At 37.7% G+C, this 72,089-nt stretch overlaps 1 protein-coding gene across 3 annotated transcripts; it reads right to left on the minus strand.

The window, feature by feature from the left end:
• Window positions 1-14,369: 14,369 nt before the first annotated feature.
• Window positions 14,370-42,068, minus strand: LOC107791013 (uncharacterized). Of its 3 annotated transcripts, none has more exons than XM_016612994.2 (16): window positions 41,555-42,068; window positions 35,366-35,541; window positions 34,043-34,196; window positions 33,820-33,872; window positions 26,787-26,930; window positions 26,521-26,625; window positions 26,312-26,437; window positions 25,327-25,527; window positions 24,777-24,883; window positions 24,514-24,676; window positions 24,282-24,347; window positions 20,094-20,187; window positions 17,222-17,334; window positions 16,705-16,775; window positions 15,674-15,872; window positions 14,370-15,289 (listed from the first exon to the last, which is right to left on the minus strand). In XM_016612994.2, the coding sequence occupies exons 1-16, from the start codon at window positions 41,898-41,900 to the stop codon at window positions 14,864-14,866; spliced, it is 2,544 nt and encodes an 847-aa protein (XP_016468480.1). In that variant the 5' UTR covers window positions 41,901-42,068; the 3' UTR covers window positions 14,370-14,863. The 3 variants fall into 3 exon arrangements, with proteins under 3 accessions (XP_016468480.1, XP_075084243.1, XP_016468478.1); XM_075228142.1 differs by having other exon boundaries at window positions 35,366-35,619; window positions 41,555-42,066; XM_016612992.2 differs by having other exon boundaries at window positions 35,366-35,544; window positions 41,555-42,050.
• Between the last annotated feature and the right edge of the window lie 30,021 nt (window positions 42,069-72,089).

Genomic DNA, 72,089 nt, shown 5'->3' on the forward strand with positions numbered 1-72,089 from the left:
GGAACTCCAATGAGTCTAACAACTACTCTTGAAGAGGACAAGAATGAAAAAAGTATGGATGAAACAATATATAGAGGAATGATTGGATATCTACTATATCTCACTGCTAGTCGACCATATATAATGTTCGGTGTTTGTAAGTGTGCAATATTTCAGTTAAACACATTATTAGATACCTCATTGGGACCACTGAATTAGGATTATGGTATGTTCATTATAATAATTTTGATTTAAAAGGTTTTCCAGATGCAGATTTTGCAGGTGATAGGACTGACATGAAAAGTACTAGTGGCACATGCCAATTACTGGGGAATGCTCTAATTTCCTGGCATAGCAAGAAACAAAATTGTGTTGCCTTGTCAACCACTGAAGTAGAGTATTTATCTGTTGGAAGTTATTGTACACAAATTCTTTGGATCATGCATCAACTTCTCGATTATGATTTAACTCTTACTTCTACTCCTATTTTTTTGTGATAATACAAGTGCTATATGTTTGTTAAAACATTATGTGCATCATTCTAGGGCAAAACATATAGAAATTAAGCATCATTTTATTCGTGATCATGTTGCAAAAGGTGATTCTTTGTTAGAGTTCATTAGTACTGAGTCTCAATATGCTGATATTTTTACAAAACCTCTTTTGGAAGAACGATTTTGTGTACCGCGTAAAAAGATTGGTATTATGTCTATTGCGTAAACAATTTTCCGTGTCTTTGTAAAATATTTTACTTCCTTTTTAGTTTGCTTAATTGATAGGTTTATTAATTTGATGTGAGTGCAATAATTACTCTTTCATTGGTGCCGCTGAAGCAACTCCTCAGAAGTGTCACTTCAATTTGAACCTACTCGTTCCTCTAACCGATGCAACCCTTCAATATTCCAAGAGCCTAGTTAAGTACCCTCCTCTTGTCTTATTCTCCCTTCTCACCAACTCATCTACCATGGATAAGAGAAACCTCTCATCCTTCACTGCCACAAGATGAAGCATGCGGTTTCAAAAACCCCAAAACCCTGAAGAAACCGTCGACCTTGAATCATCCCTTGACTCAGACCTTCTCAAAACCGATAATGAAAGTAGTGACTCATCGGAGGATCTTCCTATTAGCCAGAAAAAACCAGGAAAAAGACCCATGGAGCAAACACCCAAAAGGCCTGCATGAAAGAAAGGGAAAGTAGAAAGCACAGATTTTGGGCCAGAGGATAAACTGAACTTCTATGGACCAAGTGAGAAATTGAGGTTTGAGTCTTATAAGTATAAATCTATGGTTTATCGACGCTATGTAAGTCTCTCTCTTATGAAAAATTTGCATTGTGATGCGATTTCTATCTTTGATTTTCAACGTCTTTCTCCCCTATTTGATACTGTTGGAAATTATGTGTATGAAGAACCTGTGAAGATGTTTTATGCAAATTTGTTCATTAATGAAAAAGATGATTTGGAGTCAATGGTTCTGGGTACTCGTAGTGTTCTTGATTCTTATCAATTTGAGAAGATCTTTTGTGCTAAGTTTTATGGATATGATGTTTTGTGCAAAACTCCTGGTAAAGAGACTTTGAAGTTACTCTAGAAGAGACAAAAACTTTTGTGTCTGAAAATCCTCCTGACATTGGTCCTAAAAGTCTAAACACCGTCTGTTAGCCCACATGATTGCTACTACTCTCCTTCCTAGGACTGGGTCTCTCAGCACTTTGACTACTAGGGATATCTTTGTTCTTTACCGCCTTGTGAACAATAAAAGGCTTGACTAGTTTGTATGGATTTGTCAGTATATGCTTGAAAGTATGAGGGATATTTTTATTTTTTTAGAAATGCCAATCAAATTGGGACAAAGGGAGTATATTATTTATGGTTCTTACCCTTCATAATAGCCAAAAATTCTTCTTTGGAAAGAGTTGATTTTTTAATCTCCTTACCAATGAGGTTTTCCCAGATATGAACAACCTCTCTTGATTACCTTATGGCTTGCTCACCTCACATATTCTTGAGGTCATGAAGGTTGATTTGGCACCTTTTTCCTCCAAGTACATTTCTAGCACCTATAATAAGACAACTTTTTCTATGATGGGTTACACCTTAAATGATGATGGATGGGTCAAACGTGCCAAGTTTGAAAGCACTCTGGTACAGGTTGAGCCAACCACTGAACCAACTGAGCCTCCATCAACTACTACCACCAACCTACAGCAAATTCAGCAAGGACTAGATGGGGTAAAAACCATGCTCATTGCAATGAAAGAATGGGTGGACAAGATCAGGGCAGTAACCAAAGAAATAGGTACAGATGTGGCTAAGATGAGGATGAACATGGGAGCCACAAGGAGGCAAGGAATCAGGGCATTCAACTCCATAACAGAGAAGATGGACAAAATCACCAAAGAAGTTGAAACCTTTTATGACTCTTTCTGCACCAAAGTGATCAATACCCTAAAATACTTTATGTGGAGAAACTAAGGCAGTTGTGTGTGTGTTTAAAACAATCTTTTTTGCTCTTTGTTTGTTTTGTTTTGTTAATTACTTTTGCTTTGGTCTGTATGCCTCTGCTGAAGGCATAATATCTACTACCCTAACTACTATGTTCATTATCTACTTTGGTATGTCTGTTCTATCTGCACTAGCTTCTTTCTTTTTGATTGATGTTAAAGGAGGAGAAACGTGAGAGTAAACCAGAGCAACAACTCATGGGGAGCAGCTCAGGGGGAGCAAAGAAGAGCAACAACTCAGGGGGAGCAGCATTTTAGGACATAAAAGGGAAGTGTACTCTGTTTACTCTTTTTTATTGTCATCATCAAAAAGGAGGAGAATGTTATACCTAAGTTTCAATGATGACAATAGTGAAAATCAAATTGTATCTATTTAATTGCAGAAAATTAGGAGGGCAATGCTCAATCAAAGGAAGTCAAAATGTCAAGGATATCAGAAAGGAAACACGATCAAGTGCAGCAAGGACAATGCTAAATCAAAGGATGTCAAGGATATCAAAAAGGAAACAAGATCAAGTGCAGCCACTATATGAAGACAGTCCTTACTTCAAGGATCGATTTGGAATCTATAGATTCTGAAGATTGATCAATCAAATCAAACCACAAATCACTCCCTTGATTATGAATACGAAAATGAAGGAAGTTAATGATTCCAGCCCATCTCTTGAGCAGGATTCTGAGGCACCCCTTGGGTCAAAACTCTTAGAATATTTTGTGCCTCAATCATGGGTCAATCTACAATGGCTACTCAAGACTCTCGTATAAGAAGACTGGCAGACTCAAGAATTTAATTACGCAACTTACCACTATTTTCAATGCCTTTCTAGTTCTTAGCACAAACAATGTATTCCTGAGTTTACTAGTGTCTCAAAAGATATGAAGTGTTAGGAAACCAAATAAGAGTTGTGTCAAGTTTGTGAAACATCGTTGTTGAGAATCGTTGATGGTAAACGATTCAAAAACCACTACTACTGTAACAAACTATTGAAGATCTAAGAGAAACTTTGTGACCCAAGGGAACTGGATGTAGGTACCACACTGTACTAAACTAGTATAAAACTCATGTGTTTTCAGTTTTTAAATTCCTTGCAATTTAGTTTCATCATCAATCAAACATGCTGATAAAGTGAAGTTGAGTAATTCTCTTCTGAGTCGACTAAGTTTTTAATTTAGTTACAATTCACCTCAATCGTGTACTTTCACTCCCCCTCCCCCCTTCTTCTTGGTGTTACCCCCTTTGGACTTAGCAGGCTCCATCTTGAAGTCAACAGACAACTCGGCTACCATTATGGCCTTATCCACGTTGGCTACTTGATGTCTCCTTAACTCTTGCTTTGCCCAATTTTGCAACCCATCGGTGAAGTAGAAGAGGGAATCTTCCTCGGACTGTATCGAGATTTGCAGTATTAAGGTAGTGAATTCGCGCACGTACTCCTGAATGTTAGTCATCTATTAGAGCTCCCTTAGCTTTCGCCTAGCCTCGTACACCAGATTCACCGGGTAGAATTGTTTCTTTAACTCCATCCTGAACTGCTCCCATGTCTCAATATTACACATCTCTTTCTCCATGTTGGCACACTTCTGACGCCACCATAACGCGGCAATCTCTGACAGGTAAAACCAAATGGTATTGATATTGGCCTCATCGCCCTCACTTTTTCATGCTTGAAGTAGTTCTCCAAGTGCCAAAGGAAGTTCTCCACTTCTTGTGCATCACGAACACATTTGAACATCGATGGCTTAGGAGCCTCGATCTTGGCCTCCTTCGTCACAACAATATTGATGGTTGCCTTGGTCACGCCACTATTGACATGCTCCTAGCATGACTCTATCTTAGCCTTCATGGCATCGATAGTGCTCAATGCCTCCATGAGTTTGCACTCCAAGGTAGTGATGATTTGCCTTAGCTCCATCTTAGCATGCGTATGTCCATCCAAGTCATTTCGGATACATTCAATCTCCTCAAGAGTGTGCCAATGAAGAATGCTAAGGGTGCCTTACACATTCCCCATGAGTTAGCCAAAGATCTCCACGGTGTCCATCCCCATATTCAACTTCATAACCCACTCTTTATCAAGCGAGACATCCTCGGGCAGGACCTCCACTTCATCCTCGCTCGCCTCAGTGGAAGATAGTTCTTGGTATGTAAGCCTTTCGTTTAATACAACCTCGGGCGACACCTCTTAGCTCTTATTGGTGTCATTCCTCTTTTTTTATGGCCCTTCTTGCCAGCAGCATCCTGGATGACATTGGCTTAGGTATTGAAAGCGCTAATTTCTCTGTCATTCTACATTCCCTTAGTTGCAACCTTTGCTCTAATACCATATTATCACATCCTTAGTCTTTAACTAAGCGCATGTGCGGCACTTGATAATTTTCTCACGTTCTTGTACAAATCGCTCACGATCTTGCTTTGCCAAGTCAACCTAAAATACTACACTTAAGATCTCTAAGTGAATGTTAGATAAGAAGGACAAGAGAAATTTTCTAATAGAAGCTTTTTATTGTAGAGAACTTGATTGTTTTACTTGATGAGTTACAATTGAATGCCCCATATATATACTAGTCATCTAGGGGCTAACAGGTAAATAATAATTGTTACACAAGTTCCTATATTTTTACAAACAAGTCCCCTTCTAGAATTCACTACATGCATAGAATATTCTAAGTACTCTTCTAATAAATCCATAGGGTTCTAGGGTCTTCCAAAGAAAATATCCATATTTCTCAAAGAACCTTACCACAAGTTCTAGCCTCCTTCCTATGTAAGCTTTCCACATGACAAAAATTGTCAAATGGCACTTATAGGCATGATGATGTAGAAGGTCATGACAAATGGCTGATTATTTCGAGTTTATTAATGACATGAAATCGATTGACCCTCCTCTCTCTGGAGGAAGGTTTACCTAGGCAAAGGGTGATAATTAGGAAAAGGATAAATATGTTTCTCTTTTCTACTGATTGGGATGAAGAGTTCAGAAGAATTTCACATATAGTTCTCCCAGAATCTCTTCAAATCATACACCTTTATAACTGGAATGTAGAGAAGTGGAAGTTTTAAATCCTACTTAGGCGTGCCATATTTCAATTAAAAAGTGAAAGCTTGGTGGAGATCATTTGTGACTCAAGGCAAGCATGATTACATATTAGCTTGTTGACTAAGAATGTTGAAAGGAAATTTGAAAGAATGAAATACTTTTGATCATCGCAATATCAAAGAAAGAAAAAAATAACTCATGAATACTATTGCTGAATTGGATGTTGCTCAAGAAACAAGAAGCCTGAGCGGAGATGAATTATTGCATAGGGCTAGTATGTTCATGAAATTAGAAGAAATGGCTAAAAATGAGAAGATAACTTGGACACAGAGATCCAGGATTTATGGCCAAATAAGGGAATAAAAACACAAAGTTCTTTCAATAGCTAATGTAGACAAAAGAATAATAGAATTGACAAGGTGAAAATAAACGGGTGTTGTGGAGAATCCTGGGTGATTAAAGGGAAAATCTTATCTTTTTACCAGATTACATTCTGAAATAGAGGAGTGGAGGGCCGAATTTAATTTGGTGGACTATTGATGTGTGGCTATAATTTCATAGTTTCGTACATTATGTGCCTTGCATTTTACATGCTTTAATGATAAATTACATTTTATTTGTGCATAATGGAGTCTATTTTATGTGTAGGTGAATTGGAGATGAAAGTAGAGCAAAATGGATACTTAAACTTTGAAAGTGTGCTCGAGAACAGTGAAAAGAAGAGACCTGGCGAGGCCAGCCAAAGGCCAGGCTGGACCAGGCTTTAGCCTGGGGAGGCCAGCCTAAGGCCAGGCTGGACCAGGCTTTAGCCTGGCGAGGCCAGCCTAAGGCCAGGATGAACCAGGCTTTAGCCTGGCGAGGCCAGCCAAATTCTAGGCGTTAGGCTGGCGACGCCAGGCCTGAGGCCAAGTCCAATCCGAGTTTTGAAGACTTAATTTGTTCCGGGTTTGACTAAGACTCGGCCCACACGTTTAGGTTTTCTTCTACACATATAAATAGACCTAAAAACACCACTTGGAAAAGGGGTTTTTCAGCAGCCACGTTTTTGGGTAGCTAGAGGCAAGGAGAGCTGGTGGAATCACCTCTTGGGAGTTAGAATCATCTATTTCTACATTTTTTTCATCTTTACTCTGTATTTTAATTATGCAAAATATTTAGGATATTGTTACTGAGTATGAGTAGCTAACTTCCTAATCTAGGGTTTTGATAGAACCTATTGAAGGATGATTTTCTTGTTATGTTAATATAGATTTGCCGTAGTATTTTCTCTATTGGTTCAACTATATTATTCTTGTTGTTGATTGAAGGGCCCTCAATTAGTTGTGCCTATTTAGTATGTATTACTAGGGAAAGAGTGCATATTTAGGTAGTTGTTGAACAACATCACTCCTAAACGTATATGAGGGATCAATACGGAGGTTTAAAGGTGGGTTTAGGGATAACGAAACCTTGATTCAATCTGAGTGAGCTGTACTTAATGCCAGCTAGCGTAATTCGGGAGAATATATCTAGTAAATTGTGGTAATTACTCGGGAGAGAGTTACGACAGTTAGAGTGCTCATGGTCGATAGAGAAGACTTAGGCAAATTTATAGGAAACGTAGCGGAAAAGATTCCGACAATTGGAAAAATCATAACTCTAAACCTCCTTAGTCTTGTCTATAATTTCAGCCATGTTAGTTGATAATTTTAATGTTTTATAATATTTGCTAGTTAATTAGTAGAAATAAAAATCAAATCTTTATAACTAGAAAATTACTTGAACTTGTGCTTCTTTGCAATATTGAACAGTTGTAGCTAAGCCTTAGTTCTTTGTGGGATTCGACTCCGGACTTGTAAACCGGATTATATTTGCAACGACCGCTTAGTCCTTTTTATAAGGCATAGTTGAGCGTGATCAAATTTTGATGCCGTTGCTGGGGAACTAACGGTGTAGCTGTAGGTGTATATATTGCTAGGTTGCAAGTTTGAACTTTTATTTTCTTTTCATGTATTTGATTTTTTTTATTTTTGTTTTACTTGTTGATTTTAGAAACATGGCATCTTGGAATTATGACAGTTTTGATGTTGGTAATTCTACTTTTGATCTTCCTTATGCATATTGTGGAGGAAACCACCCATGGCAAAATTATCAAAATATTCCTGAGAGCGAGTTATGTATACCAACTCAATCTTATGTGTGGAATGTGTGTGATATGTGTGGTGGTCAAGATGGTCACTTTCATGGTTGTGCTTATATGTCTTATCCTCCCCCAACCCCTTACTTTGATGGTTCTACATTTTCATGTGAAGTGAATAAGAACAAAGAATCTTGGGAAGCTAACCTGAAGGAGATCAAAGATATGTTAAAGGGCCTCATGGAACAATATGATGAGAAATTACTACAGATACAAAGGCAAGAGGCAACTATTCACAACTTGGAGGCTCAAGCTAATAAACTAATTGAACCTTGTAAAGTGCAACAAGCTTACATTGTGGATAATACCCAAGAAGAGAATGAATGGGCTGCAGAAATTGCCATTATAATGGAGGAGTTGAGAGTAGAATTTGACCAAACCAACCAACTAGAATTTGATGATGCCAATATTGTAGAAGAGATACTAGAGTCAAGCAAGGACATTGATGATACATATTTAGTTGACTCTAGTGTCATTAGTGTTGAGGATGTAGACAGTCCCAATGTTCATGTAGTTGAACGCATTGTTCCACACTCCAAGCATTTTTTCACATTGTGTTTGGATGATGATATAGAAATAGAGTCATCCGAGCCACTTGAGGAGTCAAGGAATGAGGAACAAGGCGCCTACATTCTGAAATGCTTCTTGCCAGAAAGTCGGGAATACACATCTCATCTAAAGGCCAAGAAGTGCAGAATACTACATTGTTTTATTGGGCCAGTCAGATTCATTCCACCACCCCAGGAGCATGATCATAGAGCAGAATCAAAACTTGGGGTCCAATTCATATGTTCAAAGTGGAGGCAGAAAGTGATTTGTGTCGTGCCGCGACGTTAAATCAAGCGCTTGTTAGGAGGAAACCCAGCTTTACTGCTTTATTTTATTTTTTATTTTTTATTTTTGTAGTGTCGATTTTTGCTTTTCTAGGAGCATGGAAAGCAAAGCTATTGGAAGGATGCAACAGCAAACCAGATGGTTGGAACTAAGTGTGAGGTACCTGCACGAAGGACCAAGCCTGGGAGAAGTCTGAGTACCCCATGAGTTGCTAGTGCTTCGGCCTTTGGCCTACTAGAGAGTATCTTTTACGCTCTTATTAGTTATGGTGTGCATTGGGGACAATGCAAAATTTTAAGTGTGGAGTGAGGAGATTGTCTAGATGACTTTATATGCTATTTTAATTATGTTAGTTTAATTAAATTTTTTTTTAGAGAACAGAAATAGAAAAGATTGGACTTTTCCTGACAATGGATCTATTAGACAATTTTCTTGAGGGATTTAAGTCAAAAGAAAAAAGACAAAAAGATTTTCTTTTGTTAGGTAGTGTAGCAATTTCCCCTTGGTTTTTCTTTGTACCGCGGTTCTTTTCCAAGGGTTTTGTTTGAACCAGGTGTAGTTAGTTTTATTTGTTTTTAGGAATAGGAACCATTGTGCCATGAATTGAATTGAAGCAATATCTCTTAGCTTTGTTATGCCTTGAGAATAGTTAGTACTATAGTTGTGACGCTTAGGCTCGGGTGTTGACTCTCGCATAAGTACCTTAAATCGTAGATTCCTAATTTGCTTAACTGCTTTGACTGGAATGTCGCGATGAAATCAATCCTGAGTGAGTTATGTGCCATGTATGTGTGAGATTTTGTATGAATTCTATGCATTGCATTTGATGTCTAGAACTTGCCCCGTGTGTTTGCAAAGCGAAATAGTAGCATTATTCAGTCTAGGAAGTGATATAGGCGTTTCTTTGTTAAGCCAGATATATAAAGTTTACCCACCTAAATGTTATGTACCATAGTTAACCCCGTTGAGCCTATAATCTTGTTTCTTTGGTAACCACATTACAAGTCGTACCCCTTTGTTTTAATCGACCATATATTTGAACCTTTTTACCTCTCATGAGCACTTGAATTGTTATAAACTTTGTAAAAGTTAAAGTGTGGGGTGGTTGGTTCGGCTTTGGTGTAGAACTAATGAAATAAGGAGAAAGGTGCACTGTTTTGAAAAAGTAAGAGCCACTTGAATTGAAAAAAAAAAAAGAAACAAAAAATTAGTTGTATTGCTGTGAAAAATATCCCTTGATAGTGGTGACTCTTGATATAATTGTGCTTAAAGAAATATGGAGTTAATATATATTGAGGTGAAGGTGGAGTTATGGTTTGACATAAGTATGTGATGTGTGTTAAAGTATATGTATTAAAGTGCTTAAGGGAGGTGTAGTCACTCATATACAAATGTATCCTACCCGACCCGCAGCCTACATTACAACCCATGAAAGTTCTGCTTGATCTTAGACTGAATGAACTCGATTAGTAGAGTATTACACTACGGGCAAGCCTATGGTGCATCTTTTGTAGCATATGAATGTTATTTCTGAGAGCGAGTGAATTCTTCTTATCTTGAGTTCCTTCGGTCTTACAATTTATTGTGTGTGGAACTAATCTCTTTGATTGGGGGAGGGCACATGATTCATAAAGAAAAGGTAATGTTGTTGACATCCACGCCAGAGTAAGTAAGTAAATTATGAATAAGGCATGGTATTTGTGAGTCGAATCTTGAGGCGAGGATGTCACACTTGTGTGCTTAAACTATTTTAAAAATTCTTGGTGTAATGAGTTAGGAGAATTGCTTAATAAGGCCGTATCAATAAGTGTAGTTTGATTGCTCGAGGACGAGCAATGTTTAAGTGCGGGGTATTGATGTGTGGCTATAATTCCATAGTTTCGTACATTATGTGCCTTGCATTTTACATGTTTTAATGATAAATTATACTTTATTTGTGCATAATGGAGTCTATTTTATGTGTAGGTGAATTGAAGATGAAAGTAGAGCAAAATGGATACTTAAACGTTGAAAGTGTGCTCGAGAACAGTGAAAAGGAGAGACCTGGCGAGGCCAGCCAAAGGCCAGGCTGGACCAGGCTTTAGCCTGGTGAGGCCAGCCTAAGGCCAGGCTGAACCAGGCTTTAGCCTGACGAGGCCAGCCAAATTCTAGGCATTAGGCTGGCGACGCCAGGCCTGAGGCCAAGTCCAATCCGAGTTTTGAAGACTTAATTCGTTCCGGGTTTGACTAAGACTCGGCCCACACGTTTAGGGTTTCTTCTACACATATAAATAGACCTAAAAACACCACTTGGAAAAGGGATTTTTCAGCAGCCATGTTTTTGGGCAGCTAGAGGCAAGGAGAGCTGGTGGAATCACCTCTTGGGAGTTAGAATCATCTATTTCTACATCTTTTCATCTTTACTCTGTATTTTAATTATGCAAAATATTTAGGATATTGTTACTATGAGTATGAGTAGCTAACTTCCTAATCTAGGGTTTTGATGGAACCTATTAAAGGATGATTTTCTTGTTATGTTAATATAGATTTGCCGTAGTATTTTCTCTATTTGTTCAACTATATTATTCTTGTGGTTGAGTGAAGGGCCCTTAATTAGCTGTGCCTATTTAATATGTATTACTCGGGAGAGAGTGCATATTTAGGTAGTTATTGAACAACATCACTCCTAAACGTATATGAGGGATCAATACGGAGGTTTAAAGGTGGGTTTAGGGATAACGAAACCTTGATGCGATCTGAGTGAGCTGTACTTAATGCCAGCTAGCGTAATTCGGGAGAATATGTCTAGTAAATTATGGTAATTACTCGGGAGAGAGTTACGACAGTTAGAGTGCTCATGGTCGATAGAGAAGACTTAGGCAAATTTATAGGAAACGTAGCAGAAAGGATTCCGACAATTGAGAAAATCATAACTCTAGACCTCCTTAGTCTTGTCTATAATTTCAGCCATGTTAGTTGATAATTTTACTGCTTTATAATATTTGCTAGTTAATTAGTAGAAATAAAAATCAAATCTTTATAACTAGAAAATTACTTGAACTTGTGTTTCTTTGCAATATTGAACAGTTGTAGCTAAGTCTTAGTTCTCTGTGGGATTCGACTCCGGACTTGTAAACCGGATTATATTTGCAACGACCGCTTAATCCTTTTTATAAGGCATAGTTGGGCGTGATCAACTATCCTTGGATAAATGAGGCAAGGAAACAATGGTTGCACATATCTTAAAGAGGAAGAGGTTGGGGGCATGTGTTAAATTATGTGCCTCATATAAAACACCTAGTTATGTCGGGTACCCTGTAGGTTTTTTTCATTTCTGTTGGGATGTTATAAAGGAGGATGCAATGCAAACATCGAGCAATTTACGCACACATACAAATACTTTGAGAAGAGCAACAATGCATCTTATGTAGCTCTTAATCTTAAGAAGGATGGTGCCAGAGAATTGAGAGATTTCGAACCTATCAGTTTGATTGGCTCTATTTACAAAATAGTCTCTAACTTGCTGATTGAGAGACTATAAATAATGATCTCCAAACTGGTGGATAGATTAAAAAAAATGGTCTTCTTAAAAGGGAGATAGATAATAGATGCAGCCTCGGTAGCAAATGAATGTATTGACTCTAGACTAAAGATGAAGACACCTAAAATTTTATGTAAACTTGATATATAAAAGGATTATGATTATGTGAATTGAGGATTTCTTCTCAAGCGGCTGAGAGATATGGACTTTGATAGAAAATGGATCAAATGGATACTATTTTGCATAAGCTCAGTCTGATTCTTTGTTTTTATTAATGGTTATCCGAAAGGATTTTTTCCTTCATAGAAGGTTAAGACAGGGAGATCCCGTATTTTCCTTGGTTAGACTTGCACATTTTATGCATGCTCAATGGAGATGGTGATTGATCTCATAACCACTTGTGTATGTGACAAAAAAAAAAGGAATGTGGGTGCTCATTAGAGAATAAGTTCACTTGATTGACTCGTATGAGAAAACTTTAATCGATGTCCTACTAGTTTGTCATAGGAATTACTCATATGGAGGTTGTGTAAGTGATCCTTAGACTTGAGATCGCCATAGTATCTTATGCACCAACATATGCATTGATTCACCTTAGGCACATTATCTATGGATGTTCACAAGGTGTTTTGCAAGTACGAAGGTGTATATTGAAGGTAATGAGTGAATCAAGATGAGATCAGTCGCTCTTAGTATGAGGAATATACGTCATATGTGTTCTTGTGGGATTATGTTTTGGGCGTCTCTAGCCAAAGTTGGACAAGATCTAGAAAAGAGTTTCTAGGGTCTCGTCATTAGGTCGTATATTCATAGATCAAATATATAGAGATGAGAATTTGTGATTGAGAACCTCCATTCCCTTAGCTTAACTGAGATATACAATATGAGGGATTGAATTGCATGCTAACCTACTGCAAAAGGATTTTTGGTATGCAAGACGAATGGATCTTACATGAAAGTATACAAGTGTCTAAGTCTAAGAACAGTTGCCTGTTCTCATAGAACACTTGATTTTGTAGAAGACACATGTTCTTTGATACTTGACACTTGTCTCTTTGCATGTGATGCATTGAGCATTATATAAGAAAGCCTTTGTAGAGAAATATTACCGAAGTCTTTGCTTGAGTTACTCTATCTCTTGTACAAAATACAAAACACTTTCTCTACTTAGCCATAGTCTTTTTTAAAAGTGGTGCAAGAGATATTCGAAGGATCTTGGTGGACTCCTTGGAGTTGTGTGGTACACTTCTTATGAGAAAGATCATTGGTTGGAAAGTTGGTGCATTATAAAAGATTTAAAACTTGCATTCTATTCCGTTGCTTTGTTCGATCCAATGTTTCCTTTAGGTATAAGGAATCTAATTAATGTTACATAACAAAAGCCTAGTTATGAAATGTATCTGGAGATTTAGTTGGGAGGAACAAACCTTATGGTAGGTTTCGCCATTAGAGCACACTGGCATCTTTGTGTTGCAAACACTAATATCAGAGTGGGGAATGAAAGGAAGACGTCATTCTAGAATGATAACTGAATAGGCCATGGAACTTTAGAAGACAACCCAATGACTGGGGATTATTGAACTACTAAAAGTTATGGATCAGTTCAACTACAGAGGACAGATAAATTGGAGATGGCATAGCAAAAGGTCTGGTTACAGTAAAGTCAGGGCACTCACATTTCAACCAGGCTGATTCATATACGGAGCTGGAAAGCAGTTTGGCAAGTGAAAACATCCCCCCCCCCCAAGGTAGCTGTTTTGTGTGGTTAGTGGTCAGAGATGTTTGCCTCACACAAGACAACTTAAAGAAGAGGAGAATGCAATTGTGCTCAAGGTTCTATCTATGTGGAATGGAGTCTAAAAGTGGCAGCCATCTTTTTATACATTGTAAACTGACTGGAGTGCTCTGGCAACTATTTCTAAGCATGAAATAAATATCATGGATCATGCCCAAGATTACAGGGGAGCTACATGACTACTGGTCAGACAAAATGGTGGAAGATCATACCAGACTATATGGAAGCAAAGACACTTTACATGTTTTGAAGGGACCAGCAAATCAAGATGAACTACCTGTGTTTTTTTCACTTTTTGGTGTAAGGAAGATTTTGTACAGAATGTTGATTCGATGTTAGACACTATAGAAGATCCAGGAGAAAGGTATGTCTTTTGGATTTTTTTTGCAAACTGTAGTTGTGACCTAGTAGAGTCTTTGTGCTACACATTTATAATATTCTCCACAACAACAAAAAGAGGGAGAAACATTTTCAAACTTAACTCATGCTGTGACTTTGTGGAGTTGTCGCCTATTAGGAAAAATTTTCTGAATAAGAAACTTTGTACTTTCCCTTAAAAGGTCCCTCAATATGCAAGAATATACAACAAACCTTCTTCTTTTTCTTAGTCTGTACAAATTTTTCAGACCAACGAGGATTAGAATGAGGAAGGATATACATGCCAAAATGAGATACAACTTGTCCTATACAATTTTCTATAACGCCAACCATAGAATTCATATGCATATGGCGAGCCAAAGGGTAGTCCTCTGACAACTTGCAAAGTGAAAGTCACGATATCTGTTGAGTATTTCGAGGAAGGGTAGAGGATCGCGTTAAGCTATAGATCAAGTAGTTGCTGCATGGGCTCCGCTCTATTTTAGCTCAAGCAAGTAGAAGAAGATCCATTTTGGGAACAAGGCTACTCGATTCTGGTATTCATCATCTTTCAAAAGATGTGATTTGTTGCAATCTCCTTAATATAACTTGTAAAAGAGGGTATTAAATAACTCAATTGCCTGTGGCCGAACCAAAACTTTATGCACCAACTACGACTTTCCTTGGAACAAGTGATACACGATCCAGGTAAGCGTTAGAGAGACAAACCAAAAACCGATGACAAGCCAAAGCTGATGCTTTGACAAAAATCAGAAATGAAGAGCAAAAGAACCTCATCATCAGTATTGGACTTTTTCTTGCAGAACCTAAGACCTTGAAGAGAATCAGTCTAAGCCGCCGATCCCTGAGGGTTGACTTGTAATCATAGTCTGGTGAGAACACTGCCGAAGACGATCCCAGCTTTACAGTGGTTGCACCCGTTAGCTGCACTTGGGAGCTAATTACGTTACTTCCAACTGTTTCAAATATCCACTGGTACAGTATATCAGCAGCAATTCTGCAAAGATGTTGACGAAAGAATTCTGCCTCCCTGGAAATAAATGCTCTAACTAATGAAGCTTCATCCTACAACAAGAAATGGATATCATGTTGCAAACCAAAATGTAGATATCGATCAGTTTTTCCATGTGTAAATTAGAGAATAAGGCCAACATAAATTTTCACCTCCAAATGTTCGCGAAAAACATTTTTCTAAAGACACCAAACACATATAATGAGAAGGAATTTTCCATTGAACTTCAATTATACATTTCTGAATTTACATACTTAATAAACCATATGACTCGATGCAAGAATCAACTTCCAACCACCTCCCACCCTGCCTCGGGATCCCATTTAAGGCCAACAGTTTGCCAAGCTTTGATTCTTTTAAAAGCAAAGGGTTGTCATATTTAAGGTAACAGTAAAAGAATATCAGGTCAAGGCAATATATCAGGCAAAGGCACTCACTGCTGTCATCAGCAATCTTCTCAGTACAATACCATCTTTAGATGGTAGTATTCTCAACACCAAGTCTGCAACATCAAATACACCAGCAGCTCTATCAGAAGAATAAGCAAGAGATGCTTGAGGATTTGGTGCCACGATAGAGTTCAAATAAGCAAGAGATGCTTGAGGATTTGGTGCCATGGTAGCGTTTAGCCCTTTCCTGGAAAGAGTTAGCAGTCAACATCCACAAGGTACTAGGAGAAAAAGCTTCTAATAACCGTCACATCTGAAAGAGAAGCTAAAAGATGCACCAAATGCAGTAGCCAACTGGCTCATCAAGTCTATTCTTTCAGATTTCTTCGTTGCATAGAGAATGCATAATATTTGAAACAGAATGCTGTCAAGAAATATGCATTACTCCTAATATTGCTTTAAGAGATGTAAAAGTTCACAGAAACTAATTTGCAAATAGTCCACTGTCACATTCCTCAGTCTTCTTAAAAAGATTGCCAATACCATAGCTGACATTCCTCATCAGAGGAAGAAAGGAGAAAACCGAAATGATTCATTTCCTGTCCTGCCCTCCTTATTCTCCTGCTACAAATTTTCACCACTCAAACACATAATACATCTCTCAAGTCTCAAGCACACAAAGTGCCTTTCACCACTGGATACATGAAAGAACAGTTTTTAGATCCTTTCAAGAAGCAGCCAAAGAAGAAACAGAAACCAAGCACTGTAATTTCATGTAAAGCAAGATATGAAAAACTCAGAAAGCAAATTATAAAGTTATGATCAAAGATAAGTAAGAAGGTCAGGTAGCAAGACAAGCAGTTTGGGACTCCTGTATCTATTGAAAATTACGCCTTTCTTCCTTTTTGCAAAAGTATAGAGGCTAAGCAACAGATACAATAGATAAATCTAGCAGAAGAGGATGTCAAGGAAGAAGCATAAAGAATACACTAAGAAACAACACAAGCATTCATTTAAAATTTACTGATCGAAAAACCAAAAAAAAAGGGTATAACGAAAAAAGGACTATGTCATGATACCTAGTCGCTGCCACTCTTAGGAAAAGAGCTAGCTTCTGCCATTGAAATTCTTTCTTTCTGTTTAATACCACCTGAATAGGGAACAGAAACATAACATTGAAGAAAAAGGTGATACAGAAGTCTAAAAGTCATCTTTTTGTTAACAGTATCAGTAAATAAGCAATTTTGTATAGCAGAACAAGGAGAAGATTTTTTAAAGGTAAAGTCAGCATGAGGAGGGTTCCAAAAGAAAAATCAAGAAAGAGTGTGTATAAGGTGAGGGTAACCTTCGATCCACTTACTGTAAAAGATATTGACTATCATGCCTGAGTTTTTCTAAAATTTATTTTTTCCCAATGAGATGTGAGATTATTAAGTCAAAACATAATTTCCTCCACAAGCCAACTACCAGATAAAACAGTAAACAGAATAAGCTCAGTGAACACCATTTTAAATATGATGTTTAATATGTCAAGGGACAACCATTAAGGTCAATCACAGTATGACTAGAGACCGAATGTATAAGGCGGTGAAGTACCGAATGCAGAATTTTCCTCGTAGCAGCAGAATTATCAGAGAGAAGCTTCCGAACAACATATGGAAATGCAGCTTCAAAAGTTTTGAAACTTGGATCTCCAGCCACCGCCAATCCTGAGAAGATGAGTGGATGTTACAGTTATACAGTTATATTGGAACACAATAAGTATAATGTTAAAAATTCAATCCCACAAGGAACCTGCTCTAAGAGCCATTTTCGAGACAAAACGAAGAACTGGTTGTACCTTCAAAACACACGCACATTCAGATTGGAAGAGGGAGCAAAATCATTAATGGTGAATTTTTGCATTTTTATTTTTGATAGGCAAAGGTTCACTTCATTAATGTTCACACACCAAGGATAGCAACCACGTTATACATGACATCTACAGCATTTCTTCTCTATACAATGCTACAATTGTTGAATTTTTTGATACCCGTGAATGGAATTTTTTCCTAAAAAGAAACTCTTCTTAAGTGGACCGGGAAATCAAAAGAACTTTCTCTCTTTTGATCTTCTCAGCTCTACTGTGTTGGACCAGCACAAGAATAATTCTATTAAATGGAAAGGTCACTCAGATGGGATTTTCTCTGTTAGGTCTTGCTATAGATTATTGACTTCTTGCAACACTAACTCTTGGCTTTGGAGGATGACTTGGTAAAACAAAGCACCTTTGAAGTTTTCTTACATTTCTTGGCTAGTGACCGAGGGTGTAAGTTCACTTCCCTTGAAGAGGTATGTGTTGGATTTTGCATTTGTTACTGCTGATATTTGATTTATTACAATAAAAAGTAGTTTAGTCTTAGGAGGAGTCCTTGTTTAAATTTAAATTTAATCGGATAAGTTAGTTGAGATAGTTTAGGTTTTTGAATTTGAATATTTATTCTGCAGATTTTCTGCAGATTCTGTTTTTAAGTTGGCTATTTAGAGCCTTGTTATGCTTAATAAAATTATTGAAAGACATTTTCAATTAATATTTTTAATATTTTTGCTGCCCCATCTTTTAAACAAACAACAGTGGTATCAAGAGCTTCATTGGTCTTACGGGATTTGTGAATTCTTCCAAAGAACCACTTTTCAAATTATTTTTAACCAAAATCAATTTTTAAACCATTTTCAAACATGACAAACAGCAGTCTCTCTTTGAATGTCCCACAAATTTTCACTGGCGAAAACTACCATATTTGGTCAGTGAAAATAAAATTTTATCTTGAAACCTATGATTTATGGAATGTCGTAATAGAAGAAAGATCATTACAACCACTCCATGCAACTCTTATCATTACCCAAATTAGAACTCTTTTGGAAGAACCTTCAGACAAGACAAAGTTGCTGAGATTGTTTTTTTTGCACAAAACCAAAAAGAAAAAGAAAAGAAAGAACGAGTCATATTGCAGGAGGATGCACGTTCAAAAACACTTGAAAAGATTCACAAGCACAAATTGCCAAAGCAGAAATTGAGGAGGATCAACCTTTATAGATTGCAGCAACAAAAGCAAGGAGGGGTGTTGGATTTTGCATTTGTTACTGCTGATATTTGATTTACTACAATAAAAAGTAGTTTAGTCGTAGGAGGAGTCCTTGTTTCAATTTAAATTTAATTGGATAAGTTAGTTGAGATAGTTTAGGTTTTTGAATTTGAACATTTATTTTGCAGATTTTCTGTAGATTCTGTTTTTAAGTTGGCCATTTAAAGCCTTGTTATGCTTAATAAAATTATTGAGACATTTTCAATCAATATTTTTAAAATTTTTGCTGCACCATCTTTTGAAAAAACAAACAGTATGTCGTCCCTTTTTTTTCCTTTTTGCACTGGAAGATCACTTATCAGATTTGGAGCATGTTCACTGCAATCTTTGTCATGAAATGGACAATACCACACTATATTCTGGATCGTTTACACTGTTGAACAAGAGTTGAACACAACAAGATTTGGAATGCCATACCTTCGGTCATTTGGTGGACAATTTGGACAGAAAGAAACAACAGTTTTTTTTTTAAGGAAAACAGAGGAATATACAGAGCATGAAGCACAGATGTATTTTTTTGCTAGTTTTTTGGTGCAACCTAGTCTATAAATGACGTAGATTTCATGTTAGATATAATCAGGAAATTGCAAAATATGTAGCTTTTATGCACTGTCTTACTTTTGCTCATATCATCTTCTACAGGAAAAAAAAAGGCAACCACGTTATACATCAGAATTACAACACAAGCTAAAATATAGGTTCCATGGAAAGATAGGAAATAAGGAGCTGCTGCAAGCTGTAGGCTTAGGTTGGGTTTAGGATTATTTTTAACCTTTTGTAGGTTGCTTTATTGCGATTCGGGTAGTATTTACATTAGCAGATTTTTCAACTTAAAATGGCAACATTTCAAAATGCTATGCAGGGATTACCTACTTATAGGGCATTTTTTGTCTTTAGATATGTTTATCTAGGTATTGTTAATTACACGCATGCTTACTCCATATTCAACCCCTCAAAAAAAAAAAACATTAACATCCGTAAGTTGTAATGGTACACTAGTGCAGAGTTCAATACCGGAAACCAAATAATGCATTAGTTATGCAATATTTTATGACTGAAATCAAACATTGCATTAGCTATATAAAGATTATAGTAGTAATACAGGGCTTTATGTTGCTATCTAGTTATGCTAAATTTTATGCCGAGATTTTTATCTCCTTGTGCAGCTAAACAAATGACCCATTTAATTAACACTCCCTTTGTTTCATATGGTTATCAGTTTTAGCCAAGATCAAATGAAGCATAGATCTTTTTGCTGCTTTGATTCTAACTAAATTCTTACCCTTACTTATCAAAAGAAAAAGGACAGTTGTAAGAAATATGAGCTTGGCATGCTTATCTACCTTCTAATGACGCAAGAGAACGAAGCAGGAGGGTGAAGTATGGTGGCATGCGGAAATGATACTTGAATGCTACAGACACTATTTTACTCAAAACCTGCAAACACACATCATAATAATCAGCCATATAACAATATGAAGGTAAGAAGCAGAGGTGTACATAGTGCTTCTTCACTCTTATAACACTATTTGACCTTGATTATATTAAGCCTGTGCTGAAATCAAATGAAATGTCAGCGAATTCAGGAAGGAACAAATGACATTAACGTATACCTATGATCTTACAGAGCATACAAACAGCTGCATTTAAGTTGTGACTCAAAATATTTGTAAAGAAAAGAATTCCACTGACTGTTACGGGGAAGGGTGAGTTTTCTAATTCACCAGCTATGAAAGCATTTCAGTACATAAGTATGTGCGACCAATAATCTCCACCATTGATATCTTAAAATGTCGCACACCACATTCGGTACAAGGATTTGGTTCTAGATAAGGTCAGAAAAGAGTTACCCAGTACTTGTTATGATTTTTTTAAGCACTCTTGTTAAGGCCAAAATCAGGGTAAGACCAAGGAAGAGGAAGCCATTAGTATCAAGGGATTGTCATATTAGATATTAGGTGGCATATTCTCTCGCATATAACCTTCTCTCATGTTTTTCCTGATCCCTTCTTCTTCCTTTCTTAGCACAAAAACGATCACTCTACTTCACTTCTCCCTGTCCTAGCCATCCTTAACAGAAATGAGGTTTTAGTTCCATAATGATCTATGGCACCAGCATATTTCGTGGTAACAAAAATGTATTACTCTGATACCTTCTCTCCCCAACATGCCAACCAAATAAATTCTTTGTCATGCTGATGCCACCTTACCTTCAGTGTGTCTATTTTTCTAGCCTTGTCCTACCTCCAATTGCACCAGTTTCCCTCTCCACCACCGCCATGGCAATTTTTTAATTTTTTTCTGCTATCTTCATTTTCTGATATTTTCCGTTCCCCCATTCTTTGTAATTTCTTTTCTTTACATTCTATTTTTAGATATTTTTATCCTCTGTTTTGCTTTGAATCACTAAGTTATTTTTTCTTTATCTTTTTATTTTTCATTTTGCTGAATTCGCATGCCTAATATAACCAATGGCTTTATCATAAATATAAAAACGATGTTTATAACTAATTTTTAATAGGTACATATTATTGATGTCAAAAGAACAGCACTAAGAAAGTGCTGTCATTACATCCAAAAAAGGAACGGAAAAAACAAAAGAAAGGAACCCCTCCACTGTCAATATAAAAGCTTCTATAAGCTGTAACAAAAGTTCATCACTAACCAATTCCATTTTACAGCAAAAACCATAATGCAAACAGATTTAACTTTAACAATAGAGCTCTCTTGTCCTCATTACATCTTCTATTTCTCTTTCCAAATAAACCATACCGTATACAGGCAGGTATGGTATCCCAAGTCTTCTTCAGGTTCTTGGATAGCCCTTTTCTGTTCGAGGCTTCCAGCATGAAAGAAGTTCAGCAGCTCTTTTTCCATAGCCCACTTTGATTCCAAAAGTTAAGGCACATCTGCCAAATCTGTGTAGATATAGAGCAATGTAGGAAAAGATGGTTAACTGATTCTGCCTCTATTCCGCACATGTAGCATCTATTGACTAGCTGTATCCCTCTCCTTTGTAGATTGTCTTTAGTCAGCCATGCTTCTTCCGTGACCAACCACATAAAACACATGACTTTTGTCGGTGCCTTACTTTTCAAAATTCTCATCCATGGGCCAAAGTAAGCTGATTAGCATCTTGTAGCATGAATTGACTGTGAGTGAACCATTGCCCTGCCCTCTCCAGATTAACTGATCAGTATTGTTGTCAAAACCAGAAAATGAAGATAAAAGATTGAAAATTTTGTAATATTTCTAACTTCCCAGCCATTAGGATTTCTTCTAGAGAGAATGTTCCAACTATTACCCTCCCTGCTTTGTGCTAAAGTAAGTTTGGTATCTTAAGCTAGATCGTAAAGCATAGGAAATAGATCTCTAAGAGGTGAATGTCCAAGCCAATTGCCAAGGCCATAAAGATACTTTTCTTCCATGGCCAACTCTGATTACAGTAGTCTGAGAAAAGGATAGCCAAAGAGCTCTAATGTTTCTCCAAACACTCACTCAATGAGGTGGGGACCCATCTTTGAAACCCATTCATTCATTTGACATACTTCACAGTGAAGACCTTTCTCCATGAAGTGTTGTCTTCATCATTAAATCTCCAACACCATTTCATCATTGCATTTTTAGATTCTTGAAACCCAAACCTCCTCCTTTTTGTGTGGTGACAGAGTTCTATTTGACTAGCTTGTCCATTCTCTTTTCTACTTTAATAGGCATTGGAAAACAAAGACGTAACATATGCCGGCATTGCGTCCAATACACTAGTAACTAGAATCAAGCGTCCCCCAAGAGAAAAGTATTGTTTCTTCCAATTGGATAGTCTCTTTTCATATTTTTCAATCACATCTTGCCATATAGAATCAGCTTTGTGTTTTGCCCCTAAAGGCAATCCTAGATATACTGTTGGGAGACTTTCTGTGTGACGGCAAAGAATAGCTGCCAGGTTGTGCAATTGTACTACTGAATTGACTGCATTTAGCCTGCTTTTTGCCCAACTGACATGATGCCCTGCAAATAGCCTCAAGACATTAAAAATCAATCTCAGATACCTTAGTTGTCTCACTTCTTGTTCACCAAAATTGAGTGTATCCTCAGCATATAGAAGATGTGTTGGAGAGATCTCTTTGCTGTCCTCTACTCATCTTAAAGCCCTTGATCCAGCCTTCATTTACTGCAAAAATCATCATTCACCAACAGGAATTGGATTGGAGATTAGGTCTCCTTGCCTCAACCCTCTTTGCGTAGCAAAGAATCCTTGTGGGGTGCCATTAATAGGAATAGAGAGTCGAACTGTAGTGATGCAATACTAAATCCAATTTTTGCTACTTCTGAAAAAGCCCAAATCTGTAAGAACATTGAGAAGGAAGCCCCAATTAACATGATCCTATGCCTTTGCAATATCAAGTTTGCACATTATGCCTGGTTTCCTGTCCCTTAGAGCGAAGATGGTCATTTGAAATTAAAGCTGCATCCATAATTTGCCTCCCTTTCAAGAAAGCCATCTGAATGTTGGAAATCAGCTTTGGCATAACTCTCACTCTAATCTTTTTGTGAGCAACTTAGTAACAATCTTGCAGAAACTTCCAATAACCCAATAGGCCTAAGGTCCTTCACTTCCCTGGCTGCTTTTTTCATAGGAATCAAAGCTATGTAGCATTAAAACTCTTCTCAAAATCTCTCCGGTTGTTCGGAGTAGTCAATAGCTTTCATAAAGTCTTCTTTTACACTTCTGGAAGAAGCCCATTGTTCACTTACAACCAATCCAATTTAAAGGGGTAGCAACTTGGCCTTAGTATGTCCACTTACCGAAGACCCATTACAATTTATACTGAGGGAATTAAAAAAATTCTTGGATACTAAGCTGACTAATTATTACTCTCCCCGTCATATTTTATGTGAAGGTGTTTGGCTAGGCACGGAATTTAAGAATTAAAGAAGACTTTTGACATGTAAACCAAATATATACAAAGTACCAAAATAATCCTTTTAAATGAATGGTAGTGAGAGTTCCACATGTCTTTTCATTTTTCCTCTCCTAGAAGAATAAACTTTCATATCAATTGGGTCCCAACAAATCATGTCATTAAGATTAAAATAGGGATGCTAAACAGTTTCCAAAAAGAGAAAGTTGGCATTCTTTTTGTGAGACTAACAAGGAAAGTGTGTCGCATAAAGTGGGACATAGGGAGTATAAGCTAAAGAATATGGTTAGTGGAAATGCAATGGAAATGCTATAAATGGACCAGCTTTGTTTGGATTATTTCACCTCATTGAATTAGGTTTTCTTTTTGTTTCTGGTCTAATCAGTTTCATTAATCACAATAAGTGTTCAGATAACATAAAGAAAAGACAAATTTTGGAGCTATTACTTCCAAAAGAAAACTGATTATAAACAGTACACATAATTACTACTCTATATATTCAGAAACAATTTTAAAAATACAAGCCAACTAGGCTCTGTGCACTGGTACCATCGACTTAACATGAGAAAGCAACACAAGTACTACTGCTGATAAATTTATAATCCTTACCCGACTAAACTTGATGTCAGGAAGTTCACCCTTAAATTCAACTTCCCCTAAAGCAACTTCCAAATCCTGGTTAATTTTTTCAAAAAGAAGGTGATGTTAGTAGCCTATAGAGCTGATATCCATTTGAGCTTAAAGCAGTTGGCTTTAAAGATATGCATCGGATACTTTTATGCACCAGAACACCACAAGATTGAAAAGTAAAAAATGATGTGCTAAGATATGTAGATAATACCATGGTGACAAGGCGTAAATTAGTCCCTGGCGTAACAACATCCATTTCAGTTAGATCAAGCACAAGAGATCCCCAATCACCATTTACAATGTGCACAATGGATGCAAGCATAGCATACTGATGCTTCCTTTTCATCCGACAAAGCAAGCCAAAATCAAGAAACCTACAACAAGGGAGAGTTCGATGGGAGCAATAAGTACAACATTCCAACTTGTTTGCGTCTAATAGAAAATTGATTATTTCAGCAGAAACCATAAAGATACCCTATTTGTGCTGATGATGTGTATCTTAAATTTCCAGGATGTGGATCAGCATGTATTAACCCAGTGTCAAGGAGTTGAATTAGTGATGCCTGCACTCCTTTGTTAACCTAGAGCAGTAGTTGATAGAGAAGAATCTATCAGCATGAAAGGATCAACGATATTAGAATGATGCATCTCACATCATGCCATGCAAAAGAAGACAGTTCCTTAACCTTTCAAGATAACTACTCAAGTCTACTTTCCATTTTCTTTTCCAGATTGGTAGAGGAAAATCAAGCTGAAAGTGGGTACCTAACATAGCCACCTTTGATCATATTGATCTTGCCATAATTCATCAAGCACAAAGATGTACCATTTTGCTGACTCCTTTCTCTCTATTAATTTCGAATTCCCACAGCTTTATCTAAAGATCGTTAAAATTCTTGATCTATATAACATGTTGACCTTGAATTAAGCACCTTAGTAAATGCTTAAATAGCTATACAATAAGGATAATAATGTCTTGTTCTCAATGAAGTAAAGAATGATTAACGAACAAAACTAAATGCACCAGATCAAGCAGACGGCGTTTAGCTTCACTTTGGCGCCCCTCTCCATGTGTTGATTGATGAACAATAGAATCCTCGGTGGATATCATCATCAAATCAGTTGGACTCTCACCGACCAACCATTCCATAGTCAAAACTCTCTTTCCACTTAGACCTTGATAAACATTTGGAACACGGATGAAAGAATATCTAGAATGAACTTCCTGCAGTAGATGTTTGACAAGAGATAGTGAAAGACAATAACTAGAGCATATACTCAGTTACTCATTGAAAAGGAACAAAAAAAAAACAAATGGAGGAAAGCGTCTCATAGCTAGAGCATATTCTCAGTTACTCATTGAAAAGGAAAAGAACATACGTAGAAAAGAGTCTCATCTATGATCCAGAAGAAAAGGATTAAACTCTCAAAAGACAAAATTGTATGTGTAACCAAGCAATTTAGGTTAGAGCACCATAATTTCATGGCAAAACTGTATGCGCTTGTTGGATAATCACTTCAAATAAACTTCAACTTCAACATGCGCCCAAAATCAACTAAATAAGTAACAAGGAAGCAAGGTCCTGGTTAGTATCTTACTTCAGTGCATCAGAATGGCACATTGCTTCTTTTATATGAAGAGCAGATCAATTTCAGACATGCTTGTCTTTGTCACAACAGCAATCACCACATTGAATAAAGGAAAGTTGAGATATCATCTTAAATTTGAAGGCATTACATCAACCAACAGTGAAAAAATTATGTGAAGCTTATAAATCTTGCAGACACCACCAAGGACCACTATCATGGTTTAACATCTAAATCCATCAAAAGCATCTGCAATTAGCTAGTAGGACCTTCATTTATGCTTTTACAGCTGCTTTTGATTTTTATCTAACTGACTTCTCCCTATTTTCTTCTTATTTTTCTTCCTTTTTCCTTCGTTTTTTCATTTCATTTTTTTTGCTTATGAAAGGGAGGAGGAGGTTGTACAAAAACCGATCAAATACCTTAAACTCCAAAGCATTTTCAGCTTCCGAGGTGTAATCTAACTCCCCAACCAACCCTTTTCCGAGCTCGTCTGCATACAGACGAAGATCATTTTTCCTTTGGGCTATCTTCCGCACGAGTCCAAGCTGAAGCAGTTAATTGCTAGGTTAGTCTTGAATTCAATGATTATACGGGAAAAAATTCTGGCACAGGTAATTTAGACACGAACCGCAACACGAAGAATATATACATCCCGAACTACTACATGGTGCAAGTCTGGTCGCTGAACTTTCACTGCCACACTTGAACCATCGAGTGTACTCCCTTTATACACCTATACCGTATAAAGACAATATTATGAATAAACAATTTTGTGATATTAAGCATATCAATGACATTTCTCATATCTTCAATATTACGTAAAAGGGTGCACAGTGAAATATCCTACAATTACAAATATTAAAACCATCTACAAAACAGAGATAAAAAAGCCACCTGACCAAATGAAGCTGCAGCAACAGGTTCTTCAGAGATGTAGCTAAAATATGTCGTAACAGGAGAACCCAAATCTTCCTCAATGATCTTCATGGCCACATCCCTGGGGAAAGGTGGAATTCGATCGTGGAGCTCAGACAGTGCCTGCAATCACCATTCAAAGCACAGATGAAAATAGAACATGATCTACCATCTTTATATGTTTCATGTTTACAAAGAACATGGATACAGAACTCTAAGTGGCACGTGTGGCACTGTATAATCTTGTCGCACAACAATTCTGCTTTCCATGGAAAAACTAATCAGGAAAAAGCAAACTGTAACAAAGAACCCCACTGACCTAAATATGTAACTTGAAAGCAGGAAGCACTCTGCTCCTGGGGTGGTGGAATTGTGACCCCACAAGCTTTTCATTATTTCGTCAGATTCTAGTTCAAATAGAAATAACATGTAAGCATAGCAGGATTTCTTTTTTTATTTTTATAAAGTGGCATAGCTCTGGAATTGGCACAATAAACAGCAAGAAGAAATAGACCTGCTCGCTCATGTTAAAACAATCTACTTAATGGACCATTAGGATCAAGGAATTTATGTTGAGAACCAGCTAGCGCTACTGTCGGTCCTCTGTTCAGGTTTCTACTTAGGGAAAAGGTCCAAATTGCCCTTGTACTTCGCAAAAAGGTCTATATTTACCCTCCGTCAGAAGTTGAAGTCAATCATACCCTCACCGTTATACTTTTGGCTAAAATGCCCTTACTTACTAACGGACAACTATTAAAGTCTAATTAGTTTTTAAATGATTGTCATGTGTCAGCTTAATTTTAACCCAACCATATTAGCCACATTTACCACCACCCCTCCCCTTCATTTTGTTGCCTGTGTACCCACCCCCAAGAGAAGGCAAGCTTTACCCACAGATCAATCAACAGCTATGCACTTTATGAATCTAGACGCACTCATTCTTCAAACCCAAATCTCCCTTCTTATCAATTCTCTTAACTTCTTCTTTACTTGCCCAAAATCTCCTCGTTTTTCTCTGAATATCTATATGTACTCTCTTCACCTACTCCGCAATCTAAAAGTTCTTAGGAGAAAATTGCTCTTAAAATAGTAGAAACAACAATTGACGAGAAGCAAAACCACTAAAATGTTAACATATAGGAACAAAGAGAAAGAGATAAAGACCCACCTTTATGGTTTAAGCATTTAGAATAGATGACCACAGGTAATTTTAAACAATGAAGAATTATGTAGCCATGGAGGAACGAAGAAGACAACAATATAACTAAAGCTACTGCGTCTATTTCGCAAGAAATCCAACTTGGCTTAGCATTTTCACACTGATTCGACATGGCTCCTTGAGCCCCATTGTTGTTACTGTTCATTTGGGCATTCATCCCCACTGATTTCGCGCTGTATTCTGTTCCTTTATTCCGATGGAAGTTAGTTACGGTGATGAAGAGGGATTTTTTGGGGAGAGAGACTGAAAGTGGTGTTGATGAAGGTGGTCTGACTGTAAAAATAGTGGTGAAACTTTTGGTAGAAGGTGGTAGACCAGCAGTGAAGTAGTGGTTGTTTTGGTGTGAAGGTGGAGGGGAGTGGAGGAAGCTGGAAAAAAGGGAATAACTAAAATAGAGCAATGTGTCGGCCTCTACTGCTAATCAGCACAATCAGAGATAATTAAGACTCAAATAAAGGCCCGTCAATAAGGGCATTTTTAGCCCAAAAGTATACCACCGAGGGTATGTTTACAAGAGTTTTTGACCTTTTCCTTTCTACTTTGTCCTTGATAAAGAAATGGACTTTGGGCTTAACTCAACCTTAAAAGCTAGCTCATGGGGTGAGGATTGACCAAGACATATAAAGAGACCACCCATCCCTTAAACGACCGATGTGGGACTCTTTTCAACACTCCCTCGCATGCCCAGGACCATACATCTGGAGCGTGGATAATATAATACATGCGTCCGACATCACAAAACGAGAATTGGAATGGGTCTTGCTCTGATACCATGATAAATAAATGAACTTTGGACCTCATTCAACTCCAAAATCTAGCTCATGAGGTGAGAATTGTCCAAGCCATATAAAGAGACCAACTATCCCTTAAACAGCCGATGTGGGATTCTTGGTATCAGCCAGGCTGATAGCTTACTCGGCAAAAAGCCTTTTAGACAAAAAACTTGGGTCTTGTCAAGTGTGAATTTAGCGAAAAAGGTATTAAAATTAATTTTGAGAGAGGAGAAGTGAGAGCTTCTTTTTTTTATATTTTATATTAAACCGCCTTGTAGCGGCATGGAGTTTGGCTTAGACCCCTACCTCATAAATTAAAATCCAAAAAGTAAATACACCACGGAGGGGGACAAAACCTAACCTCCATGTGAATTGGGCATCCCATTATTCACCCAAAAATAAACTTTATCTGATAATTCATGTGACCAGTTGTGTGCATTTGCACGATATGCTAAGTTAAACAGCACTCCTCTCTGTAATATGTGAAACAATAAGAGTCAACGCGAAAAACATCACTACTTATGTATGAGAAGCGAGAGCTAAGAGAGCACATTAGGAACCCTAGTAACTAAAAAATTTATCACTTAATATAGTTAATTTATATTTCACTTTAATTTTTATTTCACGATCCAGTCAATATAGTACCTTGTTACGTGGTGAGGGTTACGAATCAACACAAAAAACACTTCTAGTTTTCATTTTGTGCATTAGTAGTGGGGACGCAAGCGGTATGCGAACAATGACGGCGAACTGTATAAGGGAGGCAGCGAGAGAGATGTTAGGGGTCTCGAAGGGTTACTATGGCGGTCACAGAGGCGATTGGTGGTGGAATGAAGAGGTCAAGGGAAATGTGGAAGCAAAGAAGGTGGCGTACATGAAGTTAGTGGAGAGCACAGACGAGGAGGAGATGAGAGCGAACATAGAAAGTTATAAGAAAAATGAAGGAGGCGAAGTTAGCGGTCACGGAGGCTAAGACTGCAGCATATGAATCTGTATGAAGAACTGGGGATAAAGGCGGGGACAAGAAGTTATTCCGTCTAGCCAAGGCGAGAAAGAGGAAGGCTCGTGATCTGGACCAAGTGAGGTGCATCAAAGACGAGGAAGGCAGAATGTTGATGGAAGAACCTCAGATTAAGCGAAGATGGCAAACTTACTTTCATAAACTTCAGAATGAAAAGGGGGACACAGACAGTGTGCTAGGTGAATTGGGGCACTCCAAGAGTCACCGAGATTTTAGGTACTATAGGCGCATTAAGGTTGAGGAGGTCGTCCGGGTTGTGCGTAAGATGAGCAGGGGCAGAACGACCGGGCCAGACGAAATTTCGGTAGAATTTTGAAGGTATGTGGGTAGAGCAGGCTTGGAGTGGTTGACTGGGTTGTTTAATGTTATTTTCAGGACGAAAAGGATGCCATATGAATGGAGGTGGAGTACGATGATACCACTGTACAAGAACAAAGGTGATATCCAGAATTGTAACAATTATAGGGGTATCAAGTTACTAAGTCATACCATGAAAGTTTGGGAGAGGGTGGTGGAAGTGAGGGTGAGGTCGGTGTCTATATCCGACAACTAGTTCGGGTTCATGCCTGGTCGTTCAACTACAGAAGCTATCCACCTTATTAGGAGGTTGGTGGACAGTACAGGATAGAAAGAAGAATTTGCACATGGTGTTTATTGACCTAGAGAAAGCGTATGACAAGGTCCCTAAGGAGGTTTTTTGGTGATGCCTAGAGGTAAAAGGTGTTCCGATAGCTTACATTAGGGTGATTAAGGACATGTACGATGGAGCTAAGATTCGGGTTAGGACAGTAGGTGGTGACTCAGAGCATTTTCCGGTTGTTATGGGGTTACATCAAGGATCTGCGCTCAGCCTGTTCTTATTTGCCCTGGCGATGGACGCACTGACACACCATATTTAAGGGGAAGTGCCATGGTGTATGTTATTCGCTCTGATTGATGAGACACGAGGCGGCATTAATGAGAGGTTGAAGGTTTGGAGACAAACCCATGAGTCTAAAGGTTTCAAGTTGAGCACGACTCAAATAGAATACTTGGAGCGCAAGTTCAGCGACGTGTCTAGGGAAGCGGACATGGACATGAGGCTTGACTCACAAATCATCATCAGAGAGGAAGTTTCAAATACCTTGGGTCAGTTATCCAGGGGATATGGAGATTGACGAGGATGTAACCCACTGTATATGGGTGGGGTGGATAAAATGGAGGTTAGCATCTGGCGTCTTGACTCTTGTGTGACAAGAATGTGCCACCGAAACTTAAAGGTAAGTTCTATAGAGCGGTGGTTAGACCGGCCATGTTATATGGGGTAGAGTGTTGGCCAGTCAAGAATTCTCATATCTAGAAAATGAAAGTAGCAGAAATGAGGATGGTGAGATGGATGTGCAGGCACACTAGGCTGGATAAGATTAGGAATGAAGATATTCGGGTGAAGGTGGGCGTGGCTCCCATGGAAGACAAGATGCGGGAAGCGAGGCTTAGATGGTTCGAGCACGTGTGGAGAAGAAGCCTAGATGCCCTGGTAAGGAGGTGTGAGCGGTTGGCTTTAGCGGGTATGAGAATAGGCAGAGGACGGCCTAAGAAGTATTAGGGAGAGGTGATCAGGCAGGACATGGCGCGGCTTCAGATTTTCGATTTCCGATGACATGGCCCTTGATAGGAAGATGTGGAGGTCGAGCATTAGGGTTGAAGGTTAGGAGGAAGTTGAGCGTTTTTCTACTTCGTACTAGGTTTGAGGATAGTCTGATAGTGTTTTGTCTTAGATTGCTAGTGGTCCATGTTGTGTCCATACTATTTTTTCGTTTTCATAGTACCGTGCCATTGTTACCGGTTATTGTTATTGCTTTTCCATCTATTTTCTGGTTCTTACGTTGTTGGTATTATCTTTCTGGCTTCAATTGTGTTACTGAGCTACTGTCTCTTTTCGTCTTCTCGAACCGAGGGTCTATCGGAAACAACCTCTCTACTCCTCCGGGGTAGGGGTAAGGTCTGCGTACACAATACCCTTCCTAGACCCACTTGTGGGATTATATTGGTAGTTATTGTTGGTGGTGGTGTGAGGGTTACGAAAGAAGGAAAAATGTATCAAAAAGTCTTCTATTTTTACCTATCAAAAAAATGAATGAAACACATGCATTACCAATTTTGCCTTGAAGTGTTTTAATCTCTAAGGGGTCGTTTGGTTGGTGGGATAGGATACACAAGGATATCTTATGGGTTGGGATATCCCACGGGATTAGCTATCCCACCTTCTACATGGGATAGCTAATCCACCATTTTGGCACAAAATGGTTCCCGAGACTAATTAATACCCATAACCAAATGCGGGATAAAATAACCCTGCATTTTATCCCGGGATTGTTATCCCTTATCCTACCAACTAAACAATCCCTAACCGTAACAAAGTACTATATCGATTGGATAGCGAAACAAAAATTAAATTGAAATATAAATTAACTATAATTAGGTGATAAAAAAAATTAGTTGCTAGGGTTTCTAAATTGTGTTCACTTAGCTTCTCATACAAAAGTGATGTTTTTTATGTTGGCTCTTATTGTTTCACATATTACAGAGAGGAGTCCTCTCTAAACATAGCATAATCATACAAATGCACACAACTAGTCACACTGATTATCAGATGCAAATTTTTTTGGGTGAATTTGGGGATGCCCAATTCACATAGAGATTAGGTTTTGTCCCCCTCCATGGTGTATTTACTTTTTGGATTTTAATTTACGAGGTAGAGGTCTACGCCAAATCCCCCCCCCCCCCCACAACTACAAGGCAGCTTAATATAAAATTTAAAAAAAGAAGCTTCACTTCTCTTTTCTCAAAATTAATTCTAGTTCTTTCTCGCCAGATTCACACTTGGCAAGACCCAAGTTTTTGGTCTAAAAGGCCTTCAGTTTAGCGAGCTTATAGTCGCAAGCATTGATGCATTGAAAGAAAATGACCTCGGACTAAAGAAAAATGTGGTGACACATGTAATCATCTTACAGTGTAATCACCATTATCTTCTATTATTAATGTTAACTTGCACTGCACCTCTTTAGTTGTATCAAATTAACTTCAGCAATAGTAGAGAAGTGCACATGAAATTTGAAGTGACTTGGTTCGTGCATGATATGACGTTTTTCAACTTAACTAGTATGTTCTCCGTTTAACTTAAAACTGAGTATAATAAACTGGATATACCCATTATTCTACAGATTCTATTCTAAGAAATTTTACCAAAGTAAAAGTAAAGATACACCTTTAGTTCATATTGATACTTGCCTTTTTTTGGAAGAATCGGAACCAACTTCCAGACATTTTTTTTTTCTGGAAGTGACTTTCAATCATTACATTAAGGGGTCGTTTGGTTCCAATATGGGATATCCATGGATTAATAATCCCAGGATTATAATTATCCGACATCCAATGTGAATAGCTAATACCAAGTTTTTTATATAAAACTTCTACAGGTATTAGCTAATACCTATAACCAAATATGGGATAAATGTAATCCCAAATATTATCCCGGGATTAGTATCCCTATCCTGATAACCAAATGACCCCTAATAGACTAGCCTAACTATCCTCCCGCATGTAGATGGTAACTGGTAAACCCCACCCTATTACCCAGAAGTTGAACAGTGGCTATTCCATACTTTTGCTCCCTTGGCGACTGAAACCCCCAACCTTATGGTTTGAGGAGAAGGGTCCATATCACTAGGCTATTCTCATGTCCACATGTATGAATTCTCTTGATCCCCAAATTTTTCTTACAGATTATTGTACCTTTTATATATTTTTAATACTTAAAAATATCAGATCATCGGTGATGTTAATCCAATTGGATTATACAGATGGAGATTACATATAACACTACTCAACGGGGAAGAAAAAGCACAACCAACAAATCCTATACATTACTTGTAGAAAATAATGCATATCAACTATGAAGTTTGACAAAATAACATTGGTGAAAAGAGTAGTATAAAGGACATATGTGTGTAAACTAACCTTTGAAATATCAGCACCAATTATGTCGGGCCTTGTTGAGAGGGACTGACCAACTGCGCAACATGAAAAATAGCATTAAACTGGTATCTGTTGATTAGAAACGAAATACACTTAATATGCAATTCATCGAATGACTTCAAACCAGAAAAAGAGAATACAGCAATAGTTCATAGAGAGCACTGGACAATAACAACCGAAAATTAAGGTAGTCCTCAATACTTACTCTTGATAAAAGTAGGCCCAAGGTTTAGCATTGTTTCCTTTAAAACCTTCCCAAAAATGTAGTTTGAAGTTTCCTTCTCAACATCTTTATTTGAAGTGGGGAGAAGTCCTGATATTCTAATTTGGATTGCAGCCGAAGTGAAGGCAACAAATACCTTACAAAACATAAAGCCCCATAAGATTGCAATTTTACAGATTTACCTTGTTAACAGCTCTATTACGTAGAGGAATCAGATAAGGTAATAACAAATGTTTCACAGAGTCATGAGTTGCCTAAAACTAGACATAAGCCATGAGGTCAAAATCATTGTCTCTCTCTCAGTTTTACCACGATATTAGTAGCAAATATACAGTCATAGAGAAGTCATAAAACCTACACTTGACAAGTGTTCCCCGTTTGACCTGATTCAGCATATAGCAGTTCTTATTGTCAACTACAATTGAGTCACATAGTACATGCGTTACATATCTTCTAGTATAAACTCTAACTGATTATGCCAAATGCAAATTTCTAGTCGCTTTGTGGAGATTCAACTAAAAAAATATAAATTGCTCGAGTTAAAGTTAAAGTTAAAAATGGCTAATTAAATATTAAGACAATATTGGTTGAGCTAATATCAAGGAAGAGGAGTGTAATGAAGTGACACATTCAGCCCTATCACTACTCAAACTAATAGTAAGAAAGTGGAGACAATTGAATGGCAATGGATGATTAGTTATGAGAGACCATTGAAGTTTACTATAATGGGTTAGAGTTTTATTACTGGTAAAGATAACGACATCTCAGATGTGCATGCAGTAAAAGAAATAAGAAAAGAACTCACGGCTACAAGTTAATCATATGATATGACTAATAGTAAGAAAGTGGAGACAATTGAATGGTAATGGATGATTAGTTATGAGAGACCATTGAAGTTTACTATAATGGGTTAGAGTTTTATTACTGATAAAGATAACGACATCTCAGATGTGCATGCAGTAAAAGAAATAAGAAAAGAACTCACGGCTACAAGTTAATCATATGATATGAGGTATATACGTATTTGAGGTCTAGACTTGAGAACAAGTCTAGGATAACTCCAGATAACCCTGGCCCAAAGACTAAACCAAAAGCAGTAACTTCCAATTGTTGCCAAATTGCTCCCACAAGGTTGCTGACAAATATCCTTCTAAATGAGAGAGGACTCGAGATGCGTGAAAATGTGTACCCAGGGTTCAGTTAGACGTATAATGGGAAAAATGCAAACAGGTTGTTGACCATTAACCCAATTTGACTGCTTGAACAGGAGAGATGAACCAAAGCCAAAATAATACTCTTAATTACCTCGAGCAGACGAAGAGCCACCACATGGGGTCTCAAATTGAAATATTCCGACACTTGTTCTGGATCATACGTTTCAGGAAGTGGCTTGGTCCATCGCTTTGATATGCAGTAGAAATAATTAAGATATGCCTCCAACGCTTCAATATCAGCCACAAACAAATCCATGCCAGATAGTTCTGCTAAAAGATGCCAAGCTTCAATGTCAAACATCGTTGAACAAGGATTGCATTAAGTTTATTTTACTGTCTAACAACCTGAAAATGGACATAAGTAATAAGCATTACCCCGGCACACCACACATAAAGCCATACACAAAAGAAAATTAGCAATATATTCCTAGATCTTATCATAGAGAAACAAACTAGCTGCTGCGAGCCTGGTTTAACATACTTTATAAGGAGAAAGGCAAAATTTGACCTGGTCTTCCCATCGCCCTTCAATAGGGAAAGGATCCCCTCCTGTGGATTTTGCTCCATTACTCTTCAATGGAGTTATGGGCGTGTCACGTGCTTAAAATGGCTTTGAAAGATTCCAATCTTGCATTATAAACTCAATTTATTTTTTCTCTATTCGTTTAGAACTTGTTTCTTCTTTTCTTGTGCAGTAGCAATAAAATACAACTAGTTCTTTGTTTCTTTTCTTTCATTTATTATTTTTGTACTTGATTATTATTTTATTTTTTAATTACTTAGTGTATTAAGAAAATAATTTATTATTTAATTTGTCTAATATGTTAAGATACGTTTGTTTTAAGTTAATGTACAGAACGCAAGATCCAAACCTTTAAAAGTTATTTTTAAAACATGCCACACATCCATTGATTTGCTATCCTCCTTACTTTACAACTCTTAGAGTCGCTCCATTAGTCAGTTTGTTAGTGTCATGATTATTCTTTCATTATTATGGTTCTGTGACTAGTATTGCACTTTCTTTCTATATTTTCGAGATGGATTTAATATTACTGTGTTGCAAATGGTTGATTAATAATGGTGGAGACCAGTTTTTGGTTAGGTGGTGTTTGTTGTGTTATTTAGCTGAAATAGGAAAATTTTGGATAGTCCTAAAATAGGAAAAACTCTGCTTGATTTTCTGGAAAAATATCGATAAGGCCTTCTTGGGAACACTAACTCCTCACGGTCCTAAATTGGGTCGTGACAATTTATATTGAAGAACCTTTCATCGATAACATGAACATCAATAATGTAAGCCAGCAAGCTTCTCCTCAAGAGCATCCAACTTAGATGTCAGGATATAATTCAGTCACAACTGGATTCAAACAAGAAACTTCATGAAGCAAATCAATTGTCACCTCGTCAAAAGGATCATTGAATTCTTGAAGTGGTCAATCAATTTTTACAAAACACTTCAACATGATAATGATGTAAGACAATATAATCAACAGTTTTACGTTGACCAAGTAAATCAATAACTGCTCTCTTTAGAAATTAAGCACTAGTATCGTGAATATGAACAATGTACTAGTATCATGAATATGAACAATGTCAATTAGTTGCTCCATCACAAATCTCACCCTATCAACATATCTTAAAACAATTGTCATTTGCTCTTTGGGTGACACATCAACTAATAAGGCAAAATAGTGACCATATAATTATTCTATGATATCTATAATTGTTTCTATTTTACATGCAGTTACAATATCTTTTTGAATCATTGGAAAAGTCATCTGAAAATTTTTGGGAGCATGTTCTGATACATAAATATAAATGTCATCACACCTTTTCGCATACCATGAAAGAATCTCAAGGAACTTGGTCCCTGTTAAGTGACGATTTAAATTCATCATATGACGCTCGGCTAGGGGGCAGTCGAGCATTTTTCCCTCTCTGTACTGGATAGTCTGATAGAGTTTTGTCTAGGACTGATAGCCGTTTATGTTGTGTTCACACTATTTTTTGTTTTGTATAGTATTGTGTTGTTGCCCTTTCACTTATTTGTTATCTCTTACGACGTTGTTATTATTATTATTTTTATTTTTATTTTTGGTTCTTTTGTTGTTATAGATCTATTCTTTTGTTCTTTTTTGATATTATTGTATTTTCTGTTGAACCAAGGGTCTCCCGGAAACAGCCTCTCTACCCTTCCGGGGCAGGGGTAAGGTCTGCGTACACTGTACCCTCTCCAGACCCCACTATTGGAATTTTACTGGATTGTGTTGTTGTTGTTGTGACCCCGAAATGCCAATTTCAAAAAATCTTACTATATCAATTGAAGCAGTTAAGCGAACTCAATATGCATGCTTAACTTGCCTCTCAAATGCAGATTGAATAGATTGTTGTTGCCGTATTAGATCTTCACATTTCTTTGCCTAAATATAAATGTTATTCGTACTTCCAAATATGTTTTTCAAAGCTAGTCTTTTTATGTCAACTCCTAAACACTATACTCGAAAATACATCACATCCACCTTGATGAAAGTTATCGTCTTTAAATAACTAACAATTCAAACAATATGTCGCATCCTTGTTTACATTATATTCCAACCAATCATGATAATCATCATATCATTTAGGATTATTTAGGATTAATCATAAAACCATTTAATATTAAAACGATGCATTTATCGAGGAAAATCTGTTTAAGAAAACTTATGATTCCGAGGTTGACAAGGACTTCTCTAAAGATATGCTTTTATAAATACATCATGAAGATTTAGATGATAGTTCAAGACTTGAGTTCTTTCAGCTTATCATCGTTGTCTGCTCGTCACCAATCGCCAATCATGGCAGCCAAGATAAGTTCCCTGCTCTCTTTTCTTTTTCTTTTTTCAGAAAGTCAAAGTACTATAGATCCTTTTTGTAGACTGTGATTGGGTTAGTTGTTTTTAGAAATGGAATTGGGTAAATATCGGGAAAGAGATACTTGGATAATGGATATATGATTGAGTATTTGAATTGATTTTATTTCTCTATAATTGTCAAGGAAATAACAGCAGTGACGCTTCAGACAAAGGCATATAATGTGTCTTTAATATATAAATATTAAAGTGTGATTTTCCCAATAGTCTCATGTCAGACATGTGTAAGAGTTTACTTTGCACTTTTTCAAAACACTTTCTTGAATCTTGATCCCAAACTTAAATATTGTCCGCTTGTCCGGTACAATGGTGTGAAGGAAGTCTTTCTTCTTTGCCTCTATAGCTAATGACAGTTGTAGTTGCATATAAGAATCAAATTCATAACGACTATAGAGTCTTAACGGTTAATAACTTTCTGAAAGTGAATAGAAATTTTTAATAGTATGAATTTTTATTGCAAACTTCACGTGTATTTGTCTGTGTGCATAAGACTGTTAGATTGTTCTTCTAACTAAATTCTTACTTTATAATTCAGTTTCTAAATTCCATGAAGTATTTTACTGAAGTACCAAAATCAAGTTCTGCTCTCATAATCAACCTAACCGGAGAGAAAATTCCAACCAGTCAGAAGTATCATTGCATTCTTCTTAGCAACAAGATATTGATTTAGATTTTCTAAATCAAATCTTGGACTATCATCCAAATCATCATGATTTATAAGAGCATACCTTCATAAAGGTTCTTGTCAACCTCCTCGGAATCATAAGTTTTTCCAAACGAATTTACCTTGAGCAATGAATCATTCTAATCCTAAATGACTTGATAATTATCATGATTGGTTGGGGTATAGTGTAAGTAACAATACAACATATTGTTTTTTTATAAGGAACGATGCAACATACTGTTTGAATAGTTACTTATTTAAAGACAATAACACTCATCAAAGTGGAGGTAATGTATTTTCGAGTATAGTGCTTAAGAGTTGGCATACAAAAAGGAGCTTTGAGAAACATATTGGATGGATGAATAGCATTTATAGTCAGGCAAACAAAGAAATGCCACGATCTAATGCGCAACAACAGTCTATTTAATCTGCATTCAAGAGGCAAGCTAATCAAGTTAAACATGAGTATTGGGTTCGCTTAGCTGTTTCAATTGATGTAGTAAGACTTCTTTTAAAACAAGGATTGGCATTTCGAGATCATGATAAATCTAAATCATCACTTAACAGTGGCAATTTTCTTGAGATTCGGTCATCGTATGTGAAAACATGTGATAACTTTCATTATTATATATTAGTACATGTTCCACAAAACAATCAAATGATTTCTCCAATGATTCAAAAAGATATTGTAACCGCATGTAAGATAAAAATAGTAAAGTTGTCATAGAGGAATTAAATGGTGACTATTTTGCCTTATTAGTAGATGAATCTTTTGATGTGTCATGCAAGTAGCAAATGACTGTTGTTTTACAATATGTTGATAGAATGAGATTTGTGATACTTAGTGAAATTGTTCATGTTTAAGATACTAGTGTTTTATCTCTAAAGAGAGCAATTGTTTATTTACTTTTTCAACATTCATTGAATCTATTTGATGTGCATGAACAATGTTGCGATCGCGCAAGTAATACACAAAATTAGATCAATGGTCTTAGAATATTGATTAGGCAAGAAAGCAAATTGGCCTATTGTATTCATTATTTGCTCATCAGCTTCAACTAGTCCTAGTTGCGGTTTCTAAAATTATATTCAAGTGGGAGAACTTGTACCATTGATTTCAAATATTTTGAATGTGTTGGGAGCTTATGTTACGAGAATCTCAAAGAGAAAGAATTCAAAAGGTATTAAATATGGATAAGCTTAAAACCGATAACATCTTGTATTAAGAACTTAACCAGTGATTATGCATCAGGGGTCTCACTACAAATCTTTTAACAATTTTATTTTTATATTTGGCTGTATTATTGATTTACTTGATGCATTTGTTTTTGATGCACATTCTATAGATTAAACAGCTAAAGCAACGTGATATCTCATAACTTGTCAAACATTTGAGGTTATTTTTATGTTGCATTTGGTGAGAGATATTTTTAGGAATCACAAATGAACTTAATAAATCCTTACAGAAAAAGGAGTAGGATATTACAAAAGCCATGATACTTGTTGAAGTAGCAAGGAGAAGACTTTACAAGACAATGAATGGGATGCGTTTATCCATTTGCTATCTGTATTTCGTATCAAGTAAGACATTTTGGTACCTAATTTAATGAGCTATATGTTAACTCTGGAAGATAACGGCATAAACCTACTGATTATACTATCTTACATCTTTATCGTGGTGAAATATTTTATAAAATTATTGATTGACAACTTTAAGAACTCAATGATTGTTTTGACAAGGTGAAAATTGCTTCATGTATCTCTTGTTTGCATGGATTCATTTTCTAGTTTTGGCATAAAGAATACAATGAGAATGACTAAATTATATCCTATTGAGTTAGGCTGAGTGCTCTCGATCAACTTGCGGCTTACATTATTGATGTTCATGATATCCTTGAAAGATTTTCCGATCTATATGGACTTTTTGATGTTTCAAGAAAATTAGTGCTGACAAAGAAGCATTTAAAATTTCCTTTTGCATTCCACTTAGTGAAAGTTGTTTTGCTTCTGCTCTTGCCACTACATCCGTTGAAAGAGCTTTTTCGACAATGAAGTTTATCAAGAATCGAATTAATGATGAACTTTTGAGCAGTTGCGTGGTGCCTTATGTAGAAAGAGATGTATTTAATAGTATTTCTAATGATGTTATTGTTAAAAACATTTAAGAAATGAAAACTCATCAAGTATGATTGTAATAATGTATTTAAATTTCACTAGTAAAATTGTGATCTTTAGGCTTTTTCACGTGTTTACTATATATTTTGAATCCCATTGGTAAATATTTTGCCTCTCCCACTGGTTGACAAAGCCCCGGTAAGAAACTCCTTTTTCCAAATGGTGATATCTTGTGAGTCTTTTAAGCAAATACCACTAGACAAATGATTTTCTACCTCATTTCAACACTATAGTACTCAGTTTTTTCAGTCCAATCACATCATGCTGCTATAAAGACTAATTCAGACACACTGTGCTACCTATTTCTTCAGTTTCATGGTCATGGAATTCCCACCCTGACGGAGTTTTTTTTAAAAAAAAAAAAAATAGAAAGAGAAAAAAAGGGGAAAATATAGTACCTTGTTACTGCATAAGAACACAGGCAAAACATCAATCACATACTCGGCATTACATAACAAAGTACAACATGTTATAATCCCCGTTAAAATTAAATTCCAAGTAAACCAACAAAAAAGAAAAGAAAAAGGGGCACCTGGATAGTGAGGCTGAGGGCAGGTAGGAGCATCAGAAACTGTTACAGAGGCCCGCGGGTCCTCAACATGACGAAGCCAAATGAAATTATCAAGGGACTTTGTAAGTTTCGGAATGCCAAAGGCTTTGTTAGCCCATTGCAACCCCTCGCCAATTCCCCTCTTTATAAACTCCGCGTCCTTTTTAACCACCTCAGTTACGTTCCCAATGGCACTCTGTTCTAACTTTTGCCTTTGTTTTTGCTTTTGGGTCTTGCTATTTTTCCTTATTGTGCCTGAAGAAGCCCACACTTTATGTGAAGGAATTAGAGGTGTCAATGGTGCTGCTAATGCTGCAGCAAATACCATTTTGGACTTCAATACAACGAAACAGAGAATTCTACTTTTGGGGATAATTCATAGGCAAAGTAGAGGCAGTAGAAAATGGAAGAGGAGGCAAGTGTGTAGTGAACGGAAGTGGACTGTCTTGGTTTCTGGGTTCTGAGTTTTTGTGGCTCTGGTTAAAGTGTTCTCTACGTGGAGTGTAGATTAATTAGTTTTTAGCCCCTGAAGTTTTGGTAAATGTGGAAGACCATTCAAGTCTGAGAAACTACATCTGATTATCCCCTTCTTTTATTTTTACTTTTTTGTAAGTTTAAAGTGAGAGCAAACTCTAAATTTTAGAAATTGATTTATTTTATCAAAATTTAGGCCGGCGGATGCTTCTTTTGATTCCTCTGTATATTTTAGAAAAACTAGTCTTGTGATACGGACTTTGCGCGTGTATCTCAGCTCAAAGAATAATTTTTTTACATAAATACATATATAATATATTTAAATTATAAAATAAAATTTTAACTCTTGAAATTGTTAATCTACTTTCTCTGAGTAGAAAATCTCTTGATACGGATGTCATGTCTTATATATATATATATATATATATATATATATATATACTTTTTTTTCTATAATGTTCTTACTTTCTCTCTCCCCAACTTTTCTCTCTCTCCACTCGACGCACAGCCCTAACGGCTACTTAACAACCGGCGACCAGCACAGCCGTCGGCGACCACCCTCCCCCAAGGTAAGTCTCCTTTCTCTCATCCCCATCTCTCTTCCCTCATCTCTCTCACATCCCTCATCTCTCTTTCACGTCTTGTTCCTCTTCCCCTCTCACTGCCGGCGCGACGCAGGCGACGCCTTTCTTCCCCCTACTTTGTCCGGCCGTCCTCTTATCCTCCTAGTTCTTTGAAATATCTCCTTAATTAATTACGTTTGAAAAGGTGTCAAAACTGGTCCAAACCTGCTAATCCAATAATTATGACTAAATATACCAAACGGATATAAAGCTGAAGCTTTATAAAAATCAAAATTCTGACCTCACCTCATTTTCAGTCTCACTGCCATCCCCGGCTGCTCCTATCCATTTCTTTCCTTCTTCTTCTACTCTTCTTTGTACTTGTGGGTTAGACTATTTGGACATTATCCCCCCCCCCAACTATCCCCCCCCCCTTTCTTTTCTCTTATTTTTCTCTTCTTTGCTTTTGTTGGAGCTCCACCAGTAGTAGGAACAACACATTTTTTTGGTTCTTGGGTTTTTTGTGTCTTTCAGGTAATACGTGGTGGCTATTGGAGAACAAGGAGCGGGCGTGCAAACATAGGAGGGTTGTTAGGGCGAGTAGCAGTAAGGGGCGGTGGAAAGTTGGACGTGAATGAGTCAGGTGCCGCAACAGCGTCGTGTACACCAAGACGACTTTTAGGTTCTATTCCCGTGAGTTGGTACCTCCCGCTTTCCTATTCTCTTTTCCTTATGTTAGTTAAACTGGTGCCTTTTTAGTTCGCATTAGTGTAAAGCATTCTATTAGTGTCAACTTATTTTCTCCTAGTCTGGTCCATTTTCTATTGTGTGCAAGTGCTTCTCCTTAGTCTGTTATAGGTATAGTGGCTGTAGTCTAGGATGGTAGAGTAAGGTCATATCCTCAGGGGAGGCCAGGGGGCGGGGTGGGGTAGGGCAGGGGTGGGACGAGAGGTAAGGGGCACAAGGGTGTCTATAGGTTGAGAATTGGGTCATGGGACATAGGTACATTGACGGGTAAGTCTATAGAGCTAGCGAAGATCTTACAGAAGAGGAAGGTCAATATAGCGTGTGTCCAGGAGACTCGGTGGGTAGGATCGAGGGCGAGGAATGTAGACGAGTATAAGTTGTGGTACTTTGGAGTCCTAAAGGGTAAGAATGGTGTAGGCATTTTGGTGGATAGGGAACTTAGAGAGTCTGTGGTAGAGGTTAGGCGGGTGAATGATAGGTTAATTTATATTAAGTTGGTGGTTGGAGAGTTCACCCTAAATATTGTTAGTGCATATTCGCCACAAGCGGGCTTGGACGAGGAGGTTAAGAGGAACTTCTGGGAGGGGTTGGATGAGATTGTACGTAGTATCCCGCCTGCTGAGAAGTTATTTATAGAAGGGGATTTCAATGGTCATATTGGGTCGACTGCAGGCGGCTATGGCGAGGTATATGGCGGCTTCGGTTTTAGGGATAGGAACGCATGAGGTACTTCGCTGCTGGATTTCGCTAAGGCATTTGAGCTGGTGATTGCTAACTCTAGTTTTCCGAAGATGGAGGAGCATTTGGTTACTTTTCAGAGTACCGTGGCAAAGACTCAGATTGACTATCTTCTCCTTATGAGGTGCGACAGAGGGTTGTGTAAGGATTGCAAGTTTATCTCGGGTGAGACCCTCGTGATGCAGCATAGGCTCTTGGTGATGGACGTCGGTATTATGATGAAGAGGAAGACGAGAACTGCATGAGGTCGACCGAGGATCAGGTGGGGAGCCTTGACTAAGAATAAAGCTCAAGAGTTGGAAGTGAGGTTATCGGTTGTGGGAACCTGGAGGAGTAGTGGGGACGCGAGCGTTATATGATCGACGACGGTGGATTATATACGGGAGGCGGCGAGAGAGGTGTTGGGAGTCTCGAAGGGTTACGCTGGCGGCCACAAAGACGACTGGTGGTGGAATGGAGTGGTCCAAGGTAAAGTGGAAGCGAAGAAGGCGGTGTACCTGAAGTTAGTAGGGAGCACATGTGAGGTAGAGAGGAGTGAGAACAGGGAGAGGTATAAAGTAGCTAGGAAGGAGGCAAAACTGGCGGTCATGGAGGCTAAGACTGCGGCTTTTAGTCATTTGTATGAGGAACTAGAGGCCAAAGGCGGGGAGAAAAAATTATTCCGACTAGCTAAAGCGATAGAGAGAAAGGCTCATGATCTGGACTAAGTGAGGTGCATCAAAGACGAGCACGGTAGAGTATTGATGGGAGAGGCCCAGATTAAGCGGAGATGGCAGACTTATTTTCATAAACTTTTGAATGAAGAAGGGGATCAGGATATTGTGCTAGGCGAGTTGGGGCATTCCGAGAGTCACCGCGATTTTGGGTATTGTAGGCACATCAAGGTTGAGGAGGTCGTGGGGGCTATGCGTAAGATGAGCTGGGGAAAAGCTACCGGGCCTAACGAGATTTCGGTATAATGTTGGAGGTGTGTGGGTAGAGCAGGTTTGGAGTGGCTGACTAGGTTGTTTAATGTTATTTTCGGGATGAAGATGATGTCGGACTAGTGGAGGTGGAGTATAGTGGTTCCGTTGTACAAGAACAAATGTGACATTCAAAGTTGCAACAACTATAGGGGTATCAAATTATTGAGTCATACCATGAAAGTTTGGGAGAGGGTGGTAGAAGCGAGGGTGAGGAGAATAGTGTCTGTATCAGACAACCAGTTTGGGTTCATGCCGGGTCGTTCTAATACGGAAGCTATCCACCTTATTAGGAGGTTGGTGGAATAATACATGGATAGGAAGAAGGATCTGCACATGATATTTATTGACGTGGAGAAAGCGTATGACAAGGTTCCTAGAGAGGTTCTTTGGAGATGTCTAGAGGCTAAATATGTGTCAGTTGCTTATATTAGGGTGATTAAAGACATGTATGATGGAGCTAAGACTCGGGTTAGGACAGTGGGAGGCGACTATAAGCATTTTTCGGTTGTTATGGGGTTACACCAAGGATCTGCGCCCAGCCCATTCTTATTTGCCATGGTGATGGACGTACTGACACACCATATTCAAGGAGAGGTGCCATGGTGTATGTTATTCATTGTTCTTATTGACGAGACGTGGAGTGGCGTTAACGAGAGGCTGGAGGTTTGGAGACAACCCCTTGAGTCTAAGGGTTTCAAGTTGAGCAGGACGGAGACGGAATATCTTGAGTGCAAGTTCAGTGCCGAGCCGATGGAAGCAGTCATGGACGTGAGGCATGGATTGCAGGTCATTTCCAAGAGAGACAGTTTCAAGTACCTTGGGTCGGTTATCCAGGGGGATGGGGAGATCGACTAGGATGTCACACACCGTATATGGGTGGGGTGGATGAAATGGAGGTTAGCATCTTGAGTCATGTGTGACAAGAAAGTGCCACCGCTACTCAAAGATAAGTTTTATAAAGTGGTGATTAGATCGGCCATGTTGTATGGGGCTGAGTGTTGGCCAGTTAAGAACTCACATATCCAGAAGATAAAAGTAGCATAAATTAGGATGTTGAGGTGGATGTGCGGGAACACTAGGATGGATAAGATTAGGAAAGAGATATCCAGGAGAAGGTGGGTGTGGCTCCCATTGATGATAAGATGCGGGAAGCGATACTCAGATGGTTCGGGCACGTACAGAGGAGAAGTTTGGATGCCCCTGTAAGGAGGTGCGAGCGGTTGGCGTTGGTGGGTACGAGGAGAGGTAGATGGGGGCCTAAGAAGTATTGGGGAGAGGCGATCAGGCAAGATATGGCGCGACTTCAGAACTCCGAGGACATGGCACTCGATAAGAAGCTGTGGAGGTCGAGCATTAAGGTTGTAGGTTAGGAGCTAGTTGAGCATATTTAGTCTACCAGTGTGAGGCTAGGCTGATAGGATTTAGTCTTAGATTGCTAGTGGTTAATGTTGTGTTTACACCACTCTTCCATTTTCATAGTGCCGGGCCTTATTTACTAGTTATTATTTATGCTTTTCATCTATTCACTGGTTCTTGTGATGTTGTTATTATTTCTATGGTTTTTTATTGATGGTACTAATATATTGTCTCTTTTCGTCTTCTTGAGCCGAAGGTCTATCGAAAACAGCCTCTCTACCCCTTCGGGGTAGAGGTAAGGTCTGCGTATACACTCCCCTCCACATACCCCACTTGTGAAATTTTACCGGGTCGTTATTGTTGTTGTTGTTGTGTGTGTGTATGTATGTATGTATGTATATATATATAAAATTTAATAATTAACTATATGCAATACATTCTTAACGTATTTCATAAAATCACCATGCAATAAAATAACATCTTTATTTATTAATTAAAAATATCAAAGATCTTAAGAAACGTCATTAAATCTAGGAGAGTAAAAGTGGTGAAGTCATAGTTCAAGATATTAGCACATTCAAATTTAAAATTAATTGTAATATTAAATATTTAAAATATTATCCAAAATTGCATTATATCCAACATGAAATGTATATTTATTATTATAATTGTATACATCTTTAACTAATTAAATTATTCTAATATGATTTCGTACAAGTACGCATTTAGCGTATGATGATTAAACCTTACCTTGAGGTTGCGTACTTTGGTCACCTTCATCCCATTCTTTATATGAGCAACATGGGCATATAATTCTCGGATGAGGTATCCTTTGGCATCCTCCACTCTCTCGGTGAACCAAATCCAACCCTTTCGTGCTCTGAACTGCCTAAATATTTCCGGGTTGTATGTCTCTAAATCTTTCAAAAGAAACAGTCTCTCAAGGATCAACGACCTCATTGGCCACCACATACAAAAACTAGTGAAGGCGGCCAAGCTGACAAATCTATCCTCCCAGACCTTCTTCTTCTTTGATCTCTCAAGACCTGTAGCTGTACCATCTCCCCCTTTACTATCATCGAGGATCTCATGTAAAGGTTGTGCCTCTAGAAATAGTGTAACTGATGGATCAGAAGCCTGGCTAGCACTCTTCGACCCCTCGGAGGTGCTGTGAGATGAAGAAGGCTTATCCCTAAGGTGGTATCTCTCATGTGGCCTCAATTGTGTGGTTGTTTGCTCCTCCTGAAACTACCACGACAAATGCGATCAGTGCATCAGGCCTAGAGAAGTTGCAAATGCGACATTTTTATCGCAAATGCAAAATGTCCACATTCGCAAATGCGGATAAATGCTTCGCATTTGCGAAGCTGCCCAAAATACCCAGTGGTCGCAAATGCGACCAAATTGTTCGCAAAAGTGACACCCCCTCCTTTGCAATAGCGAACTTCTCCTCGTAAATACGAGGTCCAGCCCCAATTTTGCAAATGTGATCCAATGATCGCAAATGCGAGCTAGACATCACAATTGCGATATATGCAGGCTTGCACCAGTAAAATCGTGCACCAACAGTTCAAAAATCATCCAAACTCTTCCGTAACACATCTGAAACTCACCCGATCCCTCGGGCTCCAAAACCGAACATGCACACAAGTGTAATAACATTATACAAACTTGATCGCTATCTTAAATCATCAAAATAACATCAAATAACATGAATCGACTATCAAAACTCAAAAAAATTCAACTTAAAACTTATTTTCATAATTTTTCACATAACGCACCAAAATGCACTTGGGTCACCTCGGACCCCAACCAAACGTGCGTACAAGTCCAAAAATATCATACAAACCTAAAAGAATCATCAAAATACTAATCTGAGATTATTTGCCGAAAGTGTCGACCTTGGTCAACTCAAGTCCCATTTTAGGCCAAAAATCACATTTTCTTCAAAATACTACGTAAACATTTTGGAAAAAGATACGAACTGTGCACGCAAATCAATAAACATCAAATGAATCTATGGAAGGTCTTGAAATACTAATATTAAAGCTAGTACTCAACACGACCGATCGGGTCATTACATAATCCTTCCTTCTTTTGGCATGATTCAAGTAACAACACGTAAACGTAATGTTATTCCATAAATGGTTACACTCTTAGTAGTTAAGTATGTCTACATTATTCATTCATGTAAAATGTAATTCAAAGCATTTCTAAGTATGTTCCTAAGTCTCTATTGAGGCATGCGATACGATGTTAATGTTCATAGCATAATCGGAGAGTGAACGACTATAGGTCATTCCGAAAGATATCCTAATGATCCTAAAAGGCTCTTCATGCATTTTAGGTATATGTGTAAATGATTAAAGACATTACATACGCATTTACCATCGATCTATAACCGGTCGGACAGACATGCATTTACCATCGAGCTACGACCTGTTGGGCAGTTACGCATTCACCATTGAGCTACGACCGGTCAATGGTCATGCATTTACCTTCGCGCTACGACCGATGGTACAATATGGATAATAGTCCCAAAGAGAGGCATATCATGGCCCTAAGTGGCACTTCAGAGGTTCATGTTGATTCTTATATCTCTCTCATTGATGTTGTCTTATTGTTATATTTCAATTATGCCTTAAACACTCGGTACATTATTCGTACTGACGTCCCTTTTTTGTGTACGTTGCATTCATGCTTGCAGGTGTAAGTCATCAGTTTTACCAGCCCTCACATTAGATGAGGTTATCATTTAGAGAAGGTTCGGTAAGACTCCACTTCATTCGGAGTTTATAAGTCATGGTTTTAGAGTTTTGCTGCAGCCTTATGGGTAGGCTAGGACCCTATCCCGACCTTGTTTCGATGTGAGATACTAATAGAGGCTTTGTAGATATAGGTTCAGTATGTATAGTGTGTCAGAGGCCTTAACGGCTCGTGTGTATTCATGTTTTGAGTATGATGGCTCGCTGATACAGCATTTTCCCACTTATAGTTATACATTATGAGTTGTGGCCATGTCGGCCCATGAAATCTTATGATACAATATAGTCGGCCAAGTAGGCTTATGTATGCTTGGTTATGTCCAGCTGTTACGAATTACAAAGTGGTTCACTCGGGCTAGTATGGCACCCGGTGCCAGTTATGCCTCACATAGGTTGAGGTGTGACAAATTATTATTAGATAAGGTCTGTCCTAGGGAGTCTACAAAGTCATGTCAAGTAGAATCTTGTTTATAGATGTGTTGTGCACCACATTATATAAACAGAAAGCTATAGGGCATTTAGGAGTCTGTTACCCTTATTTTAAATCCAAATTATGTCGTATAGCTGAGTCATAAGAGTTGAGTCAGGACTTACGTTTGTTATTAACACAAAGACGATTGTAATGAGAAAGACTACGGTTAGCCAGAGGGCTAATACAATAGGTAAGAGCATTAGTAGAAAGAGTTCTAGATAATGTGGCGCAGTTTGAGGTCCTATTAGATTATGCATACCGAACGTGCAAGGTTAGTTCTAATGAATGGAAGAAGCCTAAAGAGAGGAATACCTTGAGTCCTAAATTGGTTTACAAAATGGTTTCCTAGATGGCACGAACTTTACTAAAGCGTCCTTATGAGCCGATAAGATACAAGGCTAGTAAGCACAACATCACTTCAATATTCGAGGACAAATATTCCAAAGAGGGGAAATGATGTTACTTCTAGTGTTTTCATACAACAAGTACGTCGTAAGTCAATTGACATAAGCTCGTAAATGAGATCATACTTGAGATTATACAAAGTAAGTTACCTTGGAGGTGACAAAGTTTTAATATCATGATCAGCAAGTACCAAAAGGGTTAGAAGTTGAGTGAGTCGAAGAAAGTAAGTTTCATCAAAAGTTGACAAGTTGGGAATGTTATAACTCGTACCTTTAGGGTAAGAATAGGAGTTCTTAACATACTAATAAAGTCATTATGAGGTATTTTAATCATACAATATTCGTATGTTATGTTTTGTAGTCAAGCAAGTTGTAAAACAATAGTCAACAAAAGTTGTCGCGAGTTACATTCATAATTTTATTGAAAGTTTGTGCCTAATGTTACTAAGATTTTCTCTCAATGTACTTGGAGTTACGGTATGATCCATTCACCAAATTTAATATCTATGAGTCTCGTTTCCAACATATTAAACCGTTCATCGATGCGATGTAGGAGTAAAGAAATATTCGCATTTTCACGAGACTACGTAAGCAGCTCCCTTTGGGACCCACAAAGACGGAGGAGGCTTATCTTGTTATATAAAGTTCTTGGACTTCATCTCCAAGTATCATTTTTGATAAAATCATAACTACAAGCACCTTTAAACGCTCTCTATACATATCCTAAAGGAGAGTTGTTCTTGTAGTTTTTATTGATGTTTAAAGGTATGCTCCTCTTCTCTTTCATGGGTTTGATCATATATAAGCCCTAGCTAAGTTGTTTAGTTGAGATGTTGCATGATAGCACTTAAAAGTTGTTTGTGATGTTCTTGAGATGTGTTGGGCTGTTTGATGTTGTTTTGATGATGGATATAAGGCTCAAAATAATATGAATATGGTTGTTTGTGTGTTGGGCATATTGGATGATTTAATCATGTTAGTTGTTATAAGTTGTAAGCTGAAGAGTAGATGATGAAAGCGATTTGTTGAGTATATTGTATGACATGTTGAGATTGTTCTTGGTATGTATAGTTATTGAAGGTGTTGCTGAGATATAGTTATGAATATATGAAGGTATTACAAGTTAAAACCCCTCTTCCTCTGTATGTATATAGACATGTTGATGTTGTAGTTATACTTAGTCATTTTAAGATGGAAGTGATGGACGAATGGTGTATTTGAGTCGTTTGTTGTGTTGTGGGGGTTTGTTGAGTTAGTTTAATTGTTTAAAAAGGCTAAAAATTATTTGAGTAACTTGAGTATATTGTTGTTTTTGTCATTGATATGTGTTTTGAAGGAAAGAAAATATTGGAGAATTGCGTTTGATAATCGTAGCCGAGCTTGCCGCTCGTTTTATCATTGTTTGGATTGTAAAACTTGTTATAGGAGTTGCTAGTTGTGTTACCTTGCCTATGATAGGCTTGAGGGAATGATAAGAACATGGGGAAATGTTGTCCACCTTGTTGTAGGATAGGTTACCTTCCGTTATGTGATTAGGAGAATTATTCGTATGGTTGACGATAGTATCATTCTTGTTATCGTATAGGTCGTGAAGCGGATTCAAGTTGAGCTCTTGAGCTAGTGGGTTAAGACCATGTATGTTAAGGATAATCCTTCCTTATTTTGGAATGATTAAAGTAACAAAATGAAAACGTTATGTTATTCCACAAATAGTTCTACTCTTAGTAGGTAAGGATATCTACATTATTCATTCCTGTAAGATGTAATTTAAAGCATGTCTAAGTATGTTAATAAGTCCCTATTGAGGCAGGCGATAAATATGTTAATGTTCATAACGTAATCAGAGGGTGAATGACTATAGGTCATTCTGAAAGATGTCCTAATAATCCTAAAAGGCTCTTCTTTGATTGTAGGTATATATATATATATATATATATAAACGAGTAATAACATTATATACGAATTTGCCACCAAGCTACGACTCGTCTAGCAGTCATGCATTTACCACCGAGCTACGGCCAGTTAGGCAGTTAAGCATTTACTACCGAGCTATAGCTGATTGAACGATCATGCAATTACCGCCGAGTTATGGCATGTTGGACAGTTACACATTTACCACCGCGTTGCGGCCGGTCGGGCAGTTACCACAAATTAGTTGGGCAATCATGTTATGATATGGTTAATATTCCCAAAGAGAAGCATTAAATATATAAGTATAATTAGTATGCATAGGTCCTTATTGGCACTTTAGAGGTTTAGTTTGAATTCTTATATCCCTCTCATTGATGTTGTGTTATTGTTATGTTTTAGTTCTTTCTTACATACTCAGTACATTATTTGTACTGACGTCCTTTTTTGTTGTGGATGCTGCATTCATGCTTGCAGGTGTAGGTAATTAGTTTATGATCCCTCACAGTAGAAGAGGTTAGCATTCAATGAAGGATCGGTAAGACTCCACTTCATTTGGAGTTCAGTCGAGTCTATAAGTCATGATGTTAGAGTTTTGCTACAGATTTATGGGTAGGATGGGGCCTTGTCCCGGTCATTTTTCAATGCCATATGCTCTTAGAGACTTTGTAGATACATGTTCAGTACGTACAGTATGTCAGAGGCCTTAACGGCCCGTGTGTATTCATATTTTGAGTACGATGGCTCACTGATACAACATTTGCCCACTTACAGTTGTACATTACGAGTTGCGGCCATGTCGGTCCATGATACGATATAGTCGGCCAAGTGGGCTTATGTATACTTGGTTATGTCTAGTGATTATGAATTATAGAGTGATTCGCTTGGGTTAGTATGACACTGAGTGCTAGTCATGCCACACTTAGGTTGGGGTGTGACAAATTGGTATTAAAACAGGCATGTCCTAGAGAGTCTACAAAGTCGTGTCTAGTAAAATCTTGTATATTGATGTGTTGTGAACCACATTATATAAACAAAAAGCTATAGAGAATTTAGGAGCATGTTACCCTCATTTCAAATCCAAATCGTGTTGTAGAGCTGAGTCGTAAGAGTTGATTCAGGACTAATATTTGTTACTGACACAAAGATGATTGCAATGAGAAATACTACAGTTAGCCAGAAGGTTAATACAACAGGTAAGAGCATTAGAAGAAAGAGTTCTAGATAACGTGGCCCAGTTTGAGGTCCTATCAGATTGTGCATACCAGATGTGCAATGTCAGTTCTAATTAATGGAAGAAGCCTAAAGGGGGAAATTTGTCACGACCCAAAATTCCACCACAGGCGTCGTGATGGCACCTAGTCTATAAGACTAGGTAAGCCGATTTTCATTACATTTTGAAGCCATTTTTTTTAAAATATGAATTAAATAGGTAATCAAAACCAACATCGGAACAAATATGAATATAACAACCTCCCAAGACTGGTAGTACTAAGTCACGAACTCTAACTGAATACATGGAATAATCTCGAGGAGCGAATATACAGTACTGATCGAAAAGAAATTAACAATACAATAAAATGGAAAGACTCTAAGGGACTGCGATGACTAATCAGTCCTACCTTGAATCCTTGCGATCATACTCTAATCTCTGTCTGAATCCGATATCTTCAATACCTGGCTCTGCACAAAAATGTGCAGAAGTGTAGTATACATATTGCGAAACTGCTCGAGATCTTAAGTAACTGAACGACTCGTTAATTCTTAAAACGACAAGTCGGGTCGTTACATTCTCCATCTCTTAAACAAACGTTGGTCCTCGAACGTGCTAAGAATTATTCTGAGGTTACCAAATTGATGATTTTACTTTTACACATATACTCCCGGTTGATACCACATTACCGCATTTGAGATAAGCCCGACAACACTAGCTCAATTGAGATATTTCTTTTATCCATATTTGTAAACTTTAAGACCAATTTCTTACACTCCAAACATTTCCAAAAAGCCTAATTTTCACAACAACGCACGTATTAGTTTCAACTGGCTATAGCAACTCGTGCCTACGCACACATCAATTTTCTTGATAGTGTTGAAGTACTTCAAAAATTTTCTGGGGTGTTACATTCTCCCCCGCTTAGGATCATTCGCCCTCAAACACATAACACAACTTATCTATTCTTTTGCACGTCTCAATCCCCCAAATTTTACTAACTCCCAAATTTTTCAGAAATTTCGGCAGAGTCTCCCCTGTTATTGGGCCTATCCACCTGCCAGAGTAACACCAAAACAACTCCTAACCACACATCCGGAACCCAACAAAATACCACAAGGTATATATCAATAACACCAATCTCAACATTACAAGCCTGCATTATCATAATGATATCAGGACATGAAGCACATCCTATGTATGACCAATCACCACATCTCTAGTCTTAAAAGCTGTTCATAATTAATTCCAGCATCATCAATTAATCTCATATTAACCAATACCTCATTTCGAATTTTCACAACACTGACAACAGAATGTGAGGCATGAAGACCTCATAACTATTTACTCGACTTAATGAGTCACATTTAACGCCACCTTGACACTCACCTCATAGGCTAAAACTCAATATTTACACCACGAAAATGGCTAAATATGCACAGAAAAATATACAAGAATTATCAAATGAGCCTAACAGGCATGACTCCCTATTAATACTATAGTACCAATTAAATTTCACAAAATTTAAACATATAAATTTTTTATCACAAGGACCTCATCCTCACAATGGTGATGCCGTGCCATTGAGAGTGTTAAGCGAGAAGGGTGATGTCGTGCCATTTCATTTATATTATCAAGTGAGGATGAGAATAAAAGCACGAAAGGTCATACCGTGCAATTATTTTGACATTATCATATATTCATGGCATGAAGGGTGTTTCCGTGCAGGCGAGGACGAGAGACATACATTATTTTGTGATATCGTTTTGTTGTGTATACATTCATACCTTTATCTTGAGATGTTATTGTGCACATATGTTTTCTATGTGACTTGTAGTCATTGTTTGTTCCTGTGTGCCTCCACTTTATTTATTTTATTGTTATTGGCATTTCTCCCACTTAGTTGGTACTGTTATATATATGCACGGTGAGAAAGATATAAATGCACGAATGGTATTACCGTGCCAAATGATTTAATCTGCCTATATATGAGACAAGTTTGGACTTTATTCTGCTTCCCAGGGATTTGTTCTTCTCGTTTGCGACCCTTCCATCGCGTTCGCGATGAACAAATTCTCCAACAACCATTTTCAAACTCTTCTCAACCAGCCTCTAGCATAATGGTCATATGTTTTTTTTACAAAACTCCAAATCACATATGGTTTAACTTTATGGAAACTAGACTCAAAAGACTATAACTTTCATATGTTGCTCATCTCTTCATTCCTTATAGATTGCGAGATATAAGCTTCCAAAGTCAGCCCTATGCAACAGAGATTTCCAAACTCTTCCCAGATAGTCTGTAGTTTATCCATCATAACTTTTGGTACACAACTCCAAATGACAAATGGGTTACCTTTCTGAAAACCAGACACAAAGGGATACAACTTTTGTTTTTGGATCATCTCCAAATTATTTATAGATTGTAAGATATGAGCCTCCAAAGTCAAACCATGGCAACCGAGATTTCCTTCTTCGCGAATGCGAAGAACAAAATCCCAGAAGCCAAATCCTTCTTCGCAAACGCGAGAGGCTCCCCGTGAACGCGAAAAATAACACCAGATATTAGAAAATCAGCATCCAAAGTAGCCCAAAATGATCCGAAACACACCCGAAATACACCCGAGACCCTCGGGACCTCAACCAAACATACCAACGCGTCCCATAACATCATATGAACTTAGTCGAACCTTCAAATCACCTTCAAAAACACCAAAAACACGAATTACACACGGGTTCAAGCCTAATGAACTTAGAAATTTCTGAATTCCACAAACGATGCCGAAACCTACCAAACCACATCTGAATGACCTCAAATTTTGCACACAAGTCAGAAATGACACAATGAAGCTATTCTAATTTCCATAATCGGATTCTGACCCCTATATCAAAAAGTCATCCCCCCGGTCAAACTTTCTAAAAATTCATCTTTCGCCATTTCAAGCCTAATTCCACTACAGACCTCCAAATAATTTTCCGGACACGCTTCTAAATCTATAATCACCATACAGAGCTATTGACATCATTAAAATTCCATTCCAGAATCGTTTGCGCAAAAGTCAACTCTCCAATCAACTCTTTATATTAAAGCTTCTAAATAAGGATTGTTCTTTTAATTTAATTCCGAATCTTCAGTAATTTAAACTCGACCACACCTGCAAGTCATAATACATATTGCGAAACTGTCGAGAATGAGGCGTTAATTCTTAAAACGCCAAGTCGGGTCATTACATTCTCCATCTCTTAAACAAACGTTCGTCCTCGAACGTGCTACGAATTATTCTGAGGTTACCAAACTGATGATTTTACTGTTACACATATACATCCGGTTGATACCACATTACCGCATTTGAGATAAGCCCGACAACACTATCTCAATTGAGATATTTCTTTTATCCATATTTGTAAACTTTAAGACCAATTTCTTACACTCCTAACATTTCTAAAAAGACTGGTTTTCACAATAACGCACGGTATTAGTATCAACTGGCTATAGCAACTCGTGCCTACGCACACATCAATTTTCTTGATAGTGTTGAAGTACTTCAAACTTTTTCTAGGGTGTTATATTCTCCCCCGCTTAGGATCATTCGCCCTCAAACATATAACATAACTTATCTCTTCTTTTGCACGTCTCAATCCCCCAAATTTTACTAACTCCCAAATTTTTCAGAAATTTTGGCAGAGTCTTCCCTGTAATTGGGCCTATCCACCTGCCAGAGTAACACCAAAATAACTCCTAACAACACATCTGTAACCCAACAAAACACCACAAGGTATATATCAATAACACCAATCTAAGCATTACAAGCCTGCATTATCATAATGATATCAGGACATTAAGCACATCCTATGTATGCCCATCACCACATCTCTGGTCTTAAAAGCTGTTCATAATTAATTCCAGCATCATCAATTAATCTCATATTAAGCAACACCTCGTTTCAAATTTTCACAACACTGATAACAGAATGTGAGGCATGAAGACCTCATAACTATTTACCCGACTTAATGAGTCACATTTAATGCCACCTGGACACTCACATCATAAGCTAAAACTCATTGTTTACAGCAAGAAAATGGCTAAATATGCACAGAAAAATATACAAGAATTATAATGAGCCTAACAGGCATGACTCCCTATTAATACTATAGTACAAATTAAATTTCACAAAATTTAAACTCATAAAAATTTTATCACAAGGGTGATGCCATGCCATTGAGAGTGTAAAACACGAAGGGTGATGCCGTGCCATTTCATTTATATTATCAGGTGTGGATGAAAGTAAAAGCACGAAGGGTGATGCCGTACAATTATTTTGATATTATCATATATTCATGGCATGAAGGGTGTTTCCGTGCAGGCGAGGACGAGAGACATACATTATTTTGTGATATCGTTTTGTTGTGTATACATTCATACCTTTATCTTGAGATGTTATTGTGCACCTATATTTTCTATGTGACTTGTAGTCGTTGTTGTTTCCTGTGTGCCTCCACTTTATTTCTTTTATTGTTATTGGTATTTCTCCCACCTAGTTGGTACTATTATATGTATGCACAATGAGAAAGATATAAATGCACGAAGGGTGTTGCCGTGCCAAATGATTTAATCTACGTATATATATATATATAGAATGAGACAAGTTTGGACTTTATTCAGCTTCCTAGGGATTTGTTCTTCTCGTTCGCGGCCCTTCTATCGCATTCGCGATGAACAAATTCTCCAACAACCATTTTCAAACTCTTCTCCGCTAGCCTCTAATATAATAGTCATAAATTTTTATACAAAACTCCAAATGACATATAATTTAACTTTATAGAAACCTGACTCAAAGGATTATAACTTTCATATGTTGCTTATCTCTTCATTCCTTATAGATTGCGAGATATAAGCTTCCAAAGTCTACCCTATGCAATAGAGATTTCCAAACGCTTCCCAGACAGCCTGTAGTTTATCCATCATAACCATTAGTACACAACTCCAAATGACAAATTGTTTACCTTTCTAAAAACTAAACACAAAGGGCTACAACTTTTGTTTTTGGATCAACTCCAAATTCTTTATAGATTGCAAGATATGAGCCTCCAAAGTCAGACCATTGCAACAGAGATTTCCTTCTTTGCGAACGCGAAGAACAAAATCCCAAAAGCCAAATCCTTCTTCGCGAACGCGAGAGGCTCCTCGCGAACGCGAAGAACAACACTAGATATCAGAAATTCAGCATCCAAAGTAGCCCAAAATGATCCGAAACATACCCGAAACACACCCGAGACCCTCGGGACTTCAACCAAATATACCAACGCGTCCCATAACATCATACGAACTTAGTCGAACCTTCAAATCACCTTCAACAACACCAAAAACACGAATTATACACGGGTTCAAGCCTAATGAACTTAGAAATTTCTGAATTCCACAAACGATGCCGAAACCTACCAAACCACATCTGAATGACCTCAAATTTTGCACACAAGTCAGAAATGACACAATGAAGCTATTCCAATTTCCAGAATCGGATTCTGACCCCGATATCAAAAAGTCAACCCCCGGTCAAACTTTCCAAAAATTCATCTTTCGCCATTTCAAGCCTAATTCCACTACAGACCTCTAAATAATTTTCCGGACACGCTCCTTAGTCTATAATCACCATACGGAGCTATTGACATCATCAAAATTCCATTCCAGAGTCGTTTGCTCAAAAGTCAACTCTCCGATCAACTCTTTACATTTAAGCTTCTAAATAAGGATTGTTCTTTTAATTTAATTTCGAATCTTCAGTAATTCAAACTCGACCACACCCGTGGGTCATAATACATATTGCGAAACTACTCGCGACCTTAAGTAACTGAACGAGGTGTTAATTCTTAAAATGACAAGTCGGGTCGTTACAGAATTCCTTGAGTTCTAAATTTGTTTACAAAATAATTTCCTAGATGGCACAAACTTTACTAAAGCATTCTTATGAGCCGATAAGATATAAGGCCAGTAAGCACATCATTTCAACATTTGAGGACGAATGTTCCAAAGGGATAGAATAATGTGACATCCCATAATTTTATATGTCAAGTACGTCGTAAGTCAATTGAGGTAAGATCGGAAATGAGATAATCCTTGAGATGATACAAAGTAAGTTACCTTGGAAGTTACAAAGGTTTAAGATCATGATCATTAAGTATCAAGATGGTTAGAAGTTGAGTGAGTCGAAGAAAATAAGTTTCGTTAAAAGCCGGTAAGTTGGGAATGCTATAACCCGTACCTTTGGGGTAAGACTAGGAGTTTTTAACATACTAATAAGGTCATATTATGAAATATTTGAATCATATAATAGACGTATGTTAAGTTTTGAAGTCAAGCGAGTTGTAAAATAAAAGTCAACAAAAGTTGTCACAAGTTACGTTCATAATTTTCCAAAGAATTTGGATCTAATATCATTGAGCATTTCTCTCAATGTACTTGGAGTTACGGGGTGATCCACCCACCTAATTGAAGATCTACGAGTCTAGTTTCTAACGCATTAAACTGTTCATCGATAAGTGTAATTGATTATTTTGAGATTTAGCATTCCATTTGGTGGTTTGAGACTTTGAGTAACTTCATATGATGTATTATGACTTGTGTGTATTGTCGGTTTTGGTTTTCCAATGGTTCAAGATTGATTTGGAATAATGACTCTCGATTTGGAAGAGTTAACCATGGTTTGACGTTTGGTAAATAGACTCGGAATCGTATTTTGATAGTTTCGATAGATTCATATGATGATTTTGGACTTGTATGTATGTTCGGATATGGTTTTAGAGGTTCCTAGAAGAATGTGATTCTATGTCCCGAAAATTAGCAATTTGAAGAACTTAAGAGTTTATAAGTTTGACCAAGAGTTGACTTTGATATTATTAGACCAATTTATGTTCCGAGATTTTGAATAGGTCTATATAATTGAGTTGAGCTTGTATGCAAAGTTTTGAAGTAATCTAAAGTGTGTAAGTGTTATTCAGACACTCTTTTGAAAGAATGATGATTTAACAACTTAAGAGAAATTATCTAGGATTATGTTGGGCTTATCAAATTTGAGTTTTGGGATCATCTAAGATCTGATTCGAGCTGGGACAACCACTTCATTTTCTTTACTTGTTCTGAAATTTAGTTACTTTTTCTCACAAGGTTTTGGAGCTCGGGAAGAGGCGATTTTTGAGGGAGTTTTCATCTACTTCATTGGGAGTAATGACATTACATATGCATTATAGGTGTATTTGTAAACGAGTAATGACATTACATACGCATTTACTATCAAGCTACGACCAGGCGGACAATTATGTATTTACCACCGAGTTACGGTCAGTTTCGCATTTATTATCGAGCTACGACCGGTCGAAGGTCATGCATTTACCACCAAGCTACGACCGGTTGGGTAGACTACGGCCGGTCGGGCAATTATCATTGATCAGTTAGGAAGTCATGTTACGATATGGATAATAGTCCCAAGGAGAGGCATTAAATATATAAGTATAATTAGTATACATATCATGACCCTCAGTGGCACTTCAGAGGTTCATGTTGATTCTTATATCTCTCTCATTGATGTTATCTTATTGTTGTATTTCAGTTTTACCTTACATACTCAGTACATTATTCGTACCGATGTCCTTTTTGTTGTGGACGCTGCATTCATGTATGCAAGTATAGATAATCAGTTTGACGAGCCCTTACAGTAGACGGGGTTAGCATTCAGTGAAGGGTCGGTAAGACTCCACTTCATTTGCAGCGCATCTGATTCTATAAGTCACGATGTCAAACTTTTGCTACAGGACTTATGGGTAGGCTGAGGCCATGTCCCGACCATGCTTTGATGTCATACTCTTAGAGGCTTTGTAGACACAGGTTCAGTATGTATAGTATGTTAGAGGCCTTGACGGACCGTGTGCATTCATGTTTTGAGTACAATGACTCGTTGATACAACATTTGCCCACTTACAGTTATACATTACGAGTTGCGGCCATGTAGGCCTATGATAGCTTATGATACGATATAGTCGGCCATGTGGACTTATGTATGCTTGGTTATGTTCAGCGGTTACGAATTACATAGTGGTTCGCTCGGGCCAGTATGGCACCGGATGCGAGTCATACCTCGCCTAGGTTGAGGTGTGACACTATCTCACCTTTTATTAATGTTTTCTCCCAAAGACTTGGGCCCTCTTTATCACTTCTTAGGTGTTGAGGCTTCCATCACTTCAAAGAGACTAGTTCTTTGTCAAATAAAATATATCTGAGGCCTTCTCTTTGAAGAATGAAGCCTCAACACTCCTTACAATCAATTCAAAATAACCATTCATCTCATTCTAAAACTTTTTCAATTGTACATGATGCATATGCACAACGGCTGCAAAAAAGCATATTAATTGAGTTAACAAGTAAATAATAGTTCCAAGTGTTTTCAAAAATGCAAGTAACAAATTAATACTAAAAATACAATCACAATAAAAGTTATCCTAGAGTCGCAATCATATGACTCTGATACAAAAAATTAGCTACTTCAAAATATATGAATAAGAACTTAAGAAGCTTACCACTAAAGAAAGAGAAAGACCCTTTCTAACCAAAACTTAGAGCTTTAAGATAATCCTTAAACCATTTAATTCTTGTAAAACAAAATTAAATTCATCTTTCAAGAGTAGAGACAAAGAATTTTATGCAATAAAATTTTGATATTGATGACAGTGGGAGAGTGATATTTGTTGAGCTCTTTAATGGAAGATTTGATAAATGAAGAAGACAACTTTAGGAAAATAAAGGGGCTACTAACATGAATGTCCTCTCAAAAGAGTAAATAGTTGTACCCCTTTTCCAAAAAATTTAAAAATCATCTTCAAAGATTCAGTGGCTTAAATATAAGGAGTATTTTATAAAGTTACATCATGATTTCACATTGTTTTAGAATATGTAGAGAACAGTTATTGATTTCTCAAATTATATAATAGTATCCATAAAATATTTTCTGACTTTATATTTGGCTCTTTAAAAAGATCCACATCTCACTTTGTGCCCATCGGCCCAATATAAATAATCTTCCTACCAAGTAACTAAGCATCATAAAAAGACAATGAAAAACTTTGGAACACGAGCGTCAATGTGAATTCCACGATAAATGTCTTACTTTTAAATGAATTTACACATTTAAAACCCACATAAATATTATAAATCTTAAATTTGTATGATAGAAAATTTTAAAAAGGTCCCAACAATCATAGTCAAAACAAAATGATATAACTCTTCAAATAATAATGATATTATTCTTTTGAAATGAAGCAAGCATATGTGCAGTTAAATATAATTGACAATGATTACTCATTAGTCTATATCTATCTATCTATACTATATTAAAAGTACGAGTGAAAATCGTTCGTATTTTTTACCATTTAAAAATAGATTTCATACTAGACAAAATTATAATTCAATTATTTCCTAAAATTTAGGATTTTGAAATCACCTAAAATATAGGTTACAAAAGTTTTCCTTATTTGAATTAATATTTAAGACTTTAAAATCAATTAATATTTTACCTTATATAGATGATTTCCTTTTTAAAACTATGTAATATAACTATAACTAAAGGTACTAAATATTAGGAACTTTTAAAGCTAAACATTAGCTACCGCTACTTGTCAAGAAGGTATGTTTTCAAGCTCGGTTACGCGATGATTTTATTTCATTACCGGAAGATATCCTAATCACAAATTAAAGTATCTAATGTGGTGTTCGTACTTTGGTATTATAAAATATTTTAATCAATTAAAGCTCAGAAAAAAGAAGACATAGGCGCTGATTTGAAGCCATAATTAATTTTACGAAAAATGGTCAAAAAATATCCTTAACTTATTAAAAATAACTCAAAAATATTATTTGTTAATTTTTTGATCTAAAATTACCCTTAACGTTTTGTTTTGGGTTCAAACCTAACCCTAAAACTAACATAAAATTTGGATCATTAAAATAGCCCCATGACAATTTCTAAGCTTGCCACGTGTATAATTTAGTAATAATTCAAATCACTTATTTATTAAATAATACCCATCTCGAATGGGTCCTCACCCTGTAACCCATTAAACTAAACAAAAACATAGGACCCACCGTTCCTTCTTCCTCATTAAAAGAATTCTGCAACTCCATTTTTCTTCTTTAGTTATGTAAATTTTCTTCTTCCTAATACGAGATCCATATCGTGTGACTGAAATATTAGGAGTTTAATTTAAAAATCAGCTCAAAGATAAAGAAAAGAATTAAAGATTTTGCTTTATAAAATACATCTGAAGTTAGAGACCTTAATTTAACTCTGAGTACTCCTTATTAGTTGATTTTTCATCCTCTGCAGCTTTGAGTTTGTTCTCATGATTCACAAATATTATTTCTGATTGTCGGATTGCCCAAATATAAAACAACGAGCTTTAGTTATTGGTCTTAGAGATTGGTCAAGGGGTCTAGTTTTTTATGTTGTTCGATTGCCGATGTATATATTTCATAGAGGAAGAGCTTACTTTCCATGTTGTAACTAATGAAATTTTGAACACACCCCAGTCATGCGAGAGAACCTCAAAATTGTATTTATGTTCTTGACACCTCGTTCATTGCCATTTGAAAAGCTAAAGGTGACTGAAGAAGAAAAATGGAGTTGCAGAACTCTTCTAATGAGGAAGAAGGAACGGTGGGTCCAATGCTTTTGTTTAGTTAAATGAGTCACAACGTGAGGACCCATTCGAGCTGGGTATTATTTAATAAATAAGTTAATTTTAAATTAATACTAAATTATACACGTGGCAAGCATAGAAAATGCCACGTGGCTATTTTAAAGATCCAAATTTTACTGTCTTAGGGGTATGTTTGAACCCAAAACAAAACGTTAGCGATAATTTTAGACCAAAAGGTTAACGAATGGTATTTTTGAGCTATTTCTAATATGTTAAGGGCATTTTTGGCCATTTTTCCATTAATTTTATCTATATCTTCTATACAATATCTATCTATACTATATTAAAAGCACGAAAGCCCTTAGCGAAATGTCGTTCGCCTTTTTTATCCTCTAAAAATAAATTTTACATTGGACATAATTATAATTTACGTTACTTTCCTAATATTTAGGGTATTTAAATCACCTAAATATTTTGTTATTAAATATTTCCTTATTGAACTAAGTAAGAAGTCCTAATTTTTAGCCTTTGCCCATCATAACATTGTAACGGTCCGACCGGTCATTTTGCTTTCTAGAACCTCGTTCCCCTAAATAAGACACCTCGTATGTACTTTTACTGTTTCATGACTTGCAGGGATGGTAAGTTCGAGTTTGGAAGGATTCGGGTTGAAATCGGAACACTTAGTTCCTTAATATTAGCTTTAAAGAGGTAAGTTTGACTTGGATCAACATTTCTAGTAAACAACATCGGAACCGGGATTTGATGGTCCCAATAGGTTCGTATGATAATTTTGAACTTGAGCGTATGTTCGGATCGAGTTTTTGATGACCCGGAAGCGTTCCGACGCATAAAGTTGAAAGTTGGCGCATTTAAGGTTTTAAAGATCTTTAAATTTGGTTTGGAGTAGGCTTTGGTGTTATCGAGGTCCGTTTGAGATTTCGAGCCGGGGAATAGTTCTGTACGATGATTTAAGACTTGCACGCAAAATTTGGTGTCATTCCGAGTAGTTTAACTATGATTCGGCGCATTCGTAGTAAGTTGAAGAACTTGAAGTTCATAAGTTGATTCTATTTGGTTTTTGGTGGTGATTCTTAATTTTAATGTTGTTTTCCGCATTCCGAGGGTGCGAACGAGTCCGTTTTATATTTTTACGAACTTCCTGGTATGTCTAGTCGAGGCCTCGGGGCTCCGTATAGGATTCAGATGGTCGAGGGAGCTTATTTGCTCTTTGGAGAAGAGTTGTTGGTGCCTATCATCTGGTGTGTTCGCACCTGCAGTGGGAATGGCCACAGGAGCGGCACCGCAGGTGCATCGTCTCGCTCGCAGAAGCGCAAAGAGGAGGGGTCAGTGTGTCCACAGAAGCAAAGCTTCTTCCGCAGAAGCAGACTCGCTTCTGCGGTGAGGGGATCGCTGGTGTGGAGAAGGCCAGCATGGGTAAGGTCGCAGGTGCGAGAAGCGAGTCGTAGAAGTGGGTTCGCAGGTGCGAAGCCCTTTCTGCAGGTGCGCCCAGTGCTGGGCTGGGTGTGTTTCGTAGAAGCGGACCTTTGTCCGCAGAAGCGGCGTCACAGGTGTGACCCAAGGCCCGCTGAAGCGGAAATCGCTAGGCGGTGAGGTTCATTTAAGGTGGGACTTAGGCCATTTTGGTTCATTTATTTCACTTCTTGGGTGATTTTTGGAAGTTCTTAGAGAGGGATTTTCACCTAGCTATTGAAGGTAAGTGATATTTATACAATGTAAGTTAAATATATAGATTATAGGTAGATTTTAATATGAAAAAATTATAAAAATTAAGGGTTTAGTTGAAAAACTTAGGTTTTGATAAAAATGGGATTTAAACACGAACATGATTATGGAATTGGGTGAAAATTATATATTTGAGTTCGTGAGGTCATGGGTAACATTTATCTTCGAAAATTTTCGAAATCCGGTCACGTGGGTCCGGGTGTGAATTTTAGGAATCTTCCAATTTGGGTTGGGTAATTACTCTAATAGTTAAATTATGAACTTTTGAACATGTATTAATTAATTTATATAACATTTGACTAGTTTCGGATTGTTCGGCACCGAGTTGAGGCTTTAGAACAAATTTGTGGGCCGGAAAGTAATTTTTGAGACGAGGTAAGTCTCTTGACTAATCTTGTAAGAGAAAATTTACCCCATAAATGATTTAAAGTACTATTTGTTTCTAATTGTGGGGGCAACGTACATGATAAGTGAGGATTTTGACTACTTATTAGCGCATTTTAGTTTTTATTTTAGTCCAAAAATGTTTAATTGTGTTCCCGAAAACTAATAAAATATGCTTAATTGCAGGAATAATGGAAGATGAACTCCCGAGATGAAATCCAATTCAAAAAGGAGTAACCTGAACTCAAGGACATAAAAGGCACAAAAGCTCAGAAGTGCGGACCGCATAATATCATCTGCGGCCACGGGTTATGAAGTTAAAGCCATAAGAGTTTGATGCAAAGTGCGGTAAGCTAAGCCAAAGCAAAGTTCAGAGAAGGTGCATTCCAAGTCCCCCAGAAGTGCGGACCTCACAATAATTGTGCGTCCGCAGAAGAAGAGCTATGCGGCCGCAGATGTAAAAGTGTGGACCGTAGAAGAGCAAGGTGCAGCCGCATATGTAAAAGTGCGGACCGCAGAAAGAGTGCATTGCGGCCATAGATTAGAATTATGCAGCCGCAGACTTCCGATCCTAATAAATTGAAGAAATGTGCGGACCGCACATGTAATTGTGCGGCCGCAGAACCTCATGAAGGGCATTTTTGTCCGAAATTTCCAGCCCTGTATAAATAGACGAGTTTCATATTTTTAGGTCAACTTTTGACATCAGCTGCTACAGTAGCTGTTTCTTTTTACTCTTTTTAGTAGTTTTTCATATTTTGAGATATTTTAACTTAGATTTTATCATTTTGATCTTACAATATGAGTTTAATTATCATTTCTTCTTCTATTTCTTCCATTTCAACCATGAGTAGCTAGATTTTTACTAAGGTTGTGACCCAAGCCTAGTGTGTAAACTTAATGGGTGTTTGATTTAATGCTTGTTTATGGTTGAGTGTTTATTATTTAGCCTTGTTCCTGCTTTTATTTGTGGAAATAATGGTTGCAAACATTAGTTCATGCCTATTTGACTTGGTCTCTACTTGAAAAGGAGAGACTTAGTCTAGGAAAACTTGGCTAACAAGAAATTGGGTCAATCGAGATAGTGATAACCCCAATTAAAGGGTTCAACCTAAAGATAATAATAACCCGACTTGAACTTTTATCAACTGTTTTGTTCAATACCCATTTGGACTTGAGAAAGCCAAATTGGGCAAAATCACTCTCTAACCGAGAGGTATTGAGAGGGTAATTGAGTGTTGATAGCTATAATACACCCCGATCAATAAAATAAGCATTGAGGTTTATATCCCATTAGGCAAACACCTAGGTGAAGGTCATAGCCCTAGGTTTTTTACAACATTTGAAAAACAACAAAAACAATCTCTTAGTTTTATTTCTCAACTTTTCAATCTTAGATTTAAATTAGACATAAAAATAACCCAAGTTTGTGGAAGTGTAAATTGAGATAGTCAAACTCGCATACTACAATATATACTCATAACTCCCATATATAGTTCCCTGTGGAAATCGATCCCGACCCTTGTTGGGTATTATTATTGCAATCGACTGTTTCATAACCTTGAATTGAGGTGTGAAATTGGACGAGATCAAGTTTTGGCACCATTGTCGGGGAGCTAAAAACGATGTTAGCTATTTATTTAGGTGTGTTTTGGGGAATATCTTCTTTTCCTTCCTTGTTACTAACGTGTTGAGAAATTGTAGGTGCAATCATGGCAAACAATGAGCTCGGAAACTTACCTTTGGGGGATGTGAATGTTGAGGATGATCAAATGGATGAGGTCCCTCTTCAACCTCAAGCCAATAGACGAGGCAAAGCGCCTCAAGACAATGTGCCCGCTCCACTCCCACTTCCACCACGAGCGGCTCCACACTGGGTGTTGCCGAATGAAGGGTATGCAAGTGTTATAGTCCCTCCCCGTATTAGGGGCGGGCAACTTCCAAATAACCAACATGTTGCTCACTTTTCTCGAGCAACGAGGGTTCTTCACCGGTGCACCGGGTCAAAATGCATATAAACACTTGAAGGGGTTCGTGTAGACGTGTTGGGGGAGGAAACAAACAAATGTCTCCGAAGATGCTTTGAGGCTAAGTCTTTTTCCCTTCTCTCTACGAGGGAAAGCTTTAAATTGGTTGGAACATTTGCCAAATCATTCCATTCATACGTGGGATAAATCAGCAGAGATATTTATTTCTAAGTGTTTCTCTCCCAGGCACATGGCTATTCTTCGGGATGAAATTCTAGCATTCAAGCAAGAGCCCAATGAACCACTACACTAGATATGGGAAAGGTATAGAACAATGGTGAAAGAATGCCCCAACAATGATATAACGGATAACATGATTCAACAAACTTTCTATCGAGGGATCAATACAACCAACCAATGCGTAGTAAATCAACTTGCCGGTGGGAACTTCATGACTACGCCTTATGTCGAGGCGTGTGATATCTTGGATGAGATGGCAGATACTTCATCGGCGTGGAAATCTCGGGCTAATGTTTCACAAGGTGACCACAATGTGATTCACCTTCACAAAGAGTTGCATGATCATGTACAAGCCATAGACGAGTTGACTACCACCATGAACCAATTGGCAAAGAATCAACTTTAACAATTTCAAAACCCGAGGCAAGTCAATGCAATGGAGGGAGTAGGTGTGATGGTGAACAAGCAAAGAACAAGAAGTCCATAAGTGCAACAAAAAGTGGACAATTTTGTGCAAGATGGTAGTGGATTTGATCAAGATGAATCTTACAATGACCAAGAAGAGGAGGTCCAATATGTGAACAACTTTCAATGGAAAAGAAACAACTACCAAGGCCCTAGCCAACAACAATGGAGACCTCAAAATAATCAAGACAATTGGAATTCTCACAACCAAGGTAATTGGAGCGGTGGAAACAATCAAAGCAATTTGAATAACAACAACACTCAAGGCAATTGGAGTGGAAGCAATCATCAAGGGAATTGGCATAACAACAATAGCCAAGGCAATGGGGGAGGCAACAATCAAATGGGGTGGAATAACAATCAAGGAAATCAGGGGTCGGGTTTTCAAAGGCCCCCGATGTATCAACAACCGAGCAACCCACCTCCTTATTCTTCCCATAGTCCTAGTTTTTCCAACAATAAAATAGGCCGTATTGAGAACATGTTCAAGAAAATTATGGAGAAGAACGCTGATTCTGATGCTCAACTTGCTTCACACAACACCTCGATCCGTAACTTGGAAGTGCAAATTGGACAAATCTCTCAAGCTTTAAATTCTTGTCCTAAGGGGCACTACCAAGTGACACGGTGGTGAACCTAAAGGGTGGGAATAACACGGGGCATGCCATGGCCATTACTACAAGAAGTGGAAGAGGTGGGAATGCACCCACCTCAAGTCAAAGGCAACTTGTGGATGATGAGCAAGTGGTAGAAGAAGAGGAGATCCCAAATAATATGGTGCAAGCAAATGATGAAGTGCGGATTGTTATTGATGATACTGTGGAAGAGACTCAAGAGGAAGTGAACCCGTTTAGGGATCATGTTATTGACATACCGGAACCGATAGTGCAAAAGGCTAAGGCACCATTGCCTAAGTCACCTCCTCCATATCCTCAAAGGCTCGCCAAGCAAAATGGTGAAAATCAATTCACAAAGTTCATTGACATGATGAAGAGTCTCTCGATAAATGTGCCATTAGTTGAAGCCTTAGAGTAAATGCCCGGTTATGCAAAGTTTATGAAGGACTTGGTGACAAAGCAGTCGATGAATTTTGAAACTATCAAGGTCACTCATCAAGTGAGTGCAATTGTGCATTCGATGGCTCCTAAATTGGAAGATCCTAACGCTTTCACAATCCCTTGTACCATTGGAAGTGTCGAGTTTTTTAAATCTCTTTGTGATCTTGGGGTGAGTATAAATTTGATGCCCTGTTCGGTTTTCAAAACCTTGGGAATTGGGCAACCAAGACCCACGTCTATGAGATTACAAATGGTCGATCGTACAATGAAGAGACCGTTGGGGGTGATTGAAGATGTATTGGTTTGTGTTGATAAGTTCATTCTCCCGACGGATTTTGTTATTCTTGATTGTGAAGTGGAATATGAGGTGTCGATTATTCTTGGTAGACTTTTTCTTGCTATGGGGAAGGCTCTGGTTGATGTGGAAGCCGGAGAACTCACTTTTTCGGATAGGTGATGAAAAGGTGGTATTCCACGTGTGCAAATCTATGCGGCAACCAAATTGCAATGAAGTGTGTTCTTTCATGGACTTGGTGACCGATGTGATTATTAATGATACAAGTGTCACGGTTAATGTGGGCGATATGTTGGAGGCCATCTTGCTCAACTTTGATGATGACGAGATGGATGGCTTCATGAAATGTGTGAATTCTTTGCAAGGAATGGGGTCGTATAACTATGCAACCCGAAAACTTTCCTTGGATCTTGAGAATAGGAAAACTCCTCCTACAAAACCTTCAATTAAAGAGCCTCCTACCTTGGATTTGAAGTCATTGCCTCCACATATTAGGTATGAATTTCTTGGCCTTTGTTCTACTTTACCGGTTATTCTTTCCTTTTGTTTGACTAACATGCAGGTTGACTCTACATTGGCGGTGCTCCACAAGAGAAAGAAGGCTATTGGGTGTATTTTGGCGGATATTCGGGGAATAAGCCCCGTATTTTGCATGCACAAGATTAACTTGGAGGAAGATGCCAAACTATCCATTGAACATCAATGAAGACTAAATAAAGCCATGCAAGACGTGGTCAAAAAAGAGATCATCAAGTGGTTAGATGTCGGGGTTGTCTATCCCATTTCTGACATTTCGTGGACTTCTCCAGTGCAATGTGTCCCTAAGAAGGGGGGGCATAATAGTGGTCACCAATGACAAGAACGAGTTGATTCCCACAAGAACGGTGACCGGATAGAGAGTGTGTATGGACTATCAGAAGCTAAACAAAGTCACGAGAAAAGACCATTTTCCACTCCCCTTCCTTGACCAAATGCTTGATAGGTTGGACGGCCGTGCTTTCTATTGCTTTTTAGATGGATATTCGGGTTACAACCAAATCTTTATTGCCCCGAAAGATCAAGAGAAAACAACTTTAACTTGTCCCTATGGCACTTTCGCTTTCAAGCGGATGCCATTCGGATTATGTAATGCACCGACGACTTTTCAAAAGTGTATGATGGCGATCTTTACGGATATGGTCGAGGACTACCTTAAAGTCTTCATGGATGATTTCTCGGTGGTCGTGGATTCCTTTGATGATTGCTTGGCAAATTTGGATAAAGTATTAGCAAGGTGTGAAGAAACAAACTTGGTGTTGAATTGGGAGAAATGCCATTTCATGGTCGAGGAACGCATTGTCCTTGGCCACAAGATTTCAAAGAATGGCATAGAGGTCGACAAGGAAAAGATTGAGGTGATCTCTAAACTTCCACCTCCAACTTCGGTGAAAGGCGTGCGAAGTTTCTTGGGTCATGCAGGGTTCTACCGGCACTTCATAAAGGATTTTTCTAAAGTGGTGAACCCATTATGCAAGCTCTTAGAGAAGGATGCTAAATTTTATTTCAATTATGATTGCATGAGAGCCTTTTAATTGCTAAAGTTCAAGTTGACAATCACTCCCATTATCACCGCTCCTAATTGGAGTATTCCTTTTGAGCTCATGTGCGATGCTAGTGATGTAGCGATTAGAGCAGTTTTGGGGCAACACATCAACAAGGTTTTTCATCCGGTATACTATGAAAGTAAGAAAATGAATGATGCATAAGTCAATTACACCATTAAAGAGAAAGAGCTCCTTGCCATTGTGTTTGCAATTGAGAAGTTTCGCCCATACTTGATGGGTGTAAAGGTTATTGTTCATACGGATCATGTGGCACTTCGCTATCTTATGAGCAAAAACGATTCAAAAGCTCGGTTTATGAGATGGGTGCTATTGTTTCAAGAGTTTGATATTGACATCCAAGATCGAAAAGGGAGTGAAAATCAAGTGGCGAATCACTTGTCTCGTTTGGAAAAGGAGGGGAGGCTGCATGATGACCTTGAAATCAATGACTCCTTCCCCGATGAGCAACTCTTGGCTATTTTAATGAAGTA

Source organism: Nicotiana tabacum, chromosome 13 (assembly GCF_000715075.1).
Source record: "Nicotiana tabacum cultivar K326 chromosome 13, ASM71507v2, whole genome shotgun sequence".
Classification (NCBI taxonomy): Eukaryota; Viridiplantae; Streptophyta; class Magnoliopsida; order Solanales; family Solanaceae; genus Nicotiana; species Nicotiana tabacum.

Excerpts from the sequence above, each read along its gene's own strand:
- LOC107791013 (XM_016612992.2), bottom strand. The coding sequence starts at position 41,900 with ATGGTATTTGCTGCAGCATTAGCAGCACCATTGACACCTCTAATTCCT. Across the intron at positions 20,188-24,281 it reads CTGACATCAAGTTTAGTCGG|GTTTTGAGTAAAATAGTGTC; the intron begins GTAAGGATTATA and ends GTGTGTTTGCAG. Across the intron at positions 15,873-16,704 it reads CTAAGAGTGGCAGCGACTAG|GAAAGGGCTAAACGCTACCA; the intron begins GTATCATGACAT and ends AACTCTTTCCAG.